This window comes from Pristiophorus japonicus, chromosome 4, assembly GCF_044704955.1.
Source record: "Pristiophorus japonicus isolate sPriJap1 chromosome 4, sPriJap1.hap1, whole genome shotgun sequence".
Taxonomy (NCBI): domain Eukaryota; kingdom Metazoa; phylum Chordata; class Chondrichthyes; family Pristiophoridae; genus Pristiophorus; species Pristiophorus japonicus.
Window position 1 is genome coordinate 242,421,015 of NC_091980.1, and position 72,089 is coordinate 242,493,103.

At 42.6% G+C, this 72,089-nt stretch overlaps 1 protein-coding gene across 1 annotated transcript; it reads right to left on the reverse strand.

Moving 5' to 3' along the window:
- Positions 1–19,680: 19,680 nt before the first annotated feature.
- On the reverse strand, positions 19,681–43,477 carry tmx1 (thioredoxin-related transmembrane protein 1). Its single transcript, XM_070879223.1, has 8 exons — positions 43,306–43,477; positions 42,524–42,639; positions 36,428–36,473; positions 33,872–34,000; positions 31,926–31,971; positions 30,004–30,105; positions 28,298–28,367; positions 19,681–22,247 (listed from the first exon to the last, which is right to left on the reverse strand). The coding sequence occupies exons 1-8, from the start codon at positions 43,473–43,475 to the stop codon at positions 22,039–22,041; spliced, it is 888 nt and encodes a 295-aa protein (XP_070735324.1). The 5' UTR covers positions 43,476–43,477; the 3' UTR covers positions 19,681–22,038.
- Positions 43,478–72,089: the final 28,612 nt, after the last annotated feature.

A 72,089-nucleotide genomic window follows, 5' to 3' on the forward strand; every position in this document is an offset into this window, starting at 1 on the left:
TCAGTACCATTACAGCCATGGAAATGGCCTCTCAGGGTGTGGCAAAGGCTACATATCAATTTTGCTGAGCTAGAAGGACAATTGTTCATTGTGATTGATAGCAATTTGAAGTGGGTTGAGGTGTTTCCAATGTGGAAAATAACAACTAGTAAAACATTTTATGGAGTTTATTTTCTTCATTTGACCTCCCAGAAGAAATTGTTTCAGATAATGGACCACAATTTCATTCAGAAGCATTTGCACAGTTCACGAGCAAAAATGGTGTGAAATATACCAAGGTTCCACCATACCACCCTGCTTTGAATGGTGCAGCAGAGCGCACTGTACAAATTGTAAAATATGCCCTCATAAAACAAATGTTAGATCCAAAGCCAAAGAAATGACAGTTGTCATTGGATCACAAATTGGCTAATTTTCTAAATACATATCGTAATACTCTTCACACAACTACTGGTTGTTTCGCAAATGACAGCCATGAACCAGATTCTTGTTGTTAAAACCAAACTTGGCACAGTCTATAGAAGAGACACAATTAAGACAGAAAGAGAATTATGATAGAGGTAGAGAAAAGAGAGAAGTATGAAATTAAATCAGAAGGTGAGAGTAAAGAACCATCACCATAAATGGTTAAAGTGGTTACTAGGAAGAGTAATGAAAATATATGGTCCTCGCACATATTTGGTAAAGATGTTTGATCATGGACAGGTTAGGTTTGTTCATATTGATCATATTTTACCTACAGACATGGAAGGAGTTGAAGGTGGGAATGATTCAATTATTTCTGACTCATCAGATAGTTTTGATACACCAGTAGCATATCCTACATCTAATGTACTGGAAACAAATCAGAATGTAAGTCTGAGTCCGAGTCAGGAAAACAGAGTCTGAAGTTATAGTGAGTTCAAATGAAAATCAAGGAAATTCCGTGGAGGAAAACGTTCCTCAGGATGAGCCTTGAATGAGTTTAAATTCAACACCATGTTTGGAAGATTCTGTTCGAGAGCGAAGGTATCCTCTTCAAATCAGAAAACAAGTGGTTAAGCTTAATTTTTAAATATGGCAAAATAAGTCCATATCCTTTGTTATGTATAAATATACAAGTTATGTATGATGTTTGCTATAATAACTTCTTGATTAAGAAGGGAGAAGTGTAATGTCTGTAAGCTTGTAATGTTGTAGCTCCACATTGTGGATGTGAACGTATTGTGTTACTGCAACTAAAGGGAATAAACAGTCAGCTTACAAGAACCAGGAAGTTCCAGAGACTTCTGGAGCTGCATCCATTTTAGAAAGACTTGTGTGTGCTGTGCCCTGTAAATATATCACATGACTAACATCAGCAACTCAATGGTATAGGGGGAGTCAAACTTGCAGCCTCCACTGCTGTAACATGGTAAACTGATATTTTCCCCATTTAAAATTTTGTTTTATGTTTATTTGTTGGACATTGGCGCACATGTGCCCATCTCACACATGCGCACACACGCAGACAGACTCTCTCACCTTCCTCCCCCATCTGCTGCAGCTCCAGCAACCAAGAGACTGAAGCAGAACTCAAGTCCCGAGCCCATGATCACTGTCATTCCAGGTAAAACAGTAGAGACAAAAGCTCCAGAAGCATTTAAGAAAAGATTTGATCGTGCAATGGAAGAGGAGGCACGCAGTGTAAATAGTTGTGGGTTGTCATCTACCTTAACTATCCAAAGTTAGGCTCTTGCTTGTTTTCTTGAATGATACTATCTGAATTATCCTGATCATTTCTGCTCTGGTTTTTTTCTGCCTTATCATCTCCCAATTATTGATGTTAAAAGTAAAAACCACCCAGGTTTTTAAACCGGCAAAAGTTCTTAGTTATATTTTACATGGTATAACACCCTTATTGTAAGGAAACAACATATCTTCTCACTCACCGTGATCAATGCCACAGAAGTAGCATCTACTGTGCATTTTGACAATCACATTTCCTCTATCACCCTGTGACTCATGTAAATGTCTATGCCACACTTGCTTTAAATTTGTATGTATAAAGCAGTGACAAATCACCACATAGGAAGCAAGAATAAAAATTACAATTCTAAATCAATACTACCAATAGCAAGAAACAGATGCGGAACCAAAGAAACTGGTTCAAATCCTTTATAAATAGCTTTTTGCTTGCCATCTTAGTTTCTCAGTCAGACAACTACACACAAGCAGCAAGTACAATTTATAATAGCATAAAGGTGTAGAATTCTAACCTTACCCATAAGATTGACTCCTGTCAGAAATGTATTTCTACCTAAGGTGAAAAAACGCTGTCTGCATAAAGCTACAAAGTGAACTAAATAAAGAACTAATGGTGAAAAGTGGAAAAAACAGTAAATAAAAAATAAGTAGGATAAAAGGAACCAATTAAAAGCAGAAAAATTACAATAAAAATAATGAAATTAAAAGCAGAAAAAGTGAAGGCAATGAAGGAGAACAAAACAGCAGCCTCTTGAAAAAGGAAGAATACAGAAAATGAAGGAAAAAAAGAGAGAAATCCCAGAAAGGCCTGCTTTCGAAGTCTCAACTCCAGGAACACCATTGCTCCTGGTATTAGCTGAAGAATGCTTCTGCCTACCTCAAGTTCCAAGTATTGCCACTCCTAGTTACCAAATAGCTTGAAATGCACCCTACTCCATCCTTGTTTGGCCTCCGGCCTCGCTGCTCCTTACATGCCTACTCCACCTGACTCTTCTACTCTCTGGCTCCATGTTACATTCCCCACCTGACTGTTCCAATGTTCTGGATTAGTCAGTGAACAACACTAGCAGATCAGGAGGTGTGCTTTATAAAATACATCTCATGTTCAATGCAAGTCCATCACACTCCAGACATCACACTTGCCTCCTCCCTCCTTTCTTCCCTTCCCTCTCATTATCTCCGATTATCACCAGTATTATGTTAAAACAGCCTCTAATTATCAACTGAACTTTGGTAATGGATAGAAAATATGAACAGTCTAATTATTAACAGCTGTCAGGCACAGAGTGAGACAGGGAGAGGCAGCCATGCAATGTTTTTCCTAATATTCAATTGTTATTATCTCAACTTATATACAAAATGAGTTGATTTTTGAGAGCTCTAATTATCACCCGCTGTTTATTGATAAGTAATTAAAAAAATAATTTTCTTATGGCTGCGACAGAGAGAAACAGAGACACAAAAAGATAGACACAAAGATCAATGATTCCAAAAATCCTTTAGAAAGCCCCCATCCTATGCGGTCGGACACAGGACTCCTCCATACCCAGTGCTGTCAGGCACTGGACTCCCCCTATCCAGTACCGTCAGACACGGGGGCTCCCCCTCCCCCACCCAGTGCTGTCAGACACAGGACTCCCCCCATACCCAGTGCTGTCAGACACTGGACTCCCCCCCCATACCCAGTGCTGTCTGATACTGGGCTCCTCCCCCTATCCAGTACAGTCAGACACGGGGGCTCCCCCTCCCCCACCCAGTGCTGTCAGACACTGGGGTCCCCAACCCCCACATCCAGTACTGTCAGACACTGGGGTCCTCCCCCTATCCAGTGCTGTAAGACACTGGGGTCCCCTTCCCCCACATCCAGTGTTGCCAGATCCATGGCTTACCCCGACCCTCACTGCTGGCAAACATCAGGAATTCATCTGTGAACCAAACCTTGGATTCACCTTGCAGTTCTGCCAAATTCCTGGTTCCGCTCCAAAGCGATGCCAAATCAAAGATCACTGATGTTGCCAAACTACAGCAGCACCACTGCAATACCATCAGACTCCAGGCAGGACCATCACACCAGTGCTGCCTACCTCAGGACTTTTCCCCAGTGCTACCGAAGACAAAAACTGCCCACATTGCTCCCAAAGAGTAAGATTGTAACGAAGTGCAGCTAACACCTGATCCCCTCTCTGTACTGCTGAAGACCAGACATTACAAAATACGGCCGCAGTGAGGGGGAGGGGAGGTTGGAACTCCAGCATGATTCTGATGGGGGGGCTGGTGCTACAATTTGTGCATCCGCAGCATTTCTGACCCATTTAATTTCCCCCATGAATTGCACTCAGGCAAATGGGCACCTGTTAAGCCCACCTGTGTAGTTGAAGAGAAACTTTGGCGGTTTGTCTGGGGATGTTCCCCAGATTTCCCCAAAATTCCACCCGGTTCACCCGAATCAACCCTATGCTTTTCCCATTCTGAGTTTTTAAGGAAGTCCCAAGAATGAAAAAACCCCAAAGATAATCAACTCCATTCCTGGCAAATTTTCTTCACCCTGAGCTGAGCTTCAGATGCCCCTTCCTGGAGTGGTGCGTCCTGCCACGTCACATCACACCTCAAGTTTATGGATTGTGGCAGATGCGAGGCTGGCCAAAAGTGCATTGGAATAGTCAAGTCTAGAGGTAACAAAGACATCGATGAGGCTTTCAGCAGCAGATGAGCTGAGGCAGGGGCGGAGTCAGGCGATGTTAGAGATGGAAATAAGTGATGACATGGATATGTGGTCGGAAGCTCACCTCGGTGTCAAAGACAACACCAAGGTTGCAAATTGAATCTGATTGCACTGATGTTTATGGGAAGCTCTGAATTAATCAGTATAGTTCATATAAGGATAGAATATCAAACACTTATGGAATGCAATGGACACGTTTATAACTTGTGCATCTTGTGGTCGAGAGTAAACAGAACAGGGAAAGGGATTGTTCTTCATTTGTTCTTGGTCTGTGGGTATTATTAGATAGGCCACATGTATTGCCCATGGGTTGTTGCACTATAAAGATGGTGGGGGACCTTCTCCTTGTTAATGATGTTCTCATGATGGTGAAAGGCCAACATTACATATCCAGGAGGACTTGGAGAGGAACTTGGTGTTCCCATGATTTTGCTGCTCGTCCTTCTTAGTGGAAGGTGCTGTTTAAGTAAACTTGGGATGTTGCAGTGTATCCTATAGATCATACATCCTTCAATCACAGTGCACCAGTAATGCAGGTGGTAGGGATGTCAAACAAGCAGGTTATCTGCCCTGGTTTGTGTCGCATTTCTTGAGCGTTGTAGCTGTACCATCCAGGTGCATGATGAGTATTCCATCACATTCCTAACTTGAGCCTTGTAGATGGTGCAGAGACTTTGAGGATTCAGGAGGTGAACAACTTATCAAAGAGTACCCAGCCTCTGTCCTGCTATTGTAGCCAAGTTGTCGATATTTCTGGTCCAGTTAAGCTTCTGGTCAATGGCAGGGGCTTGGTGATAGTGAATATGTTTAAGATCAGGAGAGATGGTTGAGCATCTTCTCGTTGGAGATCTTTATTGTTGAGCACTTATGTGGCACAAGTATCAATTGCCATGATAAGGCAATTACTCTCACCTGTACCCTGGCATTCAGCTCCTGTGTCTGCACTTCGATCCAAGGCTATGATGAAATATGGAGCCAAGTGGTTCTGGCAGAATTTGGACTGAGCATCAGCAAATAAGTTATTTGTGAATAGGTGTTGCTTGATAGTACCATTGATGATGACTTCTACTGATGATTGGGAGGAGTCTAATAGGGCATTAAGTGGCCACAGTAGATTTGTCCTGCTTTTTGTGGATAGGACATACTTGGGCAATTATCCATATTGTCAAGTAGATGCTAGTGTCATAACTGCAACAGAACAGTGGGGATGGACAATGGCATTGATGATGGTGGGGCTTCAGGACTCCTCACTGTGAGGACCAAGGCCTTGGGGTCAAGATGTGGAAGCGCCATTTTTGATGCGGTGGCATGAGAGAAATTTTTAACGTCTCGCTTCAGTCGCGTTCCCCAAACGCAAAATTCAGCGTCAACACCTAAAAAATTGATAGGAGCATTAAATCATGGTGTTACACACTTATCTGGATATGCTACGCTGTGCTAAGTGGGCTGTTAAGCGTGGGCTCAACATCCAGTACTTAGGCATCATTTGGAGCTGCGCCACAGACATAGTGGCACTACCTGGATTGAATTGAAACGTTGTTGATTGGCCGGCTATATTTGCTTCCTACGCACTCACTCAGACCATGAGCATGGCAGACCTAGCAGCTGCAGCTCGTTAGCGTGTCCATCGCTTCATGGGCATCGCAGTGGATGCACTCCTTGATGCACTGGAGAGGCATCGGCAGGTGCTGAGGACAGAGGCTGGGAGGAGACCCTAACCATAAACATACGGAAGGCTATTGAAGGAGATAGCACAGCAAGTGTCTGCGAGTGATACTGCCCCAAGGACAGCAATGCAATGTAGAAAAAAGTGCAATGACCTGACGCGGCTAGTGAGAGCGAGTTTCGTTCATTTCAAACTTCAACATGCTATGCTCTCACCTCAATGTGCACTCTCTGCTCAATGTAGTGTTTCCAAATTCGTGCTCTAAGTGGGTGATGCCACAGTCAAGATTCCCATTTGCAGCCTCTGCCACTGCAAAGGTCTACATGCACTGTTAACCTTGCTGCTCGGCTCTGCAGACCCACCTCTCATGTGGTTTACTCTTCAGTCTTCATATGCGTCTCGAAGACGGTAGGCTCCCCATTACTGAGAGGTCCTGGCCCCCTAATTCAAGCATTGGCACAGCAAGTCCATACCGCAATTGTTAGTTACATCGAGTTGTGAAGACTGTCATAGAATAAATGTACTAAGTATGTAAGGCGCTTGGGCCACACTGATAGAAGGGCTCTAACTCCGACTTTCTGATAAATGTTGCAGGCGAAGCTTGCACACAACCGGTGGAAGAAAATGTGCCAACTGGTGGAGGGGAGCCTAATCTCCAAGTGCTCAGTCCGTTGGAGGGACGGAGAGCTGCCCTGATGGGCGTGCACGTTGATGTGATCACGGTGGGTGTGGCCGATCCTCCTCGGAACAGTGACAGTATGTTGAGTTCCTTTGCAGCAACCTGCAGGACACTTGGCCCTGACAACATCAACGTGCAGCTATTGCCATGAAATTGGCATTCATGAATGCCTTTCCTGCTCCTGACCTCCTCCTCTGCCGGTGACCACTGTTCTGTGTTTGTGCTTTCAGATGACCAGCCAGATCTACCGACCCCTTCTCGGGCGCCTTCCACGGGTGTAGATGGTGGAGACAACCCAGAGGATGAGGAGGAATAGGAAGACGACACCTCCTTCGACCTCACGCAGGAGGCTGCGCCGTTGGAGAGTGAGGCCAGCAGTGCTGCTGACCAAGGGGTGTTGGGGGAGGCAGAGGTGGTTGATGCTCTGGGACCCAGTGGCCTCCAGCAATGCCACAGGGGAGGGGAAGTCCGGAGGCCAGCTCGTCAAAGGGTGAGTGCGCACCCGAGTGATGCTCAGCAGCACTCTGATGACGAGCCCGACCTAGAGGTTGTCACAAGACAATCCCTGCAGTTGCACAGTGATCTGCTGGGTGCACAAGCAAGGGTGCCACAGAGTCTTGATGCACTAGCTGTGAGGATGGAGGAGTCCACCTCAACTGTTGCTCATGCCTTTCAGCAGCCCAATGAGCCCATCCTTGGTAGATACCAATGGATGCTGGATGCAAACAGTGACCATGGGGTCCCAGACATGGTGGCACGGGCCTCACCCAGATTTCATGATGATGCTCTGCCCCGGGGGAGTATCAGCCTGTTGGGTCAATTGAACCATGATATCCTTTCTCATGATGAGATCATTCCACCTGTGCAGCTGCCGCTCTCCGCGTCCCATCCACAACAGAGTGCTTCCACCCATGCTCAGCCAATGCAGTCCGCAGCCGGGTCTTCCAGGGCTCGAGCTGGTTGGGGATGTCCTGCTAGGTCATCATGTGTGGCTGAGGATCGAAGTCAACAACCAACTACCAGCCTTGCTGAAGGCCCTGAGACCCCATTGCGGAGGAGCAGTAGGTGTGGGAGGGGGGATAAGGGAAGAGGTCGAAAGCCCTCTCTAAGACAAGGTAAAGTCCTTTGTCAAGGTGCCCACATATGCTGACCTTGTGACGATATAAGCTTGCAATATTAGATGCACTTGTATGACGTACCAAACACTTGGTTCATACTGAACAGAGATAGGTTGCAATGTGAGCTACTGTAAATTGCTCCACTTGGATGAATGATCCGACAATTGTTTGGTACTTGCCAGAGATGGCTACCTTGTTTCAAAATGAACTGATGTAAATAGGTCTATTTGGATGTCTATGAGAATGTTTGAAGGGGTTTTGTGGATATGGCGATGTGTTGGGGATGAAGTTGTTGTCTTGTGGATGTTTTCACCACACATGATTTATGTTTGTAATAATGCAAGTTTGGATTGTTCAAATGATGAGGCACTGATTATTTAAGACGGAGGGCTGCAGGGTGTGTAGCGATGTGTTGAGTTGATGCCCATGTGCATAGGCTGGGCATTTGGCATGTCAAGACTCATTCATTGGAATCGATGAACGATGAATCTCCGACAAGCAGCCCTCCTTCCAGCTGCAGCAGTGTCAGGCTGCCTCCTCCTCTGGTGAGAATCATCTTCCTCGTCATCCTCCTCCTGAGGTGGATCATCTATCCCCGGTGGTAATGGCTGGGCCCTCAGAATGGCCAGGTTGTGCAGCATGCAGCAGACAATGGTGATCATGGAGACTATCAGGTGAGTACTGCAATGCCCCTCCAGAGCGGTCAAGGCAGCGGAAACGCTGCTTCAGAACCCTGATAGTTTGCTGGATAATCGCCCGGGTTGTGGTGTGGCTGCTGTTGGTGCACTGCTCAGCAGGGCTAGTGGTATTGTGGAATGGTGTCATCAGCCAGGGGACCACACCATATCCTTTTTCGCCCAGGGGCCAGCCACGGCCTTCATGCTGTGGCTTGAAGAGTTATGGCCCACTGGCCTCCCGCAGGATGAAGGCATCGTGGCACCTGTCAGGATATCAGGCATTGACAGCGAGGATCATCTGCCTGTGATCGCAGACCAGCTGTACATTAAGGGAGTGGAATGCCTTGAGATTCTGAAATCTCTCCATTGTGGGGGGGGGGGCCCTCAATGCCACATGCATACAATCAATGGCTCCTTGAACCCTTGGGAAGCCCGCTAACCTGGCACAGGCACGGGTGCGCATATCCTGGTCTTGCCTTGACATGCTGAACTTGATGTAGTGGAATCGTTTGCCGTAGAGAGCGTCAGTCACCTGGCGAATGCTGTAATGTACTGCAAACTGCAAGATGTTGCATACATTGCCGACAAGAAACTGAAGGAGCCAGTAGCATAGAAGGTCAGTGCGCCTGTCACTTTCATTGCCACCAACAGCGAGGTCCTGGTGCCGATGTCAGCTGTAGGTATGCTCGCAGAAGGTTGCAAAGCTCCGTGACCACCTCCTTGTGGAACCTCAGCTTTCTTAAGCACTGCTCCTCGGACATCTCAAGATAAGAGTAATATGGATGGTAAACCCTGCGGGTGTACGGCCTCCTGCCCCGCCGTCTGGGGCCTCTCCTCTGGGGAGAATCCACATTTGCCCTAAGCTGTCTTTGTAGCCAGTGCCTTTCAAGTCAGTGCCACAGGACAACATGGTGTGCGATCATTGCCCCCATCACTTGGCACAGGTCACAGCGAGAGAGAGATTTCAAAGTTAGCTGAGATGGCAGCCAATGTGTCCTAGATACTAGTCGTCAATCTAATGCAACGCCAACACCCTACTGTCTGAGAGCATCAAACGCAGCACTGACCTAGACCGTTGAGCACCGGCTGCAATTCCATTTAAATAACGCAGCCGATTTTTTTTACTGCCTTGTGCAGTCCAACTTTTTCAGGTGTCATGGACGCCAGCCATCACGTAAGGCGGCAAAAGTGAATGTGGCGAGAAAGACGCCAAGGAGGCATTGCACGCATACTAATGTCATGATTTCCATGGCGTTAATGTACCATCGGCTAAGTGTTTATGCTCCTAAAAAAATTCACGTGAATTGCGCTTCAGGCGTGAACAGCACCGAGTCCCACCCCCAGATAACACCCAATACTGGCATTATAAGTCATGCGTTATCAACCAAATTTCAGACCCCTTGTCTTTACAAGGACTGTGCAGTGGTCACTCCTACCATTACTATCATAGAGACTGGTCTGCAACAAGCAGCTCATTGAGAAAGAGGCTAAGTAGGTTACTGCACCAGATTAGTTCACTCACCACTTGATGCAGGTTCAGTCTGGCAACTATGTCCTCCAGGTGGTACGACTGAACCACTCTTGCAGTGGATATTGAAGACCCTCACTCAAAGTTGTTCTGTGCCTTTGCTTTTCTCAGAGTTTCTTCCAAGTGATATTCAACATAGAAGAGCACTAATTCATCAGTTGCGAGGGGGCAGTAGGTGGTATTATGCAGAAGGTTTATTTATCTTGTTTGAACTGAAGCCATGAAATTTCTATACCTTAAGAGCTTTTATTTCATTCTTGGGATGTGGGTGTTTTATTGGCCATCCATAGTTTCCCTGATTGAGTGGCTTGCTAGACTACTTTAGAGGGCAGATGAGCCACCCATGTAGGGAGTCACATATAGGCCAGATCAGGTAAGGACATTTGTGAACCATGGCTACTTTTACTGATACCAGATTTTTAAAAACAATTTAAATGATCAAATTGCCATGGTGGGCTTTGAACTCGCATTCTTTAGATTATTAGTTCAGTAACATAACCATTACACTATCTTCAATTGCCAAATTGATTTCTTCTTCTAGCCTGCATTTTATGGTAGTTTTTGTGGCAGTCTGAGTCCTTTTAATTACGCTAAGACACCATTAATTACACTAATGAATGAGTTCATTTTAAGAAGAACAGAGATGAGAACATTCCAACCTCCTGTCGGCACCATATTCTGCTTGATCCTAACTCCTTAGTGTCTGGGAGAATGTGACTCTTCTATTCTCTGTAGCCCCTGAACTAGCATAACAACGTGCATTAGTTTAGTCTTGTAACTTGGCTAGCTTTAACGGCTGATCTCAGGGCTGATATAAATCACTGTTAAGAATTACTCGGAGTTTCAGATGCGTCACTGTCGCATTCAAATGCCATTCAGCATCAATCAATGAATCACTTGACTTGTATTGACACAAAAGTATTTTTTAAAAACTGATAAGGTTGTTTCCCTCCAGATGTATTTATTAAAAAGTCCTATACATCATTTGTGTTGCAAAATTATGCTGTGTAATATTTTCTTTTTTCATTAACCTCGATCAATTTTATGAATGGAGATATTTGAATGTACATAAGCTAATTAGGAACAAAAGTAAGCCATAGCCTACTGAAGGAAATGCAAGTTATAATAGTCCACCATAATAGTCTGAGAAGATGCAATGTTGAATATTAATCTATATAAAGGAAACAAGATGTAGATATGAGGAATTAGATTTTCATGTTAACACAATTGAAAACAATGGAAAAATCTCACCCTGTATTAAATGCTCTTCACTATGGTGAAGAAAGCACTATAAGATGAAAGGGCAGTTTTAAACATTAGAAAAGGCTTAATACAGGTTGCCTGGATTGGCTTGCTATATGACACTTCAAAAGGTAGTTAATTTTATCATATCTTAAATCCAAACAGTGCTGGAACAGCAATTTACATCAGAACCAAGATGATTCGCTCAGGGGTTCCAGATTTGTCGTTGATGCATTCAAATATCATTCAGCGTCATTCAACTATATTTGTCTTGACACAAGAATATTTTTACTATATTTTACTTCAGGTTTATTCATTAAAAGCAAATAAGACTTGGCTTGTATCAACAGTGAAAACAAAAGGAAAGAATTTCATGTATAAAATAGGGAGAAATTTAAATTCTCATTATGATCATTGACCTGAAGACCTTGGCCTCCACGTGTCCTTTACAATTTCATGAGTATTAAATATTGACCGAAGAAGACATTGCTAAGAAGCAACCCTGACATCATGACATTTTGATTCAATGTCAAAATGCTTTAAAGGGAACACTTGTCACTTCAAATTAAATGCAAACTCATTTAAGATCAACTTTGATGTGGTCAAATGCTACACAAGATTAAATATTTGCCAAGTAAAATCATTTTCATTTATCACAGCATAAAATATCACAATATGAATTTTGCATGAATGAACTTAATTTAAGATCACCTTGTTTTCTTAGAATCATAGAATAGAATCATTACAAGCAAAGGAGGCTGCCATTCGGCCCGTCTGCCCGTGCCGGCTTTCTGCAGCTAGTCCCACTCCCCTGCCCTTTCCCCGTAGCCCAGCATTTTTTTTTTCTTCAGCCACTTATCCAATTCCCTTTTGAAAGCCACGATTGAATCTGCCTCCACCACCTTTTCAGGAAGTGCATTCCAGATCCTAACCACTCGCTGCGTAAAAAAGTTTTTCCTCGTCGCCTTTGGATCTTCTGCCAATCACCTTAAATCTGTGTCCTATGGTTCTCGACCCATCCGCCAATGGGAAGAGTCTCTATCTACATTGTCTAGACCCCTCATGATTTTGAACACTTCCACCAATTCTCCTTTCAATCTTCTTTGCTCTAAGGAGAACAACCCCAGCTTCTCCCGTCTATCTACATAACTGATGTCCCTCATCCCTGTACCCATTCTTGTAAATCTTTTCTGCACCCTCTCTAAAGCCTTCACTCCCTTCCTAAAGTTCTTAAGATCTTGAGAATTCCTCATCCTTCCCAAACCAAAATACATTTTCATATTAGTGTCTTGAGATGAAGTCTTTAAGATAGTGACTACTTTAAAAAAAAAATTGGTACAGTATTAACAGCAGTTAATAAAGTGATGTCTGCAACAATGAAAAAGCTTCCCCAATGTTACTGCAAATGAGGGCTGTAGACTGCAGTCACAGCATTCAGTTGCTCCACATTCTCAGAGACTGACCTGCAAGCCTGTACAGGTGTAATGTTCCTCATCCTTCTTTTTAGGTGAGTACTGATAAAATGTGAATCCTACAATTCTGAAGCCATGCACACTCTACCCTTCTATCTTCACTAGGAAGGTGGCACATCCTTACCTAGCTCCCAATTCTTCAGCTCTCTCATGCTCTTATCTTCGCTGACACTATCTAGACTTTAATGGGTATTGTGCGCAAGTTTCTCCTGCAACAAGATTGAATGATTTAGGTAAAGGCTAGCATTTGATGGATGTCTCCCAGGTGGGATCAGACAGCCGATATAATAGATCTGCTCGTTTAAACTTGTAAAAGTGGAGGTGGGGGTTTAAAACTTCTGCATGGAAGTAATTCCTGTTAGGGGAGACGGCAACACATACTGCAAGATAGTGAGTTAGTGATCCCCTTCACCACAGTGCAATGTGAAGGGTTACTTGTACAGCTATTTTAGGTGAACTGTGTGTTCGTGCCCAAGGAAGAAAAGGGACAGTGCTGGACTATTATCTTATCTTCACTTCTCAGGTCATGGAACTCTTTCCAGTACTGATCACTCAGTTCTGGGATCTCCATATGGCATGCAAGAAATACTTCAGCAGTTTCCACCCATAGGCACCCAGCAGCCTTTCTCTCCTCTGCTGCATTGCAGTCAGGACCCTCTGCAGGTCAGTTTCATTGATATTTTGGATTCTTTTCTGCCACGGAATGCCCCACTCCTTCATTTGGAGCCTCTGCCTGTTCCTCTAATTGAAGACACTCTTTAAAAGTGCCACAAAAGCTCGCGAGACACAAATTGCAGCTACTGACAGTGAACTCACAGTGCCAAACACTCTTCTGCTTAACTGCTGCTGCAATCTTCAGCCATTCTTTTTAAAGGGTTACACTCCTAATTTCCAAGTCCCCTCCCCAGCGCACTGCTCCAATGTTGCATAGGAGTTATGATACTGAAATGCCAATAAATATACAAATTAGCTGACCCTGCAGAGTCAGCGCTAGATAACATTGGTGGGCAAAAATCCCAGCTCAGCAGCAGCGCGACATTTAAGCAAATGGCCCTGAGTAAATTCAGATGCATTGTTAAGATAGTGTAAAGGGAGCCACACTCTCCATTTAAACTATATAAATGTAACTGTAATATTTACTTTCAAAGCCATACATCTTGTGGCCAAAATATATCCTTCATAACAGATCACAAAGAAAAGCCTCACTGGGCACAAAAGTGGAGGTTTTAGAACTGTTGCTGCTGAAAAGAATGTGCTTCCTAAATGTGTGCAAAGCACAGCAACAGGTTTTTAAACAAACCTTCAATAATAGTGTTTCACTTGCATTGTTCTTGCTCTGACTTGCAGCAGTGTAACCCTTTTGAAAGAAACCTGGGTTAATAATTAAAGGTACAGGGGTACACAAGTTGTGCGCAGTGCCTGTAGGGAAAACAAATCTACTTTTAGATTATAGTGCCAGGTCCTGTAAGTGAAAAATGACGATACATATGCCAGGAAATATTTATTCATCGGCCGGCGAAACAGATCGCCCAAGTCATGCTGAAAATGGTAAGCTCTTTTAAAAAGGACAAGTTCCTGAGAGAATTGTGGATTTCCAACTACAGGGGGTAAGTTGTGCTTGTGATGAGGCATTGGTAACTGCAGCCTCCCCGATCTTGCTTGATTGCCTTAGGGTGTTAGAGAGGAATTTCCTAGTTTTTCCTGAATTTACCACAGGTTTCATTCTGGTGTTTTTTAACCTCTCGCAGGATATGGAATGGTTAGTGGGTGTTTGAATGGTGCACGAGGTTGCACCATTGACTAGATGGGGTGGGTTTGATATGATAGATATTCTTGCCCTTCATTTGAAATGTTTGCACATATCTTAGGGAAAAGAGTTATGCTTCTAGGGTTGTCACGTATTTAAATAAAATATGTTTCACAATTATGTTAAGTGGCTGAGTGAATAATTAAATATAATAGAAACTACTGAACTCAAATAATGATTATCCCATTCCTGTGCAGCTATCATGTCATTTACTATACTCAAATGGAATTGAAACCAAATACCCATGCGTCAAACCAGGTGCCTCCAGTTGTAAAGTTTCCAGTTTTGCTCAGAACAAAATTCAAATCCCATGCTCTTCATAAACCAACTTTAATGGGCATGTTTTGCCAGTTCTCTAGTAATTCTACCAGCATAGTTCATTCTAGGAGTGGGAGAGTAAGGAAAGTATGGCCATTGTATTGCCAGCCAATCACAGAAGTGTACTGACAGTAGCCATGGAGAATTTAATGACCCCAGCTTTCCAGCTGCAGAAGGAAGCATATTGAGTGGAAACAGTGAGGGACTTTCTAACGTTATTTTAAAAATAAATAGCCATAAAATTCCAATTACCCATGTCATTTTATACTAAACAAAATATTACGTGAAGTGTTGGGCCATAACAACAGAATATGATTTTGAAGAGACCAACCACATGCAGTTGTAGCTTGTAAAACAACTTCAGAAAAAAAATGAAAACGTCAGCTTTACAACAACTTGTATTTATACAACGCCTTTACCATAGTAAAATATCCCACGGTGCTTTACAAGAGTGTAATCAGACAAATATTAACACCAAGCCAAAGAAGAAACATGACAGGCGACCAGAAGCTTGAGTGAAGAGGTAGGTTTTAAGGTGGGTCTTAAGGGAGGAAAGGTGGAGAGGCAGAGAGGTTTGAAGGAGGGACTTTCAGAGATAAGGAACTAGACGGTTGAAGGCACGGTCACCAACGGTGGGGCAAAGGAGATTCACAAGAGACCAGAGTTAGAGGAACGCAGAGTTCTCGGAGGGTTGTAGTGCTGGAGGAGGTTAGAGGCCATGGAGGGATTTGAATGCAATTGAGGTGTTGGTGGGCTGAGAACCAATGTACATCAATAAACACAGGGGTGCTGGGTGAACAGAACTTGGTGAGAGTTAGGTTACAGGCAGAAGTTTTGGATGAGCTCAAGTTTATGGAGCGTAGAAGATGGGAAGCGGGCTAGGAAGCACTAGTTGAGTCTGGAGGTAACAAAAACACGGTTGAGGGTTTCAACAGCAGGTGGACTAAGGCAGGGGTGGAACAAGGCAGGGGTGGAACCAGGCTATATTAAAAGGTGGAAGCGTGCAGTCTTTATGATGGACAAGATATGGCGATGGAAACTCAACTCTGGGCCAAATAGGATAGCAAGGTTCCAATCTGGTTCAGCCTGAGACAGTGGCCAGAAGGAGGGGAGTGTGTATTGGGGGCCGAAGACAAAGCAAAATAAATATTTTGTTGTTTTACTTAACTTTCTGTCTTCCTCTCCTGAAGGAAATGACTGCGACACAAAGCATTCTCTGGTACAAGACTTGACAGTAAATGTTGGCATGATGTTCAATCCCAGCTGAGCCAAATCCTGTCTGAATCCAGTGGCCACACATGAGCACTTCCAGCAGGGGTCACTGAATAGCAATCAGGAGCAGAAACTTACGCAAATCCTCCACTTAACAGAGGTGAAAAGGCAAAATATAGCACTCCTACAGCACCTTACTTGAGATCTTCTAATTCACCACAACGATCAAATCAGAGATCCTCCAGGTCTGTATGATGCAGCTACTCAGTGGATGAACTCACTGAGTCATCAGAAGAACCTGTAATAGTGTGTTAAAATATTCCACTCAAACCTTTAACCATGATAAACTATGAGCACCACAACTATCTAGATGACAATCTTAAACCACATCCTCCACCGTAACAATTCACTAGACTGTAAATGTTTAATACTGTTTATAAAATACACAACTTTAATAACTATTGAACAGTATAAAAATGTTAAGGTTTGTCTATACTCCACAAATCTAGTTGGCAATGAAAATAGCATAAGACATGCGCATACCATAGTAGTTAAGATAATAACATTTATTAAAAGACATATTTCCATTTACTAAAGATGTGAAACATTGCTTAGAACCTCTCCCCAATTATAGTCAAGTTCTAGTATTTGTAATGAGAATTCCTTAAATTGTGACTTTATAATCAAGATACAATAAAATTTGTGGACAATGCAACTCCAGTGCCCTCTAGAGGGTCATTGTGCACATTGCTTCAAGATGCAATACATTACAAAGCAGTGTTTCTAAAAAAAAACTGGAGAAAAATCAGTACTTACAATGGAATGAGTGTAATTTTTTAATAACTTTCTTATATGCAATCAACAGAAATCAATAATGAGTGAGACAGTGATTTATGTGCACTTCCTCCAATTTTGTATACTGTATCTGAAGCTAATGGTGCAGTGTCCTGTACCTTTGGGAGACCAAACACAGCTTAGATGATCAGTTTCCAATCACCTTTGTCCTGTCCACAAGTAAATAAAAAACACCTTTCGCTTGCTACTTCAATTCCATGTAGCTCTCCCAATCTAATTTGTCTGTCCTTGGCTTCCTACATTGTTGCTTTGAAGCTCAACACATGCTGGAGAAATGGCACCTCATCTTTCTATTTGAGACTTTGCGGCTCTCCAGCTTTAATAACATCAGATCTTAACTCTCATTTTGTTTTCAGGAGAAGATACTCGATGTGCACCTATTTCTTTCTCTCAGGCCCCTGGAATGGCGGAGCATATTCTGCCTGTTTCTATTTCTGTCTGCCTCCCATCACTTCAGCTATTCACACACATCTCATAATTGTCTTTCATTTCTCTTATTATGCTTCCTACTAAATAGCTCTTCAGCAATTTAAACTTCTTGTTTTCCATTTAGGCACCTTACAGATCATTCTACTACCTCTCGTGTATGCGTGTATTGTGCATTTCTCTCTTCTCCCATGAACTGTTCCTTTTTAAAATGCTGTTCATCTGTAATTTTTTCCAATTCTGACAAGATCTATCCGTGAAACATTAATTCGTCAGCTATCTCCACAGATGCCGACTGACCTGCAGAGTGTTTCCAGCATTTTGTCTTTGTTAGTGATTGATCAGTAACTATTTTTGGGAACTTGAATTTAAAACGGACTTTAAAAGCAGTATGCAGGTGATCAGTCATATGAGGTGAACAGGCTGTAGGCCCAAAACATGAAGTGCATATCTACGGGGGCGTGAGGTGAAATATTGGATACGTGGGGGGTAAAGGTGGGAGGAGGGCCGAGCAGCTATCAGGGACCAAAGTCACTTTTACTTCCAAACTTTAAAATTTACATGATTTACTTAGCCAATACCAAAATATATGATGGTTAAATTTAGGTTGTTCCTGGCAATACGCAATGGCCGAAGCCTATATCATTGTAGCCAACCAGTTTAAAAAAAATAGAACTCAATATATGATGTGGCAGTTGATTTTGCAGCTAATGTTACAACTTTAACATTAAAAATTTCCATTACAGTGTCACCCACAGCTGCAACAAGCACTTCATCCAACTGTCGACACACTTATAATGTTTTCCCATAGTCAGGTGGATAAGGTGGTTAAGAAGGCATACGGAATGCTTGCCTTTATTAACCGAGGCACAGAATATAAGAGCTGGGAGGTTATGCTTAAATTGTATAATACTTTGGTTAGGCCACAGCTGGAGTATTGCGTGCAGTTCTGGTCGCCGTATTATAGGAAGGACGTGATTGCACTCGAGGGTGCAGAGGAGATTTACTAGGATGCTGCCTGGAATGGAGAATCTTAGTTATGAAGACAGATTGGATAGGCTGGGTTTGTTCTTATTGGAACAGAGGAGGTTGCGAGACTTTATTGAGGTGCACAAAATATTGAGGGGCCTGGACATTGTAGATAGTAAGGGTCTATTTCAATTGGTGGAGGGGTCTATTACAAGGGGGCATAGTTTTAAAGGTGGTTAGTGGAAGGTTTAAGAGGGGATTTGAGGAGGGGGCTTCCTTACGCAGAGGGTTGTGAGGATCTGGAACTCGCTGCCTGGAAGAGTGGTGGATGCAGAAACCCTCACCACTTTTAAGAGATGGTTGGATGGGCACTTAAAGTGCCATAACCTGCAGGGTTACGGACCTAGAGCTGGTAATTGGGATTCGACTGGATGACCTTTTGTTGGACGGAGCAGATTTAATGGTAATTACTGCAGGGAATAGAATACGGCCAGAGTGATCCCTTGGGACTAGTTTCAATCGCCTGGATGGGTCGGAGAGGAATTTTCCTAGATTTTTTTTCCCTAAATTGGCCTGGGTTTTTAAATCTGGTTTTTGCCTCTCCCAGGTGATCATATGGCTCCGGTTGGGGTGGAGTGTAGAATGTTTTAGTATAAGGGGTGGCGCAGTTGTGGTGAGGCGGATTGGTTGGGCTGGGTGCTCTTTGCCTATCCTCATTGTTCATAGGTTTATATGTAACCTTTAGGGCTGCTGACCAAGGGCCGTGTGGCTCTGTCAGCCGCCGAGGACACGATGGGCCGGAATGGTCTCCTTCTGCGCTGTAAATTTCTATGTTTCTAAGTCAGACACAGGGGCTTTCAATGCATTTTGAAATGAAATGTTGCTACCCACTGATTTTAATTATATAGAATAGTATTTTTTTTTTAAAAAAGGAACACTGGTTTTAGAAAATTAATCTTTCCAAACCAAGTATTTGTGAACTGCACTATTATAAATTCCTTTGGTCCAGATCATTGTGGATGTCATTATATTCACATCTCGTCACTCAGCCTAGGATGTTGGACATCCATTTCAGATCATTAATATTTTATAATTTCAATTAGATTGCCAACAGATCCACTTTGAGCCAGTAGATTTTCCAACCCAATGGCGCACTGCAACTTGATAACAGTAATTCAATGCAGAATCATTTTAAAAGTGTTCCTATTTTTACAATCTTTGAGAATCAAATTTAAAAGGAGCAAGGAGAAACAAACAAAACATCATTGGAAGAAATAGCTTTATATGAATTAGTGACAAAAAAGACCTTACAATCTCAACACAGATAGCTTAGGGAAAAGACAGTCAGCCCAGCATAATCCACTGTGTTAGGCACCTTCTGCAAAAGTACAACAATCTTGCTGGAACAAACTATTTACAGAATGTTCATCAGTTTTTTTTTCTAAAAAGGGTTTTTACTACCCCTCCGCCTCAAAAAGAAAAGATTTACCTGAGAAGCCAATCTACTTGTGTGCAGATATGCTCTCAAAGTTCTAAATAATTAATGGACATTAGAATCAGTTATTCTAGTATGTCCAAAAATGAGTTCAAAAGGCTCATACATGCCTCTGTCAGCTAAATATAACTGATGTGGCTATAAAAAAAACAGGCATATCATAGCGAACAAAACTTATAGAAAAATCCAGTGCATGGATCACACTCTTCTGCAGATGTTTATTGTCTACATACCTGGGAGCGTATTTAAGCAATAGAATTTAGCTCCTGGCATACAAAGCAGCAGCTCTGACCAGAACACAGGATTTTTATGATGCTGTTAAAGGATTTTAAATCTAAACCAAAAATATAAAAGGTCACAATATTTTGCAGCTATTCTAAGCAAAATTGGGACATTTCAAGAGCTGATTCTATGCACATTGAAAATATTTCTGTACACAAATAAACAGTTTGGTGTTTTTCGCAATATAAAATAAACCTCAAGTCTGTAAATGAAAACACATGCCCTTTTCAAACTGTAAGGTTTTTTAAAGCACTGATGAGTGCCTGAGTGAGAAGCTAAACATATTTGAGGTACTTTTTGTGCAGTAGAGTAGGAGTATTTGTACCTGAAATTTTGGTCTTTATACATCCCATCCCCTTTATTAAACAGTAGATTAAAAGGCAGCACCTTTTACCTGATCAAAAGGTTCTCCCATCACGCCCCACAGTGAGATGTTCAGTACATTTCTACTGGCTGTAGCATTCTTCTGATACTTTACTTGTGGCCATTATTAATATGAGCCTGAACACTGAGTGTAAATGAGTTACTTGACTGTGAGGGCCATTCCAGTCAAGTCCAAATTGTTCCTAATATACAGGAATCATTGAGTAGTAATCATGAGCGGAAGCCTTGGCTGATTTTTCTCCTCCTTAACCATTAGATATTGAAGCTAATTATAATGCCCACTGCCACCACGTACCCCACACAGATCAGCTCACTCACCAAAGACCAAAGGACCTTCTTGATCTATGTAGCTCAAAGCTGTGCAATATAGACCATTTACTAATTGAACCATCAGGGATGCTGTCCATATTCATATTATAAATATAACAAAAAATAAACCAAATGTAAAAATGTTGACCCTCATAACCTACTATAAAAGGAGAAAGCGCAGGAAGGATGTATAGAAATTTATGCCAGCAATGATTATTTTCACTCAATTTCAAAGAAAAGTTGTACTTATACAATTAAATAGCTTGATGAACCAGCTGATCTTTTCTTACCCATCATTTTTGTAGGTTTGTATGCTCGTAAATGAATAGTCTGGTTTGATAAACTGACCAAGTGTTTACATTATGGCAAGGACTTGAATAACAGTGTCTAAAGGTTCAAGAGAAAGATATTCTGATACAGGTGAGGACAGATGAACAGGAATGTTGAAAATAGGATAAGAAAATTAAGTGAATGTAAGGCAGATGGAAAGACGATAAGTTTTGACCCATTGTCAAGGTTATAGAATTTTGGATCCAACTATTTACTATTAAGCTGACATTCTAAATGCGGTGATCAATAAGTACTTTTGAAAATAAGCTTTAGTTTTCCTATGGAAATAAAGGGAAACAAAATTAGCAGACAAAGAATGTAGCATTGTTCTGGAGAATACCGTACAGTTGCTTTCTGTAGTACTGCAAAAAATGAGCTGCTTTATGAACAGGTATATTTAGTCAGTGGGTCACTTTTAAGCTGATGTTTTCAAAGGAAAAAACCTTTTTGCAAGTAGTTTGGAAGATTTGATTTTTTAAACTTAGGTCAAGGATACTGCCATCACAGTAATTTTAGAACTGCTACACTTCAAGCCTTCCACCAAAATAGTACAAAGGACTCAATAACATATTGACTACCTAATCAGAAAGTGTGGAAGGCTTAAAGGAGCATGCAAGGTTCAATATCACCAGCTTCTCAAATTTGCAACAAAGCCTGCAGGAACAAAGGCAAGCTTAGTACAATACTGCTATCCACCACAGCTGATCTCACACTTTAATGTACAGTTGCCTTGGCCCATAAATCCATTGCATAACCAAACAGTTCAATGCCTTACAGAAGCACTGTAGCTTCAGTCACCTTTCTGTTCCAGTGTTGTTAGAATCAGGAGTCATCAGCTCTGCTGGTGTATTCCACAGTACGTTTTCTCACGGCGTCCTGTAAATGATCCCCATCACTCTTCAGCCGAGCCTTCTCCAATGTTTTACTCCTGTTCTTTTCTGCTTGCGAGCACAGATCATCTTCATTCTCATCATCCTCATCCTGAAACTGCTCCTCCTTTGGCTTCAATAACTTGGTATGGGGAATTTTTTCTTGCAAAATACAAATGGTTAAATTTTCACTCGGCTTTCAAGGAATTAAAAATAAGTTCATGGTATTAACATAGAAACATAGAAACATAGAAAATAGGTGCAGGAGTAGGCCATTCGGCCCTTCTAGCCTGCACCGCCATTCAATGAGTTCATGGCTGAACATTCAACTTCAGTACCCCATTCCTGCTTTCTCGCCATACCCCTTGATCCCCCTAGTAGTAAGGACCTCATCTAACTCCTTTTTGAATATATTTAGTGAATTGGCCTCAACAACTTTCTGTGGTAGAGAATTCCACAGGTTCACCACTCTCTGGGTGAAGAAGTTCCTCCGCATCTCGGTCCTAAATGGCTTACCCCTTATCCTTAGACTGTGACCTCTGGTTCTGGACTTCCCCAACATTGGGAACATTCTTCCTGCATCTAACCTGTCTAACCCCGTCAGAATTTTAAATGTTTCTATGAGGTCCCCTCTCATTCTTCTGAACTCCAGTGAATACAAGCCCAGTTGATCCAGTCTTTCTTGATAGGTCAGTCCCGCCATCCCGGGAATCAGTCTGGTGAACCTTCGCTGCACTCCCTCAATAGCAAGAATGTCCTTCCTCAGGTTAGGAGACCAAAACTGTACACAATACTCCAGGTGTGGCCTCACCAATGCCCTGTACAACTGTAGCAACACCTCCCTGCCCCTGTACTCAAATCCCCTTGCTATGAAGGCCAACATGCCATTTGCTTTCTTAACCGCCTGCTGCACCTGCATGCCAACCTTCAATGACTGATGTACCATGACACCCAGGTCTCTTTGCACCTCCCCTTTTCCTAATCTGTCACCATTCAGATAATAGTCTGTCTCTCTGTTTTTACCACCAAAGTGGATAACCTCACATTTATCCACATTATACTTCATCTGCCATGCATTTGCCCACTCACCTAACCTATCCAAGTCGCTCTGCAGCCTCACAGCATCCTCCTCGCAGCTCACACTGCCACCCAACTTAGTGTCATCCGCAAATTTGGAGATACTACATTTAATCCCCTCATCTAAATCATTAATGTACAGTGTAAACAGCTGGGGCCCCAGCACAGAACCTTGCGGTACCCCACTAGTCACTGCCTGCCATTCTGAAAAGTCCCCATTTACTCCTACTCTTTGCTTCCTGTCTGACAACCAGTTCTCAATCCATGTCAGTACACTACCCCCAATCCCATGTGCTCTAACTTTGCACATCAATCTCTTGTGTGGGACCTTGTCGAACGCCTTCTGAAAGTCCAAATATACCACATCAACTGGTTCTCCCTTATCCACTCTACTGGAAACATCCTCAAAAAATTCCAGAAGATTTGTCAAGCATGATTTCCCTTTCACAAATCCATGCTGACTTGGACCTATCATGTCACCTCTTTCCAAATGCACTGCTATGACATCCTTAATAATTGATTCCATCATTTTACCCACTACCGATGTCAGGCTGACATCCCTGTTTTCTCTCTCCCTCCTTTTTTAAAAAGTGGGGTTACATTGGCTACCCTCCACTCCATAGGAACTGATCCAGAGTCAATGGAATGTTGGAAAATGACTGTCAACGCATCCACTATTTCCAAGGCCACCTCCTTAAGTACTCTGGGATGCAGTCCATCAGGCCCTGGGGATTTATCGGCCTTCAATCCCATCAATTTCCCCAACACAATTTCCCGGCTAATAAGGATTTCCCTCAGTTCCTCCTCCTTACTAGACCCCCCGACCCCTTTTATAACCGGAAGGTTGTTCGTGTCCTCCTTCGTGAATATCGAACCAAAGTACTTGTTCAATTGGTCCGCCATTTCTTTGTTCCCCGTTAAGGGACAACATTACAATACAACCATAGATTTCATGCAGTGGATTGTTAAGCACCATCTGACTTTTCTTAACAGTAAAAATGATTACATTCTTGCAACAAACTGTGAAAACTGCATCTTAAAAGTCAAATTACAATAATTTATTTCCTTGCTGCTTAAATGTACTGTATTTAGGATCATTTATTGTCATGTTACCCAAAACAAAGCTACAGGAAGCACCAATCACACTTTCTTCAAATTGATCGAAGAATCAAAACATGCAAAATAGTAACCATTGTGTAAGTTACAAGAAAATGGCAAATAAGTGAGATATTGTGCGCATGTAGATTAATATATTAAAAAGGGCCAATTAGCCTGTCCTGTTCCTGAAAAGTCTTGTATCCTTTTCTGCATCTACATTCTTGCATGGTATATACAAGAAATGCTATAAGGAAGCTTCAAGAGAAAAGACCAGTTGGCCCAAAGCTCATCTCAATACTTCAACAATTGAAATGATAACTGTACCAATACTAGAACAACAGCTGTTCATCTAGGAACAGTCATTTTTTAAACTGCTGGTTTCCCCCATTCATTCTCCGAAGCCCACCACTCATGGTCACGTTGGAGGCAGGTGAAAGAGGGCAGGGGGGAGAGGGAGATTTTAACGCCAAAAAACAGGTGAGTTTGGATCGGGTGGGTGGAGGTTAATGTGTTCGAAGTCTGAATCCAATGCTCACCCGCTCCCCAGCCCTGCGATGCTCACCTCCATCCCACTGCTCCTCTGATGATCACCTGGCCGCCAGCTCCTCCGGCCCTCTGATGCTCACCCCCTTTTGAGCCACCACCTGCTCCCAATTAAAATTGAAGCACTAGTTTCAGCACCTCTGACCAGCAGAAAACAGAAATGCCAGTTCTGAAAGCAGTTAATGTAACACCTCTGTTTAAAAAAAGGGGGCAGACAAAAGGCAGGTAACTATAGGCCGGTTAGTTTAACATCTGTAGTGGGGAAAATGCTTGAAATTATCATTAAGGAAGAAACATCTAGATAGGAATAGTGCAATCAAGCAGAAGCAGCATGGATTCATGAAGGGGAAATCATGTTTAACTAATTTACTGGAATTCTTTGAGGATATAACGAGCATGGTGGATAGAGGTGTACCGATGGATGTGGTGTATTTAGATTTTCAAAAGGCATTCGATAAGGTGCCACACAAAAGGTTACTGCAGAAGATAAAGGTACGCGGGGTCAGTGGAAATGTATTAGCATGGATAGAGAATTGGCTGGCTAACAGAAAGCAGAGAGTCGGGATAAATGGGTCCTTTTCGGGTTGGAAATCGGTGGTTAATGGTGTGCCACAGGGATCGGTGCTGGGACCACAACTGTTTACAATATACATAGATGACCTGGAAGAGGGGACAGAGTGTAGTGCAACAAAATTTGCAGATGACACTAAGATTAGTGGGAAAGCGGGTTGTGTAGAGGACACAGAGAGGCTGCAAGGAGATTTGGATAGGTTAAGCGAATGGGCTAAGGTTTGGCAAATGGAATACAATGTCGGAAAGTGTGAGGTCATCCACCTTGGGGAAAAAAAACAAAAAAAGGGAATACTATTTGAATGGGGAGAAATTACAACATGCTGCGGTGCAGAGGGACCTGGGGGTCCTTGTGCATGAAACTCTTTTGAGTTTATCTGTGAAAACATAAAACATTAAACGGTGCCACCCGACCTGGGTGACACTCCAGACATTTACAAGGCCCTTTTTTTTTCCCCCTTTTTTGTGTTTTTTTTTTGTGTTTTTTCTTTTTTTTTTTTTTTGTTTTTTTTTTGGGCACTAAAATCACAATTTTTCCCCAGTGCCCCCTATAAAAGGGAAGGGGACACTAAAAGCACCGGCAATTAAAACAAATTAACTTTAAAACGTAAAATCAAATTAAAATTTGGTTGCCGGGCGTGATGATGCACTCCAGTCCCTCCGGTGCTCCTTGTGCATGAATCCCAAAAAAAAGTTAGTTTGCAGGTGCAGCAGGTAATCAGGAAGGCGAATGGAACGTTGGCCTTCATTGCGAGAGGGATGGAGTACAAAAGCAGGGAGGTCCTGCTGCAACTGTATAGGGTATTGGTGAGGCCGCACCTGGAGTACTGCGTGTAGTTTTGGTCGCCTTACTTAAGGAAGGATATACTGGCTTTGGAGGGGGTACAGAGACGATTCACTAGGCTGATTCCGGAGATGAGGGGATTACCTTATGATGATAGATTGAGTAGACTGGGTCTTTACTCATTGGAGTTCAGAAGGATGAGGGGTGATCTTATAGAAACATTTAAAATAATGAAAGGGATAGACAAGATAGAGGCAGAGAGGTTGTTTCCACTGGTCGGGGAGACTAGAACTAGGGGGCACAGCCTCAAAATATGGGGGAGCCAATTTAAAACAGAGTTGAGAAGGAATTTCTTCTCCCAGAGGGTTGTGAATCTGTGGAATTCTCTGCCCAAGGAAGCAGTTGAGGCTAGCTCATTGAATGTATTCAAGTCACAGATGGATAGATTTTTAACCAATAAGGGAATTAAGGGTTACGGGGAGCGGGCGGATAAGTGGAGCTGAGTCCACGGCCAGATCAGCCATGATCTTGTTGAATGGCGAAGCAGGCTCGAAGGGCTAGATGGCCTACTCCTGTTCCTAATTCTTATGTTCTTATGACAAAAGTCATCGACCTGAAACATTAGCTCCGTTTCTCTCTCCACAGATGCTGCCTGACCCGCTGAGTAGTTCCAACATTTTCTGTTTTTAGTTCAGATTTCCAGCATCCACAGTATTTTGCTTTTGAAGTGTGGGGATATATTTACCTCCTTCTATAACATTGTGGATTATGTGAATTCAGTACAATATACAGCAAGAGTTTAAAGTGAATTGTTTAGATATCCTGAATCTGACATTCTCACCCCACTTCAACAGCACTGACAGGCTGCCACTGGGAAAGACTATTTTGGCTTCAAAGCCACTTGCAGCTTAAAGAACAAATGTGATAGCATACGGAGTATAATGATCTGTTTTCACAGAGCATTGAACTTTTCTATCTACAAATAGCCTCAACTATCAGGATAACCAGCAGTTATCACCTTTTCCACAGAGGATGAGTTTAAAAGACTCAAAAACAGAACCAATTGGCATTAGTCCACAAACATATAAACTTTACAAAGCTGTTTCCGAGCCGATTGAGGTCCCAAATTTCGTGCCACAGGGCTCGGCAGCTGCAGCGCAACCCCTGGCAGGGCTTTGTAATGGTAAACAGGGCAGGAAAAGGAACTGGCCTGTCTGTCAGCCTCAGTAGTGCCTACTGGCTATTGTTGGAAAAGGGATCTGGGGCAAAAATCATCATTCAAGTTAAAATAAAAGGTCACTCATCTACAGGCCCGTCTTCATCTTGTTGCCAGGCCTCCTCAGATCATTCAATTTGAGGAATGTCACAACACAAGCCCCATGGCCTGTTTCTTGGGATGCTCCCTTGTCTGGGTACCCAACAGATGTAACTTCCAGAAACTGGTGGCAGGAAGTGCCCCCTTCACTTCTTTAGATTGGGCCTACTTCACCCTTGGGAGAAGAGATTTTGTTCTAGGGCTAGGCATTTCTGAGGCAGGGGAGTTCAGTATTGACTAACTAGGCATATATTAGATAAGGACATTAACTTAGAATGACTATCATCTCGATGGTGATAAGCCAAAAGAAATGTTCCCAAAACTGGTGGGAATATCAGCAATGGTGCAGTTGCCACTGCTCCTTCTAAGGAGACAGCAATAGATGTCTCAATGGGCTCTTCAGAGGATGCTGAGGGACAGCATAAGACCTGAAAAGCAGAAGAGCAGGAATGGATTAGGGTAGGGATTGGTGAGCAAAGTACCCAAGGGGGGAAAAAATGGAGGGTGGCACAACTGAATGACAGGAAGGGGAGATAACAGAAGCGGAAGGGCCATAGTGGACTTGGATCGCGAGTGGTAGGCAAAATACAGCAGTCTCAGCTGCCTAAATCTATTTGTTAACCTGAGAACCTTGAACGATATTACACATTGGAGCCATAGACAATTTAGATCTGAAATGTAAGCAGTTTTCGAAAAGCAGTTTCCTCTTTTCTTAGGCGAATTTACACAAACATTATGAACTTGGGAAGTGTATTGTACAGTCAGCTATTTCAAATATTACAAACACTACTGCAAGTATTTTAAAAAGAAAAAAGATGGACTCACTTTGAGAACAATGTGGTTGATGTCTATATCGTCGGGATGGCAAGACACAGTCTGCCACAAAGACCAGAATCTAAAACAGATACAGATGTTTCTTTTAAATAAACTCAATTTAATACGATATCATCGTCTAATTTTGTACTTTGATAAAACTATGCCTAAAGTTAACCACTTTTTAAGGTGTGAATTTGTTTAACCATTTCATCAACTGCAAGTGATTCCACCATGTTATGGCATAATTTAACTGCATTAACTAATATTCACACCTCATACCCATTGCTGAAATGTTTCCATCTAGACAGTTTGTGCTTCTGTTATATAACCTGGTTTGCTGCCAAATATGCTCTATTCCGACAGCAAGTTGGGAATGGCAACATATAATTGCACATGCACAAGTGCAAAGTCATATTTGTCACCGACAATCTAGCTGGGACCTGCCGCATTGTCAGGGAAAGACACACAGCACATTGCTAGCCTGTCCGTGGTTTAAGATTTCAGTCATTTACAGCTATACCGAAATTGGCAAACCCAAATTAAGTGATGCACAAAGCACCCAACAGTCAGAAGCATGGCTAAGTCTAGTTTACATAACTGGATCAGAGACAACTATGTGAAATAAATGGGATTGAAAATTGATTGAAAATTATTTCAATCTATTTTCTGATGTACCGCCTCCATATGTAGATTCTATTTTTTTAAAGCACATTTGGCAGTTCAAAGGAATCTGCAAGTTGGCCAAAAGAAAAAATGCTTAGCATAAATCTTACAAGACTGCAGATACCCAAGTCACAGACTTCAAATTATTCAAAGACTAAGTGCCACTTCATTATATCCCTCAGGCGTCGACAGTAATCACATTTCTACAGATATGAAATTACCAACCACAACGAATGGGACTACTTAGCAATTAGTCTCAATTATGCAGTCCTGCTCAAAACTATTATTTGTCAAGAGTTAGTTTTACATTTCTAGCTCTACAAATCTTCATCCATTGATAATAGTTTGAAAAAAAAATCTGTGGGCTTACGAGCAATGCTCATCTCAGCAGCTCAGTGTATTTCTTTGATACACACTATGGCATTCTTCAAGTGGCTGAGATACCATGGTGATGAGTAGTACCAATAGATCACAACTTGATGTTATTAACTCACATCTCAAACTATTGAGATGTGAATGAGTCACAAAAATATTGATTTTGATTAACTATGTTACAAGTAGATAAATTAATTTTGGGCTTTACTTACTTATAACTTTGGCCAGTAAGTAGATTTTAGGATGGACAGTTACCTCAGAGGTGAGCAGCAGTTCATGGGACATAATGAAAATAATCACTGAAAAGGTAATTTACCCTCAATTTCTATCATAACTAAAAATCAAAATGTAACAGTTTAATTCAGTTCACTATAATAGCATTTCTTAATGACGAGATACTTATTTCTGATGTACATTTGTGATTTGATTTCACTGTTCATAAGTTGCAAATAACTGATCATTTATCAGGTATTGAGGGCAACACCAGTGAAACAGCAGGAATAAGGCAGAAACCATAGAGTGTGTGTAATCCTTAACTCTTTCATTGCAATTTAGTTCCTTGCACAATTTCATTCATTGGCATAATTTACATCAACAATTTGAAAACGTTTTGTAAGAAATGTCTGAACTATAACATAAAAAGAATAATCTATAAAAGCCAGATTTATAAATCTTACCAGTCCAAGTACAAGACCGGAAAAAAGTGTTGCCAAAGCAAAAATGCTATATGATCCCCAAACTGGTATGCCGATATCTTCAGTGAAGTAATTATGACAATGCTAAAAAATAAACAAACATTTCAATGCAATTAAAAATTACATCCATAACCTGCCAGATAACAATTAAATCAGTCATTGGCAATAGACAGACTTACATATATTGTTTTGCCAGGAATAAGCTGCAAGAATATGAAAAGGAAAACATAGCACCCAACATCATAGCACAACACAAGGGCACCAATGTGGCACAGCAGAACAGTAGGAAACATGGGCTTGATTCCCAACGCCACTGAGTTTTTGATCTCATCTGTGCTGCTGAAGAGCAGCGCCTCATCGAAAGGGGCCAAGCATTTTCACACAGAAAATACAATCATCCCAATTATATTTTTGGGTACCTTCTCACAGCCAGCCTAGAACAACATTGGCAGAGGCCAAGAAACAGTTTATAATCTCTTCTAAATACCATCTAGAATTCACCAAAATATTCCTCCAAATACACATACTCTTCCCTCTCCTTCAACTGAAATCTTAACACAAATTTGACATGGGCTGGTAATTGGTTGTGAGTTAGAATGGAGAGGAGCAATAAAGGGAATATACTCTGTATATACAGGTAGAGCATCCGAAATCTGGAAACCTCAGGTCAGAGACAATTTTGGATTTTGGTTATTTCCAGATTTCGGAATGTCTTGTCGACGTCCCAAATCCGAAAATGCCTGGGCCGAGGTAAGGGGGAGGCGAGTCCAGCGGCGGTTGAGCGAGGGTCCGGATTTCAGAACATTTTTCAGATTCTGGACGACCCTGCCACGGATCGGCCGGGTGTCCGGATTCCGGAACTGCAGATTTCAGACGCTCAACCTGTACACTGATGACTTGGATGAAAAAAAAGAATTGTATATGCAAGTTTGCAGATGATACCAAGTTAGGAGGTACAGAAAGTAGCATAGATGGGAACAGGAAGTTGCAAAGTAACATGGACAGATTGAGTAGGCTAAACTGTGGCAGATTGAGTTCAATGTGTGGAAGTGTGAAGTCACCACTTCAGATCCATAAATGACAATCAGAATATTTTCTAAATGGCGACAGACTAGGAACTGTGGAGCAAGAAAGAGATTTGGGTGCCTATGTACACAAATCACTAAAAGCTAGTGCACAGGTACAAAAAGTAATCAACAAGGCTAATGGAATGTTGCCCTTTATCTCAAGGTACTGGAATACAAACCACGATTTATTTACAGGTAAGATAATACAGATGCAGTAAAACACAAATACAATACTAGACTTGCACTATATATAAACTGTTTCATAAACAAGAAACAGTCCAAAATTTTTATCAGTTCAGTAGCTCTAGAGACAATGATGGATGTTACATATGATGTGAACTCTCGTAGTGCGTTAGCCCCTCACATGGTTGAAGTAGTACAAAGTAGGGGACAGGGGACCACAAGGTAGTTTTAGTTATCTACAGCATCTGCAGTATTTTATTTATATCCAGTTATCTAACTATCATTACTTGGTTATTAGAACAGGTCCATTTAATATCCAAGTTGTTTCGTCGTCTTAATCAGGTAATTAAAATGTTAACCATTCTTTACACAAAGTTATGAACAATAATTCCTAGCCATCTAATACTTCATTTGCTTTGTCATCTGATGGCAATTAAAACTATAAATTCAACTGATTAGCATGACCTAGAGTTAAGATAGAAATTTTACAAGACCACGCTGCCAGCAGGACTTTACCCACCGATTATACATTCGTAAAATTGCCTCCATTTTACTCACTGCCCTTCAAAGAATCAATATGCCAAATTCTAACAGCTATGATTCAGTACAGTATTACACCATCACAATGCTAGAATTGAAACAAAAATAACTTACACGAATCCACATGGACAGCTGAAATAATGCTGACATGCTAGTCATCCTGCAATGGAATTACAACAAGGTTATGAGTCATATCCAATTTCGATTAAAACATTTTAGAAAGGAACCTCTTTATACTTAGACATCTAACTTTTACAAATTTAGAAAGCAAATAAAAATTTGAGGGGATCTTCCAAAGAATTACTCCAAGTCTCAGTAATAGGAATGGCTTTTGGATCATAGGCTGACAGAAGGAAGACTGGCCCACTACAGGTCAAATCACATCCTGAAATATGTTGAGTTAACTAAATTAGCCCTTAAAGCCTCCTTGATAAAGTGCAACATCCCCACCAACTCCTGGGAATCCCTGGCCAAAGACCGCCCTAAGTGGAGGAAGAGTATCCAGGAGGGCGCTGAGCACCTCGAGTCTTGTCGCCGAGAGCATGCAGAAACCAAGCGCAGGTAGCGGAAGGAGCATGCGGCAAACCAGACTCCCCGCCTACCCTTCCCTTCAACGACTGCCTGTCCCACCTGTGACAGAGACTGTAATTCCCGTATTGGACTCTATAGTCACCCGAGAACTCACTTTTAGAGTGGAAGCAAGTCTTCCTCGATTTCGAGGGACTGTCTATGATGATGATATGTTGCGTGGCCAGATTAAATGCTTTTTGGGCGTTTCTACATTCTTATATTAACAGAACTCCTATTTTAAGCAACATTAACTTGCATTGTACATCCGTGGAATGCTATCGATTAACAAATGATTATGATAAAAACTGCAAAACACTTCAGTGGTTTTTATGGGCTCCTAAATTCTAGCAGAAAATATTTGAAGACTCCAAATATCAATGCCAACTTTCAAAAGGAAGTTTATGGCAAAAGAAAATCTCTCATACAGTTTTATTAAACAACGAATGTTCTTACCTAATCAGATGGACAGACAGCACCAAAAAAGAACTTTAAAGGAAGACCATCTTAGATTAACAAACTTTGATATCCAAGGTACAGTTAAAGCCCACTTCTTTCTGGATGAGTGCTAACTTTATCCCATATTGTGGCCTGTGGAAGCTTACCCACAACTTGGGATTGTATTCTAACTTCTGTGTCCTCTATTGTAATAAAAAAAAAGATTCTTTAGTGTGTTGAACTGAAAATTGTTTCTCTATATTGTTCCAGGGTACCTATAAATATTTTACACTGTTCTTGTGCTTGGCATTCACCCACAATTGTCAGCACCATCTCCCATCCCTTCCAGTGTTCCCTCTGGATTCTTCTACAATGACATATGCTAATAGTTAACCAATTGTTTGGAAGAGTCTACCTCTAACAAAAGGAAAAAAAGCATAAATAAACCTCACTTTAATCCCACTTTTAACTTTCAAGACATTATTCCACAACCTAACAAAGCACTTCACTTTCAGCATTACAACAGACTTGTTCGCACATCAGTTTGACAGCTAAAATCCACACCGATCTAGGCAAGTTAATTAGCTCGGTTAGAAGTAACCAAAAAAATGAGAAGCACGTTGACATTCAGAACAGTTAATCCTTATAATTTTTCTGCTCTTTACTCATGGGACGTCATAATTTTAAACTAACTCTAAGGTACTTCTGAAATAGTCAACTTTAATGTTAAATCCACCTGCAAATTATAATTAAAGTTATGCTAAGTATTTACATCCAAAACCTACCAAATACATTTTATGGATACGATTAGTCACAAAACTATCACAATGGAGTCTATGATCCTCATCATGGCCAGATGATAATTGACAACCGTGGGAAATAATAAAACACCTCAATAACTTAAACTGGAGGTCAAATTCTCAAATTACTATTTTGTAAACTAATTTACAATTTTAAGAAATTATGATTTAAATAACACAACTGAGGAGAAATATAATTTAAGCACTGCTAGAGAATACTAATTAATGACTGGAATCTGGATTATTTAAACTTACAAAAAGGAGGATGGTCTTAACCAAGAATACATTGGTTCTATGTCTTCCCATTTCTTTCCATCAATGAAGTCAATAAAGTCATTCTTCATTCTAGAGCCTTGATACTTTCTAAACTCTCCATCCTTACAACTGAAAAAGAAAAAAGCAACTTAAGAGCACTTAAGTAAATAGACTTTTTCATTATTTTACGCTTGTATAAAACTAATACAACTTTTAAAGTGATCCAAATTATAAATGCCACTTAAAATAGCGGTAATCTAAATCTCTCAAATATTTACTTCATTATCTTGAAATTGTACTCGTTATCTTCAATATGGGAAAATGCCATTGTAAAATAAGAGATTACAGTTTACTTAAATCTACCTGTCAAAATACAGATTTACAATAATGTAATCCCAAGGATACAGACAGACTAAGTGAGTGGGCAAAAATTTGGCAGATGGAGTATAATGTTAGAAAGTGTGAGGTCATGCACTTTGGCAGAAAAAAAAAATCAAAGAGCAAGTTATTATTTAAATGGAGAAAAATTGCAAAGTGCTGCAGCACAGCGGGACCTGGGGGTAATTGTGCATGAAACACAAAAGGTTAGTATGCAAGTACAGCAAGTGATCAGGAAGACTAATGGAATCTTGGCCTTTATTGCAAAGGGGATTGAATATAAAAGCAGGGAAGTCTTGCTACAAGCTATACAAGGTATTGGTGAGGCCACACCTGGAATACTGCGTGCAGTTTTGCTTTCCATATTTACGAGAGGATATACTTGCTTTGGAGGCAGTTCAGAGAAGGTTCACTAGGTTGATTCTGGAGATGAGGGGGTTGACTTATGAGGAAAGGTTGAGTAGGTTGGGCCTCTACTCATTGGAATTCAGAAGAATGAGAGGTGATCTTATCCAAACGTATAAGATTATGAGAGGGCTTGGCAGAGAGGATGTTTCCACTGATCGGGGAGATTAGAACTAGAGGACATAATCTTAGAATAAGGAACTGCCCATTTAATACTGAGATGAGGAGAAATTTCTTCTCTCAACATGTTGTAAATCTGTGGAATTCACTGCCTCAGAGCTGTGGAAGCTGAATCAATTTAAGACAGAGATCGACAGTTTCTTAACCGATAAGGGAATAGGGGGTTATGGGGAGCGGGTAGGGAAGTGGACCAGAGTCCATGATCGGATCAGCCATGATCGTATTAAATGGCAGAGCAGTCTCGAGGGGCAATATGGCCTACTCCTGCTCATATTTCTTATGACATGGAGAGTGAAATCTTTTTGTTTTTAAATAGACATACTGCACTTGCAATAATATTAAAGATGTTCCTGAAATATTAATGTAATATAGCACTGAGGGCAGGTTTCTTGAGTTTCTTATGACAATGTAATTATTAAAAACATTTAACAATTACTGGTAATGAATCAGATCACAGTATTGACCTGTTAATTAAGTACATTTCAGAAGGTACTGTGATGAATAGTTTTGCCATGATAAATAATTACAAGATAACTTAAATATTTTTACCATCTATTTAAGAGATGCAGTCATTTTCATTTTTCTTACTGCAGACTAGTATTATCTAGTTGGGAATGAATCCACAATCCTCTCCTGTGGTTGGAAAGAAGTCATGAACTCGTTCTGTTCTTTTGTTAGAGCAATAGTCTCAACTGCTCTGATTGTTTAATCACTTCAGGCCTACAGCAGGTTGTCACTGAACTGATTGCTTCAGGTGCTCATCACTATTCTTCGTGCCCAGGCTATCAGTCAGCTGCTCAAAAGCCCAAGTACCAGTGCATCTTTCAAATGTTGATCAACATTCCTGAAAGGTTTCCTGGATGAGGTAGTCCAATCATGTTGATTGAGAAAGATTCCACAGGGTGTCTCTGGGTGTAGGGCTTGGTTTACAGCACCTTTCCCATTCAGCAGATATATTTGCCTTTTTTGCCAAATTGTACAGAATCCACTGAGAGATAAAGGAGGATAACTAAAAACTTTACAGTAGTTAGAAACCTTGTTTGTGAAATTTATGTTACAGATGCTGGCCCAAGTTCAGTATTACATTGTTAGCAAAATGTCATATTGTTTACTACTGTTGGACCTCAGAAGAGGTGCAAGTTCAACATTCTCTAATCAAATCAAATGTTCCATATTGATTATCTGTTACCATCTCATTTTTACTTTCAATAAAGTTGATTCATAGTTTATATTCCTTAGACTGGGAAAGCATTGCAGATATAAGGGTTTCTGTTTGACCCTTGGGTAATGTTACACTACCAGATACTGCACATATAAAGTCACATTCTGATTCATAAAGTGTGCGGACTCAATTATGGGAGTAGTTTTAAATGCAAAGAATGAGAGAAACATTTGGTGAAAGCCTCAAAATGTGTTCTGCAGGATCAGTAAGGGGAAGAAGTATTTTGTGTAGTTGCAGATTCAGGATTTCAGAAGACTAGTAACTTAATTAGTGCATTGAAAAAATGTTTGTTTAAAAATAGACAAGCAAATAAGCAAATGTACATTGCATTTTCCTTCTGATCCATTTGTAACTAAGGGTTATATACTCACTGGTATATCGTGGGAAGGGCCGTAATAATGAAACGGCCACTCAAACCTGTTTTTAAAAAAAAATGATAAATGCTTATCACAGCAGCAATAATTAACTGATTTTTATATCAAGTTTCGACATGAAGCACAACTGCTCGTGGAAATATTACTAAAGGCCAACAGCAATAGTGACTCCTACTTTGAACAAACATTCACTTTTCTCAAGAAAGCAAAGCTTATTGTATTTCCCTAATTTTTCAGCAGATGGGGTCACTGACAGTGTTGAAAGTTTTGTTCCACACAAGACTTATACTAATGAAGGAACAGCAAGAGTCTCAAAATCTGTATTTATGGTTGTGTGGTGAATTCTGCAGACTAGCAACAAAACTGGTCATTCTAAGGCGAAGAAAATATATTGTATTTCAAACACTGCATACGGGTATACGACTTAAAAGTAAGAATACTACCAGATTCCTGACAAAAACAATGCTTGTGAAACGAAAAGTCACCTGCCCCAGTACAAAAAAATACATTTTTTTTTTCTTTATTGTCAATATACAATATTCCACAGATTATTACAACTACGTCAATAAAATATGGGAAAAGCGAAAGCAGAAAAGATGAGTGTACTTGTAACCATCTGAAGTGCCAATCTACGTGGTACATACATAGGATTAAATAGGATATACAGCACAGAAACAGGCCATTCGGTCCAACTCGTCTATGCTGGTGTTTATGCTCCACTTGAGCCTCCTCCCGTCTTTCCTCATCTAACCCTATCAGCATAACCATGTATTCCCTGTTTTTGTGGAACAACAGTACAATTTAAGAATGATTAATACCAACACACATTCTGAATATTTATCCTTATTTAATCAAGTTGTGTTGCAAGTATACATATATACTTTCCAACAAGAGTAACTGGATGGTGATCAGGAATGTGAACCCTATCGAATGATCTCACTCTTTTTAGTCTGTTTCATTGGGTATAGAATGTCTGGTGATGTTACTGGACTAGTAATCCCGAGACCTGGGCACAAGTTCAAACCCCACCATGGCAGTTTGAGAATGGAAATAAAAAGCTGGTATCAGTAAAGATTAGTGAAGAGAGAGAAAAAGATTAGTGAAGACAAATATAGGTCCCTTGCAGTCGGATTCAGGTGAATTTATAATGAGGAACAAAGAAATGGCAGACCAATTGAGCAAATACTTTGGTTCTGTCTTCACAAAGGAAGACACAAATAACCTTCCGGAAGTACGAGGGGACCGAGGGTCTAGTGAGGAGGAGGAATTGAAGGATATCCTTATTAGACGGGAAATTGTGTTAGGGAAATTGATGGGATTGAAGGCCGATAAATCCCCAGGGCCTGATAGTCTGCATCCCAGAGTACTTAAGGAAGTGGCCCTAGAAATAGTGGATGCATTGGTGATCATTTTCCAACAGTCTATCGACTCGGGATCAGTTCCTATGGACTGGAGGGTAGCTAATGTAACACCACTTTTTAAGAAGGGAGGGAGAGAGAAAGCGGGTAATTATAGACCGGTTAGCCTGACATCAGTGGTGGGGAAAATGTTGGAATCAATTATTAAGGATGAAATAGCAATGCATTTGGAAAGCAGTGACAGGATTGGTCCAAGTCAGCATGGATTTATGAAAGGGAAATCATGCTTGACAAATCTTCTGGAATTTTTTGAAGATGTAACTCATAAGAGTGGACAAGGGAGAACCAGTGGATGTGGTGTATTTGGACTTTCAAAAGGCTTTTGACAAGGTCCCACACAAGAGATTGGTGTGCAAAATCAAAGCACATGGTATTGGGGGTAATGTACTGACGTGGATAGAGAACTGGTTGGCAGACAGGAAGCAGAGAGTCGGGATAAATGGCTCTTTTTCAGAATGGCAGACAGTGACTAGTGGAGTGCCGCAGGGCTCAGTGCTGGGACCCCAGCTCTTTACAATATACATTAATGATTTAGATGAAGGAATTGAGTGTAATATCTCCAAGTCTGCAGATGATACTAAACTGGGTGGCAGTGTGAGCTGTGAGGAGGATGCCAAGAGGCTGCAGGGTGACTTGAACAGGTTAGGTGAGTGGGCAAATGCATAGCAGATGCAGTATAATGTGGATAAATGTGAGGTATCCACTTTGGGGACAAAAACACGAAGGCAGATTATTATCTGAATGGCGGCAGATTAGGAAAAGGGGAGGTGCAACGAGACCTGGGTGTCATGGTTCATAAGTCATTCAAAGTTGGCATATAGGTACAGCAGGTGGTGAAGGCGGCAAATGGTATGTTCGTCTTCATAGCGAGGGGATTTGAGTATAGGAGCAGGGCAGTCTTACTGCAGTTATACAGGGCCTTGGTGAGGCCTCACCTGGAATATTGTGTTCAATTTTGCTCTCCCAATCTGAGGAAGGACGTTCTTGCTATTGAGGGAGTGCAGCGAAGGTTCACCAGACTGATTCCCGGGATGGCAGGACTGACATATGAGGAGAGACTGGATCAACTGGGCCTTTATACACTGGAGTTTAGAAGGATGAGAGGGGATCTCATAGAAACATATAAGATTCTGACGGGACTGGACAAGTTAGATGCAGGAAGGATGTTTCCGATGTTGGGGAAGTCCAGAACCAGGGGACACAGTCGTAGGATAAGGGTTAGGCCATTTAGGACTGAGATGAGGAGAAACTTCTTCACTCAGAGTTGTTAACCTGTGGAATTCACTGCCACAGAGAGTTGCTAATGCCAGTTCATTGGATATATTCAAGAGGGAGTTAGATATGGCCCTTATGGCTAAGGGGATCACAGGTATGGAGAGAAAGCAGGAAAAGGGTACTGAGGGAATGATCACCCATGATCGTATTGAATTGTGATGCAGGCTCGAAGGGCCGAATGGCCTACTCCTGCATCTATTTTCCATGTTTCTATGTAAAAATGACCATGAAGCTGTCAGATTGTTGTGAAAACCCAACTAGTTCATTAATGTCCTTTAGGGAAGAAAACCTGTTGTCCTTACCCATTCTGGCCTATATGTGACTCCAGTGGATCAACAGCAGTAATATTGTTCCTTGCGGCTGGTACAATGGGACATGAAGCTCTTGCAAACAGAGACATAAAAAATAGGTGCAGGAGTAGGCCATTCGGCCCTTCGAACCTGCACTACCATTCGATAAGATCATGGCTGATCATTCCCCAGTACCCCTTTCCTGCTTTCTCTCCATATCCCTTGATCCCCTTAGTCGTGAGGGCCATATCTAACTCCCTTTTGAATAGATCCAATGAACTGGCATCAACAACTCTCTGTGGTAGGGAATTCCACAGGTTAACAACTCTGAGTAAAGAAGTTTCTCCTCATCTCAGTCCTAAATGGCCTACCCCTTATCCTAAGACTATGTCCCCTGGTTCTGGACTTCCCCAACATCGGGAACAATCTACCCGCATCTAACCTGTTCCGTCCTGTCAGAATCTTGTATGTTTCTATGAGATCCCCTCTCATCCTTCTAAACTCCAATGTATAAAGGCCCAGTTGATCCAGTCTCTCCTCATATGTCAGTCCAGCCATCCCAGGAATCAGTCTGGTGAAACTTCGCTGCACTCCCTCAATAGCAAGAACGTCCTTCCTCAGATTAGGAGACCAAAATTGAACACAATATTCCAGGTGAGGCCTCACCAAGGCCCTGTACAACTACAGTAAGACCTCCCTGCTCCTATACTCAAATCCCCTAGCTATGAAGGCCAACATATCATTTGCCTTCTTTACCGCCTGCTGTACCTGTATGGCAACTTTGAATGACTTATGAACCATGACACCCAGGTCTCGTTGCACCTCCACTTTTCCTAATCTGCCGCCATTCAGATAATATTCTGTCTTCGCGTTTTTGCCCCCAAAGTGGATAACCTCACATTTATCCACATTATACTGCATCTGCCATGCATTTGCCCATTCACCTGACCTGTCTAAGTCACCCTGCAGCCTCTTAGCGTCCCCCTCACAGCTCACACCGCCACCCAGTTTCGTGTCATCTGCAAACTTGGAGATATTACTCTCAATTCCTTCATCCAAATTATTGATGTATATTGTAAAGAGCTGGGGTTCCAGCACTGAGCCCTGCGGCACTCCACTAGTCACTGCCTGCCATTCTGAAAAGGACCCGTTTATCCTGACTCTCTGCTACCTGTCTGCAAACCAGTTCTCGATTCACGTCAATACATTACCATGTGCTTTAATTTTGCACAACAATCTCTCGTGTGGGACCTTGTCAAAAGCTTTTTGAAAGTCCAAATACACCACATCCACTGGTTTTCCCTTGCTTACTCCACTAGTTACATCCTCAAAAAATTCTAGAAGATTTGTCAAGCATGATTTCCCTTTCATAAATCCATGCTGACTTGGACCAATCCTGTCACTGCTTTCCAAATGCATTGCTATTTCATCCTCAATAATTGATTCCAACATTTTCCCCACCACTGATGTCAGGCTAACCGGTCTATAATTACCCGCTTTCTCTCTCCCTCCCATTTTAAAAAGTGGTGTTACATTAGCTACCCTCCAGTCCATTGGAACTGATCTCGAGTCGATAGACTGTTGGAAAATGATCACCAATGCATCCACTATTTCTAGGGCCACTTCCTTAAGTACTCTGGGATACAGACTATCAGGCCCCGGGGATTTATCGGCCTTCAATCCCATCAATTTCCCTAACACAATTTCCCGTCTAATAAGGATATCCTTTCAGTTCCTCCTTCTCACTAGACCCTCGGTCCTCTCGTACTTCCGGAAGGTTATTTGTGTCTGCCTTCGTGAAGGCAGAACCAAAGTATTTGTTCAATTGGTCTGCCATTTCTATGCTCCCCATTATAATTTCACCTGAATCCGACTGCAAGGGACCTACGTTTGTCTTTACTAATCTTTTTCTCTTCACATATCTATAGAAGCTTTTGCAGTCAGTTTTTATGTTCCCGGCAAGCTTCTTCTCGTACTCTATTTTCCCCCTCCTAATTAAATCCTTTGTCCTGCTCTGCTGAATTCTAAATTTCTCCCAGTCCTCAGGTTTGCTGCTTTTTCTGGTCAATTTATATGCCTCTTCCTTGGATTTAACACTATCCTTAATTTCCCTTGTTAGCCAAAGTTGAACCACCTTCCCAGTTTTATTTTTACTCCAGACAGGGATGTACAATTGCTGAAGTTCATTCATGTGATCTTTAAATGTTTGCCATTGCCTAACCACCGTCAACCCTTTAAGTATTATTTGCCAGTCTACTCTAGCCAATTCACGCCTCAAACCATCGAAATTACCTTTCCTTAAGTTCAGGACCCTAGTCTCTGAATTAACTGTGTCACTCTCCATCCTGATAAAGAATTCTACCATGTTATGGTCACTCTTCCTCAAGGGGTCTCGCACAAGATTGCTAATTAGTCCTTTGTCATTACACATCACCCCATCTAGGATGGCTAGCTCCCTGGTTGGTTCCTCGACATATTGGTCTGGAAAACCATCCCTAATACACTCCAGGAAATCCTCCTCCACCACATTGCTACCAGTTTGGTTCACCCAATCAATATGTAGATTAAAGTCACCCATGATAACTGCTGTACCTTTATTGCATGCATCCCTTATTTCTTGTTTGATGCTGTCCCCAACCTTACTACTACTGTTCGGTGGTCTGTACACAACTCCCACTAGCGTTTTCTGCCCCTTGGTATTCCGCAGCTCCATCCATACCGATTCCACATCATCCAAGCTAATGTCCTTTCTTACTATTGCATTAATTTCCTCTTTAACCAGCAATGTCACCCCGCCTCCTTTTCCTTTGTCTATTCTTCCTAAATGTTGAATACCCCTGGATGCTGCGTTCCCAACCTTGGTCACCCCAGAGCCATGTCTCCGTGATGCCAATTACAACCCTCGGAAACAATTACTTAGCACTGGCCGGATAAAATATTGCCCCAAGCAGCACTGCATGAAGAACTGTGTTGTTCTTCTCAAGAGTAGAAACAATAAGCAATCCTTCCAATTTATTAACAGGTCGATTCTATACGCAAGATTAGAAACATGCTTTATTTCCCACAGCAAAATACTCTAGCACAAAGATACCATTAGTGATGAAAAATACCTGGCTGCTCGGTTACATCCACTTTGGCAACATTGACACCCAGGTCATCGCTCCACTCTGCAAACTCATTCCATTCAGACTGAAGCTGTTGGCAGGCAGGACACCAGGGGGCATAGCTGAAGATCAAAGCAGACACTGATTAACGCATGCGCATAGCTAACATCAGAAATACATTCCCTGTTGTTTTTTTTTATTACTTTTACTTCAGAAATGCTTTTGGGCGGCAGAATATTTGTAAATACATTGCACACAAGCAAGAGAATTTTCAAAAAGTTTAAAGGCTGGAGTGATTATGATTATTGAGCGTGACTGATGCTCTGAGTGATGTCCACTGGCCATATCCCTGGCTCTGACCCTGGCATGTTCTGTTACTGTTTCATCCCACTGAATTTTTAGTCTCACTGACTTCCACTCAGGACCAAGTTATTCGCACATGTAGTAAAGGCCACGCGTTGCCTACAGCGAGAAGCTGGGTCGTGGATAGACTGGGCAGTGGTCGGGCTGGGGCAGTGGAGGCGCCTCGCTGGACCGTGGACGGGCTGGGCCGTGGAGGCCACGGGCTGGGCTGAGAGGCTGGGCTGTGGAGGCTGGGCCGTGGACGGGCTGGAGGCGGGACATTGGAGGCGCTGGACCGTGGACGGGCTGGGCTGTGGAGAGACTGGGCCGTGGACGGGCTGGGCTGTGGAGGCGCTGGACCGTGTATGGGGTGGGCTGTGCGTGTGTGGACGCGTCCCGGCTCGGGCGGGGGCGCATTGACTGGCTTCCCCGGCGCCGCTACTTACAACTCTACCATCCACTCCCCCTCCAGGATCTCTCGCCAGTTGTGGTCGGTGATGACTTTGACCAGACTCCTCTCGCCCTGTGCAGACGCCAGCAGCAGCAGCAGTGTCAGTGTGAGCCTCATCCTCTCCCGGCCACCAGCCACCGCCGTCCCGATCACCGCCGCCGCCATCTTGCCCGCGCACTGCGCATGTCGGTGGGACACGGCGGGGAGGAGAGGGTCAATGGTCGGGAGCTCAGTGCTCAGTCAAGGTGGGGATATTGGCCAGTTGCAACAACTTTGGGATTTGGACAGGATGAGGGGCATGCAATAGAATCAGAGTGTATTGGGCGTGTTGCAGAGGATGGAGCATCATAATAGGGTATATAACAGGATGCAGGGCTTATCGGGCGTCAGGCAGTGCAAAAGAGGATGACACAGAACGAGAAGGCATTGGGCAGGATGTAGCGTAATGGACAGAAACATAAAACCTTAGGTATTGGACATAGGTGCAAAAGCAGCATAGACATTCAGTCTTGTGAACGTTTGAAGGGCCAAGGGGTATTAGCTTTGAGTAGGATTACATAGGATACACAGCAGAAAAACAGGCCATTCGGCCAAAATTGTCCATGCCGGCGTTTATGCTCCACTCGAGCCTCCTCCCGACTTGGAATTCTCCCTTACCATGCTCTCCCCTGCTGTCCATGTACTTAATGTAGCCTCTTTCCTCACCCTCAATTTTTCCCTTATGACTTTATTCATCTGTGGTGTCTCATTATTGTATAGCTTGTTCTTGTTTTTTAGCGGAATATATTTTCCTGGACTCTGTTGAACACCGTTTTAAATGTTTCCGTTGCTGTTCTACAACATTGTTTGTGAATATTGTTGTCCATTTTATTTTACCTGTCATGTATGTATGCTTGGGGTTACTAGCCACCAGGTTACTGACCACTGTCGGAGGTCATTGGGCTGTACGCACGTGTGTGTGGCCCAGGTATAAAAGGCAAGCCATCATGTAATGTAATCACTTTGGACCCTAATAACGCAGAACCAGGTTTGTACCTGTATTAGTTTACAGTATTGAGTCTATCGAGTTATTACATACATAACATTTGGCGACAAGGTAACTTAAGAACCTTCGCATGCAAAAATGAGCACAATTGGAATTCTGGAGAGGGAGAGGACTGGGCAGATTTTATAGCTCACCTGGACCAGTACTTCGTTGCCAACAAAATGGAGGAACCCACAGGCGCAGGGCGGTCTTCCTCACGGTTTGCGGTTCTAAAATCTATGTGTTGTGTATGGAGAAAGAGTAAGACTGAACACTGTGAGCTCAAAGTAAGGTGTGACCTTAGTCCTTTATTGCAGATCTCCAAAGTGCCTCTCCAACATGTGAAGCCTCCTTAAATACCTGTGCTCCCAAGAGATTGTGGGATCCCTTGGGACTCCAGGGGATGAGCACTCTGGTGGCTGTACAGAGTAAATACAAGTTTACATATATAACAACATGGACTCATTAAGAATCTTCTCTTGCCTGCAAGTCCAACGGACAAGGACTATGAAAAATTGTCTGCTCTGATATGTGACCATCTCAAACCAGAAGGCGGCATCATCATCTCACAATATCGATTCTACAAGTACATTTGTTCTGAGGGCCAGGATGTGTCGGAATTCGTTGCTGATCTAAGATGTGTAGCTGGACCGTGTAAGTTCGAAAACGCATTGGGAGACATGCTGCGGGACTTCTTTGTAATCGGCATCAACCACGTGGTGATCCTGCGTAAGCTACTGGCAGCGGAGACGCTGGATTTGAGCAAGGCCATCACGATTGCCCAGGCATGCATGACGACAGACAAACACTTAAAGCAGATATCATCGGAATTCGGCAAGTACTGTAAACAAGATTGTATCGTCGTTTGGTAGAGCTGCATATGACAGGACCTACTAGACTGCGTATGCGAAACCTGTGGCTGCCCAAAGTCTGCCAACGGGAATGAATCTGATTTCACCATGTTGGCATTGTGGGGGCAATCATCGGCCTCATCAGTGTCTGTTTAAACAGTACATTTGTAAAGACTGTTTGGGACTGGGGCATTTCCAGCGGATGTGTCCACAACTGAACAAGAGTGCAGCGACACACCACGTGAAGGATGATGACCAGAATAGCGCGGATCCGGATATGCAATCCGAGGTACCAGAGGAGGAAGTGTATGGACTGTATTCGTTCCTAACAAAGAGCTAACCAATAATGATTAATGTGAAACTTAGCGGTGTGCCGGTACCGATGGAATTGGACACGGGTGGGAGTCAGTCAATAATGAGCCAGAGGACATTTGACAAGCTGTGGGATATTAAGGCTGTAAGGCCTAAGCTGAGTCCAGTCAATGGCCAAGTTGCGTACGTACACTAAAGAACTCATAACGGTGATTGGTAGTGTAGTAGTCAAGGTGTTGTATGATGGTGCGGTTCATGATTTACCATTATGGATTGTTCCAGGCAGTGGTCCAACTGTGTTCGGCAGGAATTGGCTAGAAAAAATCAAATGGAATTGGAACGATAGCAAAGTGTTGTCGTCGGAGGATGATACTCCATGTGCTCAATTGCTGAGCAAGTTCCCCTCACTGTTTGAACCAGGCATCGGCAATTTCACGGGAGCCAAGATGCAGATCCATGTGGACTTGGATGCAAGACCCATCCATCATAAAGCTCGGGCGGCTCCATATATGATGAGGGAGAAGGTCAAACTCCAACTGGACAGACTCCAAGGTGAAGGGGTCATATTACCGGTCGAAGTTAACGAATGGGCCAGCCCCATTGTTCCTGTGTTGAAGAGTGATGGCACTGTCAGGATTTGTGGAGACTACAAGGTTACGATCAACCGAGTTTTGAAACAGGATCAATACCCGTTACTGAAGACTGATGACCTGTTTGCAACGCTAGCCGGGGGGAAGTCATTCACTAAACTGGATCTGATGTCAGCCTACATGACACACGAGCTGGTCGAGACGTCGAAGAAACTTACGTGCATCAACACTCATAAAGGACTGTTTATCTACAACAGGTGTTCTTTCAGAATTTGCTTGGCTGCAGCCTTATTTCAGAGGAACATAGAGAGTCTACTGAAGTCCGTCCCTAGAACCGTCGTGTTCCAAGATGACATCCTGGTCACGGGTTGTGACACTGCCGAACATCTGAACAACCTGGAAGAGGTTCTACATCATCTGGACAAAGTGGGACTCAGACTGAAACGTTCAACGTGCGTCTTCATGAAGTCGAATTCCTGGGGAGGAAAATTGCTGCTGACGGCATCAGATCTATGGATTCGAAAACCAGGGCCATCAAAAATGCACCCAAGCCTCAGAATGTGACTGAGCTGCGTTTGTTCCTGGGTCTACTCAACTACTTCGGTAATTTCCTACCTAGATTGAGCACTTCATTAGAGCCACTGCACATGCTGCTAAGAAAAGGTGACAACTGGGTTTGGGGTGTGTCTCAAGATAGAGCTTTTGAGAAAGCTACTAATCTGCTTTGCTCTAACAAGCTGCTGGTACATTATGATCTGTGTAAACATCTAGTATTGGCCTGTGGTGCTTCGCCATATGGAGTTGGTTGCGTGCTCCAACAAGCTAATGAGTCGGGTAAACTACAACCTGTTGTGTATGCTTCTAAAAGTTTGTCAAAGGCGGAAAGAGCCTACAGCATGGTAGAAAAAGAAGCATTAGCCTGTGTGAGGTTAAAAAGATGCATCAGTACCTGTTTGGTCTTCGGTTTGAACTGGAAACAGATCACAAGCCACTCATTTCATTGTTTTCGGAAAACAAAGGTATCAACACCAATGCATCGTCCCACATTCAAAGGTGGGCGCTGACATTATCTGCCTATGATTATGTAATTCGCCATAGACCTGGCACCGAGAACTGTGCCGATGCATTGAGCCGCCTGCCATTGCCCACACCGGAGGTGGAGATGCCACAACCAGCAGACCTACTGTTAGTTATGGATGCTTTTGAAAGTGAAGGAACCCCTGTCACGGCTCAACAAGTTGGGTCCTGACTGATCCAGGACTTAATATTATCGGTTATGAAACGTTGTGTCTTTAGTGGTGATAGGTCTGCCATACCCAAGCAAATGGGGTGATGAGCCCAAACCTTACAACCGTCGCAAAGACGAACTATCCATTCAGTCAGATTGTTTCAGTAATCGTGTTGTTATGCCTAAGAAAGGCAGAGAGAAATTTGTGTATGATCCACATAGTACTCATCCCGATATTGTCATGATGAAAGCCATTGCCGGGTCTCATGAATGGTGGCCTGGAATTGACTCTGATCTGGAATCATGTGTGCAACACTTTCATGCAGCTAAGTAAAGCACCAGCGGAATCGCCGCTGAGTCTATGGTTGTGGCCATCTAAACCATGGTCCAGGATCTTCATTCACTTTGCAGGTCCCTTCCTGGGAAAGATGTTTTTAGTTGTGATGGATGTGGTGTTGGTGGATAGAGTGTATAATCATGTCATCCAGTACATTCACAGCTACCATTGAGAGCCTTCGTGTCATGTTTGTCACTCATGGTCTGCCCGACATTGTTGTAAGCGACAATGGACCTTGCTTCACTAGTCTGGAGTTTCAAGAGTTCATGAAACTCATTGGTAGCCTCACTCTCATAGGCAGTCCCTCGGAATCGAGGAAGACCTGCTTCCACTCCTAAAGTGAATTCTTTGTTGGATGAACACTCCAATGCGAGAGCCACAGACGCTGTCACAGGTGGAACAGACATTTGTTGGGGGAAGGGGGGGTGGGACTGATTTGCCACACGCTCCTTCCACTGCCTGCGCCTGACCTCTTCACGCTCGTGGCGTTGATCAAACATGTGAGGCCAGCACCATTCAAACCCGCATCTAATGGTTAAGTAGAACGTGCTGTCCAAACCATCAAGCAGAGTATGAAACGTGTAACTCAAGGTTCACTGCAGATTTGCTTGTCATACATATTGCTTAGTTACAGGACAAGACGCCACACACTTACCGGGGTCCCCCCTGCTGAACTATTGATGAAGAGAGGTCTCAAGACCAAGCTCTCTCTTGTCCACCCTGACTTGAATGATCATGTTGAATACAGACGTCAAAGTCAGCAGTGGTATCATGATCGCGCTGCTGTGTCACGCGACATTTCTGTTAACTATCCTGTGTAGGTACTAAATTATGGTCAAGGTCCCAGGTGGATCGCCGGTACCGTTACGGCCAAGGAGGGTAACAGAGGGTTTATCATCAAGAATGGGCAAACATGCAGGAAACATGTCGATCAGATAAAGCTGCGGCACACGGATGAACCGGAACAGTCTGAGGAAGACACAATCAGTGACCAACGAACCTACCCTCAGTCATCAGAGGACTCCGCTGTCATCAATGAATCTGGACTTTCAATCCCTGACATGGTCATTGCCATCAGATCGGCTACCCAGCCCCCAGTCATAACAGACTCAGAAGAACGCTTGCCCAAGGCTGGAGTTGAACTGAGACGATTAATTTGGGAGCGTAAAGCCCCGGACCATCTCAATTTGTAAAAAGACTGTTACTAATATCTTAAAGGGGGATATTATCATGTATGTATGCTTGGGGTTACTAGTCACCAGGTAGCGCCACTGTCGGAGATCATTGGGCTGTACGCACGTGTGTGCGGCCCAGGTATAAAAGGCAAGCCATCATGTAATGTAATCATTTTGGGCCTTAATAAAGCAGAGCCAGGTTTGTACCTGTGTTAGTTTACAGTATTCAGTCTATCGAGTTATTACACACATAACATTACCAAGTTCTGTTCTCAGCCCCTCAAAATCAGCTTTTCTCCAATCTGTTACCCTGGTTTTTGTCATACTTATGTCCTTCTCAATTATCATGTTAAAGCGTATTATATTATGGTCATATTGCCTAGATATTCCCTTACTTTTACTTCTCTAATCTGCTCTGGTTCATTTCCCATTACTAGTCCAATAGTTTACGGACCTAGAGCTGGTAATTGAGATTAGACTGGATGGGATGACCTTTTGTTGGACGGTGCAGATATAATGGTAAGTACTGCAGGGAATAGAGTACGGCCAGCGTGATCTCTTGGATTACTTTCGATCGCCTGGATGGGTCAGAGAGAAATTTTCCCAGATTTTTTCTCCCTAAATTGGCCTGGGTTTTTATCTGGTTTTTGCCTCTCCCAGGAGATCACATGGCTCTGGTTGGGATGGAGTGTAGAATGTTTCAGTATAAGGGGTGTCGCAGTTGTGTGAGGCAGACTGGTTGAGCTGGGTGCTCTTTGCCTTTCCGTCATTGTTCATAGGTTTATATGTAATCTTTAGGACTGCTGACCAAGGGCCATGCGGCTCTTTGTCGGCCGGCGCGGACACGATGGGCCAAAATGACCTTCTGCACTGTAAATTTCTATGTTTCTAAATCCTCCCTTGTTGGGCTTTTTACATATTGGGTGAGAAAGGAGTCCTGTACACACTGTAGGAATTCCATTCCTTCATCCCATTTACCTACCTCTTCTGTCCAATTAATATCGGGGTAGTTGAAATCCCCCATGATTATTATTCTATGTATTTTACTCAATACCCTCATTTGTTTTCATAGGGGTACGGCAGCATAGTGGTTATGTTACTGAACTTGTAATCCAAGCCTGGACTAATAATCCAGAGATGCGAGTTCAAATCGCAGCTGGGGGAATTTAAATTAAATTAAAATAAATCTGGAATTTAAAAAAAGCTAATTTGTTGTAAAAACCCAACTGGTTCACTGATGTCCTTTTAGGGAAGGAAATCTGCCAGTCGAGCCTATATGTGAATCAAGGCCCACAACAATGTGGTTGACTCTTAACTGCCCTCTCAAATGGCCGAGCAAGCCACTCAGTTGTACCAAACCGCTACAACAAAGTCACTAGGAGTACCTTCACCACAAGGACTGCAGTGATTCAAGAAGAAAGGCGGCTCACCATCACCTTCTCAAGGGCAATTAGGGATGGACAATAAATGCCGGCCTGACCAGCGACACCCCCAATGCATGAATGAATAAACTTTATTAACTTTTATCTCTATCCACATTGATTCTATTTAAGTCTTACTTATAGCTGTATCACTTCTTTCTACTGCTATTATGTATCCCTGATAATAACAGATACTCCACCTCCCCTTTTACCCTCACTGTCTTTTTAAAATATGCTATACCCTGCAATGTTTAATTCCTAGCCGTAATTTTTGCTGTCTTTAGCAAATGAGCCATTGGGGGGTCTGTATGGAAATTTTCCTCCTTCAATCCAATTAAATATATTAAGATGCTTAAAAGCCCCCTTCATGGTCAGTTCTCTTGCATTTTAAGAATGTAAGAAATAGGAACAGGAGTAGGCCATCTGGTCCCTCGAGCCTGCTCTGCCATTCAATAAGATCCAAGGCTGATCTGATCTTGGACTCATCTCCACTTCCTTGCCCGCTCCCCATAACCCTTCACTCCATTATCGTTCAAAAATCTGTCTATCTCCACCTTAAATATATTCAGTGACCTCTGGGGAAGAGAATTCCACAGATGTACGACCCACTTAGAGAAGAAATTCCTCTTCACCTCAGTTCTAAATAGGCGCCCCCTTATTCTTAAACTATGCCCCCTAGTTCTAGATTCCCCCATGAGTGGAAACATCCTCTCTGCATCTACCTTGTCAAGTCCGTCAGTATCTTATATGTTTCAATAAGATCACCTCTCATTCTTCTAAACTCCAATGAGTATAGGCCCAACCTGCTCAACCTTTCTCCATAAGTCAAACGCTTCATATCAGGAATCAACCTAGTGAACCTTCTCTGAACTGCCTCCAATGCAAGTATTATCCCTCCTTAAATAAGGAGACCAAAACTGTATGCAGTACTCTAGATGTGGTCTCACCAATACCCTGTACAGTTGTAGCAGGACTTCCCTGCTTTTATACTCCATCCCCCTTGCAATAAAGGCCAACATTCCATTTGACTTCCAAATTACTTGTACCTGCATGCTAACTTTTTGTGTTTCATGTACAAGGACACCATGATCCCTCTGTACCTCAGCATTTTGTAATCGCTCTCCATTTAAATAATAATTTGTTTTTTTATTTTTCCTACCAAAGTGGATAACCTCACATTTACTCACATTATACTCCATCTGCCAAATTTTTGCCCATTCACTTAACCTGTCTATATCCCTTTGCAGATTCTTTGTGTCCTCCTCACAACTTGCTTTCCCACCCATCTTTGTATTATCAGCAAACTTGGCTACATTACACTCGGTCCCTTCATCCAAGTCATTAATATAGATTGTAAATACTTGAGGCCCCAGCATTGATCGCTGTAATACTCCACTGGTTACCGTTTGCCAACCGGAAAATGACCCATTTATCCTGACTCTCTTTTTTATTAGTAAGCCAATCCTCTATCTATGCTAATATATTACACCCACTGGGTGGCAGTGTGAGCTGTGAGGTGGATGCTAAGAGGCTGAAGGGTGACTTGGACAGGTTAGGTGAGTGGGCAAATGCATGGCAGTTGCAGTATAATGTGGATAATTGCAAAAACAGGAAGGCAGATTATTATCTGAATGGTGACAGATTAGTAAAAGGGGAGGTGAAAGAGACCTGGGTGTCATGATACATCAGTCATTGAAAGTAGGCATGGAGATACAGCAGATACATAAGAACATAAGAATTAGGAACAGGAGTAGGCCATCTAGCCCCTCGAGCCTGCTCCGCCATTCAACAAGATCATGGCTCATCTGGCCATGGACTCAGATCCACTTACCCGCCCGCTCCCCATAACCCTTAATTCCCTTATTGCTTAAAAATCTATCTATCTGTGATTTGAATACATTCAATGAGCTAGCCTCAACTGCTTCCTTGGGCAGAGAATTCCACAGATTCACAACCCTCTGGGAGAAGAAATTCCTTCTCAACTCTGTTTTAAATTGGCTCCCCCATATTTTGAGGCTGTGCCCCCTAATTCTAGTCTCCCCGACCAGTGGAAACAACCTCTCTGCCTCTATCTTGTCTATCCCTTTCATTATTTTAAATGTTTCTATAAGATCACCCCTCATCCTTCTGAACTCCAATGAGTAAAGACCCAGTCTACTCAATCTATCATCATAAGGTAATCCCCTCATCTCCGGAATCAGCCTAGTGAATCGTCTCTGTACCCCCTCCAAAGCCAGTATATACTTCCTTAAGTAAGGCGACCAAAACTACACGCAGTACTCCAGGTGCGGCCTCACCAATACCCTATACAGTTGCAGAAGGACCTCCCTGCTTTTGTACTCCATCCCTCTCGCAATGAAGGCCAACATTCCATTCGCCTTCCTGATTACCTGCTGCACCTGCAAACTAACTTTTTGGGATTCATGCACAAGGACCCCCAGGTCCCTCTGCACCACAGCATGTTGTAATTTCTCCCCATTCAAATAATATTCCCTTTTACTGGTTTTTTTCCCAAGGTGGATGACCTCACATTTTCCGACATTGTATTCCATCTGCCCATTCGCTTAACCTATCTAAATCTCTTTGCAGCCTCTCTGTGTCCTCTACACAACCCGCTTTCCCACTAATCTTTGTGTCATCTGTAAATTTTGTTACACTGCACTCTGTCCCCTCTTCCAGGTCATCTATGTATATTTTAAACAGTTGTGGTCCCAGCGCTGATCCCTGTGGCACACCACTAATCACCGATTTCCAACCCGAAAAGGATCAATTTATCCCGACTCTCTGCTTTCTGTTAGCCAGCCAATTCTCTATCCATGCTAATGCATTTCCTCTGACTCCGCGTACCTTTATCTTCTGCAGTAACCTTTTGTGTGGCACCTTATCGAATGCCTTTTGGAAATCTAAATACACCACATCCATCGGTACACCTCTATCCATCATGCTCGTTATATCCTCAAAGAATTCCAGTAAATTAGTTAAACATGATTTACCCTTCATGAATCCATGCTGCGTCTGCTTGATTGCACAATTCCTATCTCGATGTCCCGCTATTTCTTCCTTAATGATAGCTTCAAGCATTTTCCCCACTACAGATGTTAAACTAACCGGCCTATAGTTACCTGCCTTTTGCTGCCCCCTTTTTTAAACGAGGCGCTACATTAGCTGCTTTCCAATCCGCTGGTACCACCCCAGAGTCCAGAGAATTTTGGTAGATTATAACGAATGCACCTGCTATAACTTCCGCCATCTCTTTTAATACCCTGGGATGCATTTCATCAGGACCAGGGGACTTGTCTACCTTGAGTCCCATTAGCCTGTCCAGCACTACCCGCCTAGTGATAGTGATTATCTCAAGGTCCTCTCTTCCCACATTCCCGTGACCAGCAATTTTTGGCATGGTTTTTGTGTCTTCCACTGTGAAGACCAAAGCAAAATAATTGTTTAAGGTCTCAGCCATTTCCACATTTCCCATTACTAAATCCCCCTTCTCATCTTCTAAGGGACCAACATTTGCTTTAGTCACTTTTTTCTGTTTTATATATTGGTAAAAGTTTTTACTATCTGTTTTTATGTTTTGCACAAATTCACTATCTTAATCTATCTTTCCTTTCTTTATTGCTTTCTTAGTCATTCTTTACTGTCATTTAAAATTTTCCCAATCTTCTAGTTTCCCACTAACCTTGGCCACCTTATACGCATTGGTTTTTAATTTGATATTCTCCTTTATATCCTTGGTTATCCACGGCTGGTTATCCCTTCTCTTACCGCCCTTCTTTTTCACTGGAATATACTTTTGTTGCGCACTATGAAAGAGCTCCTTAAAAGTCCTCCACAGTTCCTCAAGTGTGCCACCATTTAGTCTGTGTTTCCAGTCTACTTCTGCCCTCATCCCACTGTAGTCCCCTTTGTTTAAGCATAGCACGCTAGTTTGAGACACAACTTCCTCACCCTCAATCTGTATTGCAAATTCAACCATACTGTGATCACTCATTCCGAGAGGATCTTTTACTAGGAGATCGTTTATTATTCCTGTCTCATTACACAGGACCAGATCTAAGATAGCTTGCTCCCTTGTTGGTTCTGTAACATACTGTTCTAAGAAACAATCCCGTATGTATTCTATGAATTCCTCCACCAGGCTACCCCTTGCGATTTGATGTGACCAATCGATATGTAGGTTAAAATCCCCCATGATTACTGCCGTTCCCTTTTCACGTGCCTCCATTATTCCCTTGATTATTGCCCGCCCCACCGTGAAGTTATTATTTGGGGGCCTATAAACTCCGGCCACCAGTGACTTTTCCCCCTTACTATCTCTAATCTCCACCCACAATGATTCTACATTTTGTTCATTTAGTAAAGAAAGCAAATGGCATGTTGGCCTTCATAGCGAGAGGATTTGAGTATAGGAGCAGGGAGGTCTTACTGCAGTTGTACAGGGCCTTGGTGAGAACACACCTTGAGTATTGTGTGCAGTTTTGGTCTCCTAATCTGAGGAAGGACATTCTTGCTCTTGAGGGAGTGCAGCGAAGGTTCACCAGACTGATTCCCAGGGTGGCAGGACTGATATATGAAGAAAGACTGGATCGACTAGGCTTATATTCACTGGAATTTAGAAGAATGAGAGGGGATCTCATAGAAGCATATAAAATTCTGACGGGATTGGACAGGTTAGATGCAGGAAGAATGTTCCCGATGTTGGGGAAGTCCAGACTAGGGGTCACAGTCTAAGGATAAGGAGAAAGCCATCTAGGACCGAGATGAGGAGAAACTTTTTCACCCAGAGAATTGTGAACCTATGGAATTCTCTACCACGGAAAGTTGTTGAGTTCAGTTCATTGGATATATTCAAAAGGGAGTTAGATGTAGCCCTTACGGCTAAAGGGATCAGTGGGTATGGAGAGAAGGCAGGAGTGGGGTACTGAAGTTGCATGATCAGCCATGATCATATTGAATGGTGGTACAGGCTCGAAGGGCCGAATGGCCTACTCCTGCACCTATTTTCTATGTATAACCCCGTGAGCTCTTATCTTGTGCAGTAACCTTTTATGTGGCACCTTGTCGAATGCTTTCTGGAAATCCAAATACACCACATCCGCTTGTTCTCCTGCTTGTTACACCTTGGAACTTGATAACCTGCTTTTTTATATGGTCTAACCTGATCCCAACCAAGTTTATTGATGGCTACTAAAATCCTTATTAATTCAGGAAATGCCAAGAGAGGATGAGTATCATTCAGCTGAATTGCCTCCTTGTCCGAGTAGAGTACAAACAGGGCCATCAGTAGCTCTAAATAGGCATACAGTATGCAGGGCATGGAGCAACTTTGGGACCTTGGGCAAAAAAACATTGGATATTGGACAGGGTGCAGGTCTAGGGCCCAATGCAGAGCTGGGTTCAAATTTAAACAAAGTGCAGGGCATGGGTTAGAGTTATTGGACAGGGTGCATGGCCTGTTTCAAAGCTCTTTGCACAAAGAATCAATTTTTGTCCGAAGAGCCAGAGGTATTGATGTTGGACAGGTGTAGGGCATAGACATTAGGTAGAAGTATGGAATAGTGTAAAGGAAAGAAGGAACTCGCATTTATATAGTGCTTTTCATATCCTTAGGATGCCCAAAGGAGTTTGAAATCCATTTGTGTTATGTAGGTAAATGTCGCTTGTGTTATATAGGTAAATGTGACATAGAAACATAGAAACATAGAAAATAGGTGCAGGAGTAGGCCATTCGGCCCTTCTAGCCTGCACCGCCATTCAATGAGTTCATGGCTGAACATTCAACTTCAGTACCCCATTCCTGCTTTCTCGCCATACCCCTTGATCCCCCTAGCAGTAAGGACCTCATCTAACTCCTTTTTGAATATATTTAGTGAATTGGCCTCAACAACTTTCTGTGGTAGAGAATTCCACAGGTTCACCACTCTCTGGGTGAAGAAGTTCCTCCGCATCTCGGTCCTAAATGGCTTACCCCTTATCCTTAGACTGTGACCCCTGGTTCTGGACTTCCCCAACATTGGGAACATTCTTCCTGCATCTAACCTGTCTAACCCCGTCAGAATTTTATATGTTTCTATGAGGTCCCCTCTCATTCTTCTGAACTCCAGTGAATACAAGCCCAGTTGATCCAGTCTTTCTTGATAGGTCAGTCCCGCCATCCCGGGAATCAGTCTGGTGAACCTTCGCTGCACTCCCTCAATAGCAAGAATGTCCTTCCTCAGGTTAGGAGACCAAAACTGTACACAATACTCCAGGTGTGGCCTCACCAATGCCCTGTACAACTGTAGCAACACCTCCCTGCCCCTGTACTCAAATCCCCTTGCTATGAAGGCCAACATGCCATTTGCTTTCTTAACCGCCTGCTGCACCTGCATGCCAACCTTCAATGACTGATGTACCATGACACCCAGGTCTCTTTGCACCTCCCCTTTTCCTAATCTGTCACCATTCAGGTAATAGTCTGTCTCTCTGTTTTTACCACCAAAGTGGATAACCTCACATTTATCCACATTATACTTCATCTGCCATGCATTTGCCCACTCACCTAACCTATCCAAGTCGCTCTGCAGCCTCACAGCATCCTCCTCGCAGCTCACACTGCCACCCAACTTAATGTCATCCGCAAATTTGGAGATACTACATTTAATCCCCTCATCTAAATCATTAATGTACAGTGTAAACAGCTGGGGCCCCAGCACAGAACCTTGCGGTACCCCACTAGTCACTGCCTGCCATTCTGAAAAGTACCCATTTACTCCTACTCTTTGCTTCCTGTCTGACAACCAGTTCTCAATCCATGTCAGTACACTACCCCCAATCCCATGTGCTCTAACTTTGCACATCAATCTCTTGTGTGGGACCTTGTCGAACGCCTTCTGAAAGTCCAAATATACCACATCAACTGGTTCTCCCTTATCCACTCTACTGGAAACATCCTCAAAAAATTCCAGAAGATTTGTCAAGCATGATTTCCCTTTCACAAATCCATGCTGACTTGGACCTATCATGTCACCTCTTTCCAAATGCACTGCTATGACATCCTTAATAATTGATTCCATCATTTTACCCACTACCGATGTCAGGCTGACCGGTCTATAATTCCCTGTTTTCTCTCTCCCTCCTTTTTTAAAAAGTGGGGTTACATTGGCTACCCTCCACTCCATAGGAACTGATCCAGAGTCAATGGAATGTTGGAAAATGACTGTCAACGCATCCACTATTTCCAAGGCCACCTCCTTAAGTACTCTGGGATGCAGTCCATCAGGCCCTGGGGATTTATCGGCCTTCAATCCCATCAATTTCCCCAACACAATTTCCCGGCTAATAAGGATTTCCCTCAGTTCCTCCTCCTTACTAGACCCCCCGACCCCTTTTATAACCGGAAGGTTGTTCGTGTCCTCCTTCGTGAATACCGAACCAAAGTACTTGTTCAATTGGTCCGCCATTTCTTTGTTCCCCGTTATGTGACACACATCACATTTTCACAAACAGAAAGCTGGATGAATGACCAAATATTCACTTTTTGGTATGTTCGTTGAATTGTTGGCCATAACATTGGGAGCAAGCATCACCTGCTTGTCTTCCAATAGTAACGTGGGATCTTTTGTATTTATCTGAACAGTCAGGCAGGGCATTGGTTTAATATGCAGTACTGTATTGAAGTATCAGGCTAGTTGCTGTGGTTAAGTCTTGAATCCACATCCTTCCCACAAAAAGATAAGAGTGCTATCAACTAAGCCAAGTTGACACAGCATTAAGCTAGATTTACTGTAAGCCCCATCATAGGCAGTCCCTCAAAATGAGGATGACTTGTTTCCACGCCAAAAAGGATGAGTTCACAGGTGTTTCAATGAAAGACCTAATATTCCAGATCCCGAACTACATCGTGAAGGGTGGAAGATGCCTGTGTGTGGATTTTTTTAACGTGTTGTAGCCGTTGCACACCAGCCACACCACAGGCTTGACAGAGCGAGGTCTAGGTCCAGTGGCAAGGATTACCCAAGACGACTGGAGACCAGTTCTTCTGCATGGGCCTAGCCGCTGTTGGTTTCTCGCAGGTCGGGGCCCCCATGCTGTAAGCACCATCAACTTGACAGCCTATCTTATGGTATCTTGACTTGATTATTCCAACAAACTCCTGGCTGACCTCCCATGTTTTGCCCTACGTAAGCTTGAGGTAATCCAAAGCTTGGCTGCCCATGTCCTAACTTGCACCAACTCCCGTTCACCCATCACCGTTGAGCTGACCTACATTGGCTCCTGGTTAAGCAACGCTACAATTTCAAAATTCTCATACTTTTTTCAAATCCCTCCGTGGCCTCACCCCTCCCTATCTCTATAATCTCCTTCAGCCCCACAACCCCCTGAGATATCTACGCTTCTCTAATTCTGCCCTCGTGAGCATCCCTGATTATAATCACTCAACCATTGGTGGCCATGCCTTCTGTTGCCTAGGCCCTAAGCTCTGGAATTCCCTCCCTACACATCTCTGTCTCTCTACCTCTCTTTCCTCCTTTAAGACGCTCCTTAAAACCTCCCTCTTTGACTAAGCTTTTGGTCATCTGCCCTAATTTCTCCTTATGTGGCTCGATGTCAAATTTTTGTCTTATAATATTCCTGTGAAACGCCTTGGGACATTTTACTACGTTAAAGTCGCTATGTAAATACAAATTGTTGTATCATCAAATGCTATGAATGCAACAACATCTTGCTAAAAGTTATTGAACTGAGCAGTAACGTTTATATCGGGGTAGATTTTTGTCTTTACCAGCTGAGCATAGAATATCACCAGAGAGGAGCACAGAGATGAAAATCAAGCGGGGAGGACTGGCTGTCAGGTTTTTCTTCCATTAATTTAAATGGAAGGAAAATTGTGCAGGCTCTATTATGGGTGTGCACCCCTGCCTGAGTTACAACTCTGCACTCAGCACAGCCAATCCTCTACATGCAAGCAGTAAAGAAGGAAATGTACCCCATGGTAGCATAGATGGTTATCTCCCTTATCAAGTAAAAATGCCCATAAGCACTTCACACAATAAATATTTTTTTTAAAAGGAGAAACAGACATTGCTATGTAAACAAACTTAATGGGGGGCATGTTAACTATACAAGACCTCATATCAGATGAAGAATGTTAAACATATTGTAGTGCTCTTCAGAATCGAATATGCTAAACTGCAATATAATGGGCAACTTTTCACCAGGACAGTAGTTTGCTAGCCATGGTCAGGATTCTTCTTTTCGAGGTACTAGATATTAGCTGTCAGCTTTACTTCAGTGATAGCACTCTCACCTCTAAGTCAGAAGGTTTAATGTTTAACTCCAGAGACTTGAGTACTTAATCTATACTGATACTTCACTGCATTATTGAAGGAGTACTGCATTGTTGGAGGTGCTGACTTTTGGATGAAATGTTAAGTCAAGGGCATGTCTGCTTGGTTAAGTGAATGTAAAAGATCTTAAGGCACACTTCAAAAAAGATCAGGGAAGTTGTCCTGGCCAATATGTATCCCTCTATCAACACCACTAAAAAACAAGTTATCTGGTCATTTATCTCATTGCTGTTTATAAGATGTTGTGTGTAAATTGGCCCTTGTATTGCCTACAATACAACAGTTCAAAAGCACTCATTGGCTATGAAGTACTTTGAGAGTCTAGGAATGTGAAAGGCGCTATATAAATGCAAATTATTTCCTTTCCTTTAGATAGCTTGTTCATAGCAGAATGATTATTGTAGAGGCCTTATTGATGCTCTCTATAAGGTAGTTTACAGCAATGTTTTAAATGCTTTATACAATGTACAATGAATACTTTTCTCACTTGGCTGAGCAAGCCTGATGACAATTGCATCTGCAAACCAGATGATCACCTTCCTTGAAGATTGAAATTATTATTACTAGCAGATCTTCCAGAAGAGTGTGATGATAAGAGTGTGTTACAAGAAGTGCATGCTGTGTGCAAGACTTTAAATATATTAATAGATATTATTATAATACCAGTCAGGGCCAAAAATTACGGTCGGCGGTATATCTCCAGAGTACGACGCCGACCTGCGAAAAGAATACACACCTACCTGATGGCGGCCCTCCTGCGAAAACACTGCGAGTAGGCAGGCAGTGTCATGGCCCATGGATCCCAGGGACGCAGCCTGTGTATAAATGTACCTGGGATTATGTGGGCCTGGTCCTCCAATCAGAAAACAGAATTAGATTTTAATCATTTCAGAAGGCAATTCCGAAATCAGATTTAATTGAATCCTGTAATCAGATTTAATTACAATTTACAGGATTGGATTTCAATTCCTAATTAACTTAATTCCACCAACTTCACAAAAAATTTAATTTGGCTGATAATTACTGACATCATTAAAACTCTAATATTTGCAGAAACAAGAAAAAAATCATTTGATACAGTTAAACTATATGATTTCCCAGATGAAAATGTTTAAAACATGTCTGAGGTATCCCCTTACACTGATGCAAACAGGCCCTGCATCTGTTTGCATAAACCATAACATTTCCATATGCAAACGCATGCAAAAATCTTGAACTTGCAGTGGATTTCAAAGGAGGTATGATGGCATACTCTGAGAGTATGCTGCCATACCCATCACAAAATCCGTGTCATTTTTCCCATGTTTTGTGAATCTGCCCCACTTTTGCGCCTGCTGTGTGAAATACATTTTGATGGTTTCCGCCCAGGCTAGTTCTGCATAGACCAATAATATCAAAACTCCCCACAGTTCATCTAAGTTAACATTTTCTGAGAACCCATAAAGTTGTCTGGTGTGAGAGCGAGAAATGTTGTACTGGTGCAGTAAGTGTTTTAAGGTTGATGTTTAGCCACATTGTTGGCGTAGGATAATAAAATAATTAATTCTGTATCTAACCCAACATGTTCTTCGAGTACGTGATGATGGCAGTCGGTGTAAAAGAAGACAAAGTATTCCATTCCCAGTACTGACATATTTCACATCAATCGGTAAGCATTAAAATTTAGTGAAAATATTTTAGAAAGTTCAACTATGATATAGGCGGTGAAATTGTTTTGGGCCCCGATTGGGGACAGTTATCTTCCGCTGTCTCCGGCGCTCCGCTTCTTTTGAGGGGTGCTCCCGGAGTGCTAGCGTGGCACTGAGTCCAGTGCTACGGAGACACTTCACGTAGCGCTGCGATGCCCCACCCCTTCCATTAAAGGGGAGGGCCGCTGCACACTCTGCAGGCCCTTTGGTGGCCGTCATTGGGCCACCAGGGACATGTGAGACTGGGCCAACGGTCAGGCACGCAAAATAGAGTGCTGGACTGCACCTTGGCAGCCCGGTCCACGACCAACAAAGATGGTGATACGGGGCACTGCAGACCTCCCCTTTAAATAACGCCCCAGGAGTGGGTCGCGAAGCAGGTGTTGGCATCTGCCCGTGCCAGCCTCGCGGCCCATGGGGCAACTTCCCCCGCCGGGCGTAAAAGAGTCGGTGCGGGGCAATGAGGGGTCAGCGCGCACGGTGATGGCGTCATTGCCGGTTGCACGCCGGCCCGGGGTGCTATCCGCGGTGTGTGGCGCTGCCAAGACAGTGCCTCCCAAACCTCCGGGGCAATTTCATGGGAGGCAGTAGCAGCCCCTCCCCAGAGCAAAAATGTTCTTGCGCTCGTTAGCATCTGTCAGAGGTGCTAGTGGGTCTATAAAAAGGGGCAATTTCGCCCCCATAGTTTCAATCATTTTTACTGCAAAATATCTCAGTGTAGGCTCTAAGGCATCAACCACAACCAGTTCGCCAATTTCATTGGCCCTGAAATTCCGGCCTCTCTGGGCGCGTGCGATATGCACACGTGCCTGAAGAGGCCCCGCAAGGTAGACACGTGAATGAGAATACCCCTAACAACAAATAAAACACAAATATAAATAAAAAAGCACTTCACTTTTTTAAAATGAATAGGAATTACATTAAATTAAATGTTTAAGAGAAAACAAGTTTTTGAATTAAAAAAAATGTTTTAATAGTGTTAAAAATAAACTTACCTTCGTAGATAGGGTTTTTAATACAAAAATAAGTAATAAAATAATTTTTTCTGTCTATTAAATCTCTTACACTGGTAAAAGCAGGCCCACGCTTGCTTTTATCCGGCGTAAGAGTTTGAAGGACATTTGCTAGGTACGTCCGCCCTCGAAGGCCCTTCTCCCAGGGATGCGTGCGATCTGTCACATTTTGACAGATCCACAAGTGCCGGGTTCAGGCGCATGCGCTTCGCATGCCTAAACCCAGAACTTGCGGGGCCTCTTCGGGCACATGCGCACTTCGTACACACCCGGAGAAGCCGGAGTAGTGCATTTTTTATCATTTCATCTATGGTAAAAAATTAACTTTCAAGGCCAATGAAATTGGCAAACTGGATGTGGTTGATGCCTTAGAGCCTACACTGAGATATTTCGTAGTAAAAATGATTGGAACTATGGGGGCGAAATTGCTCCTTTTTATAGCCCCGTTAGCACCTCCGGCGGGCGTTAACAGGCGCAAGAATGTTTTTGCCCGGGGGAGGGACGCTACTGCCTCCTGTGAAATTGCCTCGGAGGTTTGGACGCACTACACTGTGATTGGTGGTGCAGGCCCACGTGATCCCAGGAAGCGCTGGGCTGCAGAGCTCGGCCTCGGACCCGAAGTGGTCATTGGAGCATGGGCCACCAGGTACATTCGGATTTTTTTTTTTGGTCAGTGGCATCCAACTGCAATTTTTAGCCATTGTTTTCTTGCTGAGAACACTGCCTGAAGAACTAACTGATTATAGCCAATGAGTCACCTTGCACTACAGCGGTAAGTCAAGATAAATATAATCAGGTAGAAATTGATTCTGGCTAATTTTTAGGCCCAAAATAGGTAAATGGCTGCAAGCACATGCCAGGGGCCCGAGGCTCACTCAAAATTTGACTTCAGGCCACATTTTAATAATATAGGCAAGCAGCTGAGGTCGGTCACGCCTGCTTTCAGCAACAACCCAGGACTCCTGAAGATCATCCTAAGCCGGTGGTTGGATATATTTCAGGCATTCGTGGAGCACAAGGCATTGCCCTGCAAAATCGATTATTGTTACCGCTGTTTTCCACCTGGAAAATGGGTGCAATGAGGAGCAATTTCAACCCCAATGTGACTTGAACCAGGAAGAGGACAGGCACTGAAAGTAAAACTCCAGGCTCTAAACAGCAATTTTTTAAATACATAAAACACTCCTTAGTATTTAGCTGTAGTGCATTTTTTAGCATTTCACCTATGGTAGAAAATTAACTTGTTTTTACTTACTGATTGAAGTCATTAATTGCTTCAAAGTTTTCATTAGGATTTATTGTGATGAATAAACTGGGAAAGAATTTATTTTTTTAATGACTAGCTTGGATCTGCTGAAAGAAAATACATATTTTAAAAGCACAGAATTCCTGTTTTCCTTTTTTACAGTCAGCAGCAGGGAGCTATATTTCTGTCCATGAAAAGGAAAGTATAGTCATTTTATTAAAATGTCTTATCAATTGATTATCATAGTAACCAACATTATTGGCAGCTTTTCATTACAGTAATGTCAAAGAGAAAACCAAAAAAAAGGTAAAAATGTAGGAGCTAGTTATTTTTATTTTATTTCCTATCATTCTTAGCGCTTGGTGTGCTTCTCAGTTGCCTACTATTTTTAGTCTCGCTGTGGGAGAGGGAGAGAGAGCTCTGATCTTATTCAATGACATCATAATTTATGAAATAACACAGATTTCTTATAAACTGGTACATCTAGAATAGAAATTATTTCTTGTAAAGGTGGAAAATGATCAATTTTACATTTAAATTGCAGTGGCCCGTTATGCTAATAATAACAGAAACATTGACACACAGCAATGTTACATCCTATCATTTGAAAGTAAGGCTTGGAAACTGAAAAAAGCACAGAACAATGAATAGCTAACAGCATTTGAGATTATTGTTACATGCATATCCTGAGATAACATTGTTAATGAAGTGAGGAGGCACACGCTTGCTGGTACTACAGTTGTGGAAAGAATTAAAGCTAATCAAATCAGGACATTTGGCAAAGATTAATGGTGAGCTACTCCCACAACTCGTGCTGAAAGGGAGTATCCATTGCAGATGGGAACAGTCAGTCCAAAGCAAAAGTAATTCAATATTATCAAGGACTGCAGTAGGACCAAAAGTGTACCAAATAAAGGAGGCAGTATAGCAGCTAGGAACATAAACAGCACAAATAAGCTTTTCAAAGACATGTATACAAATCATACTGGTAAGTAAGTAACAACCTGCTTATAAATAAAAACAGAAAATGCTGGAAATACTCAGCAGGTCAGGCAGCATATGTGAAGAGAGAAACAGAATTAACGTTTCAGGTCGATGTCCCTTTGTTGCTACAATTGTACAGGGCCTTGGTGAGGCCACACCTGGAGTATTGTGTACAGTTTTGGTCTCCTAACCTGAGGAAGGACATTCTTGCTATTGAGGGAGTGCAGCGAAGGTTCACCAGACTGATTCCCGGGATGACGGGACTGACCTATCAAGAAAGACTGGATCAACTGGGCTTGTATTCACTGGAGTTCAGAAGAATGAGAGGGGACCTCATAGAAACGTTTAAAATTCTGACGGGGTTAGACAGGTTAGATGCAGGAAGAATGTTCCCAATGTTGGGGAAGTCCAGAACCAGGGGACACAGTCTAAGGATAAGGGGGAAGCCATTTAGGACCGAGATGAGGAGGAATTTCTTCACCCAGAGAGTGGTGAACCTGTGGAATTCTCTACCACAGAAAGTTGTTGAGGCCAATTCACTAAATATATTCAAAAAGAAGTTAGATGAAGTCCTTACTACTAGGGGAATCAAGGGGTATGGTGAGAAAGCAGGAATGGGGTACTGAAGTTGCATGTTCAGCCATGAACTCATTGAATGGCGGTACAGGCTAGAAGGGCCGAATGGCCTACTCCTGCACCTATTTTCTATGTTTCTATGTCTGTTTCTCTCTCCACAGATGCTGCCCGACCTGCTGAGTATTTGCAGCATTTTCTGTTTTTATTTCAGATTCCAGCATATGCAGTATTTTGCTCCTGCTATAAAGTTGATTTCTCAGTAGCATCCCTGTAGGTCATGCCTGTTTCCTTGATTTTGTTGCCAATTTTTTCCGTTCGTCTCCTGAATTTGAGGAGTGCAGATATCTTGTGGGGTTGTGAGGCTGGAGGAGATTACAGAGATAGGGAGGGACAAGGCCATGGAGTGAGTTGTAAACAGGGATGAGAATTTTGAAATAGAGGCGTTGTTTAACCGGGAGCCAATGTAGGTCAGAAAGCGCAGGGGTGATGGGTGATCGTGACTTGGTGCGAGTTGGTACACGGGCTGCTGAGTTTTGGATGACCTCAAGTTTACGTAGTGTAGAATGTGGGAGGCCAGCCAGGAGTAAGTTGGAGTAGTCAAGTCTAGAGGTAACAAAAGCGTGAATGAGGGTTTCAACAGCAGAAGAGCTGAGGCAGGGGCGGAGGCGGGCAATGTTACGGAGGTGGAAAAAGGCGGTTTTAGTTATGCCGTGGATATGTGGCTGGAAACTCATTTCAGGGTCAAATATGACTCCTAGGTTGCAAACAGTCTTGTTCACCCTCAGATTGATGTGAGGGAGAGGGATGAAGTCAGTGGTTAGGGCAGTTTGTGGCGGGGACCAAAGATAATGGCTTCGGTCTTCCCAATATTTAATTGGAGAAAATCTCTGCTCATCCAGTACTGGATGTCAGACAAGCAATCTGACAATTTAGATACCAAACAAGGGTCGAGAGAATTGGTGGAGAGTAGAGCTGGGTGTCGTCACCGTATATGCGGAAACTGACTCCGTGTTTTCAGATGATATTGCCAAGGGGCAGCATATAGAGGAGAAACAAGAGGGGACCAAGGATAGATCCTTGGGGGACACCAGAGGTAACGATGCGGGAGTGGGAAGAGAAGCCATTGAGGGAGATTTTCTGGCTATGATTAGATAGATAAGAATGGATTGATTGGTTGAGTAGGATATATACCAACATATATACTGATTGGTTGAATAGGAATCAGAAAGTGGGAGCCATTCTGATTTTTCCCATCCTTAATACTGGGGTGTAGCACCCCAGTTGCTTCCCAACCTGATATTAGTGAACTGAGCACAGAGACAGATCAAGCCTGGTCTGCTTGATTTAGTACTGCATCTGACAGGGCCTTTAGCCCCTTGCCCACCTGGTTACAGCTGCTTATGAGACACACTCTACATTTGGATGAAGATGAGCTATATACAATGACAGCACCTCCGACAATGCAGAACCCCTTCAGTACTGCATTGAAATGTTAGTCTAGATTATATGCTCAAGTCTGTACTGGAGATTGAAACTGCAACTTTCTAATTTAGAGGCAAGATTACTACCAATTGAGCCAAGCTAACACTATGTAATATATTGATTCACATTGGCTGGAGCACAATTGTGATATTTAGCTACTGATGTAGGGCTGTGCTAAACCTGGCCTGTCCTTTAACACCACTGCTCAGCTACTCCTGGTGTGGAAAATAATCTTAATAGGTACATCTTGTGATCGGTTAGAGGTTATGGTGTATTAAATGATACAATGAACTCCGTACTGTGAGCCAGTGACCAGGTGTAACCTGGTCAGTCTTTAATGGTTTCCAGAAGTGAAGATACAAAGGTGAAATTCAGATTATATACCGGGCCCAGCACGAGTGTACTATGACCCTAGGACGGTAGTGCCCTCTGGTGGTGAGAAGACCTTATGTACATATATTACAGAGGTGAAACACTGTTGCTAAAGAAAATTTCTCTAGAATTGCATCTGCTTATAAATCACAGGTTACCAATTAAGTCAAACTGACACAGTGTAATATATTTGTACTTCTCAAACAAGCTGAACTGTTTTATATGTTGTTTAGCTGTGATGTGTTGTAATTGCATAAATATCACATTTGAGCAATTCAGATGCATTGCATGACAAAGTATTACACTTTCAAGTGTGATACTTTCAGGTGTGACAGACATGTACTAAACACAATACTAATATACCGATAAATGTTTCATTCATACCTTTAACTGATCACAGGATGTGACACTTTTTTGTTCCTGTTTAACGTTAACTGTTTATTGCACTATTGTTGGAATAAAGTCACACAAGTTAAAAGAACAGCATATACTGAGTGCTATAAATAAATAACATGCACAATGTTAATGCAGACTTGCTTTATTTTCCTGATTGTACTATTCAATGATGTAGTCTCATAGTTGGCTTTTCTGTTTCTAAGTTCTACAACTCTAATGTTTGGACTGCGATGAATATATCAGCCAGGGCTAAAGCCAGTTTTTGCAGGCCTAGCAATGCAATGCTAAAATTTTGCCATTCTTTTCATCGTAAAATGTGACCTTCACACGAGGGCTTACAAAAGACCCCAATTCCCTCCCAGGAATGTTCAAAGCCAAACGCGATGCGAGCGCAGAACAGAAGCATCTGCCAGAAAGATTTACCATCTGCCATGGAACCACAGGAAGTGATTAGGAGCCCACCATCACATCAGGAAACAGGTCCATCTTCAGTTTGTCACTTTCACAGAATGCAATCTGTGATATCTAAATTGTTTCAAAAACATCTGAAGAGAAAAAACATTTTCTGAAAATATAATTTAAATACATTTTTTAATATGATGTGGTATTTGCTTACAATTATGAATGACTCAATTTTTTTTACCTCAGTCATTTTTAAAATAGTATAATTAAACCCATTTCGGTCAATCTTTTGCAATTAGTTTTGAATTGTGCAAATGTACAGTATATGTCCCACTTCACTATCAAATATATATATTAAGATTTTTGGACAGTTGTAGTCATCTATTACAATAATACAAACGGATTAAGGATTGGTACTGTGTGTTTGTTACATTTTAAACGTCAGGTGACGCTAAAGATAGCAAACAGACTGCAAACTGCAGTAGCAGACTTCACTCTGGCATTTTAAGCACTTTTACATAAGAAAATTATTGTTCTTTTCCTCACCTCCTTATTGAGGAGAGGTTACATTTTTATATCCTAAATGTAAGTGCAAAAGTACGGATTAAATATATGTAACTTCTCTACTTCATAATTTGCATAATTAGTTCTAGCTACGTGGATAACACAAAGACGCAACTTGCCAGCCAATCAAACATCCAACGCAGCGTTCTTTAATTAGAATCTTCCCACGCCACATCTCCCACTGGCACTAAGCAGATCATACACATTTATTATGTGTCAGTGTATGAGACATTTTCCGCCCCCACCAGTCACCCACTCCCAAAACCTACTGCATATCTCAAGCAAAACCCATAGAAATGTTGCTTAAAAAAATAACTTCACTTCCTGGTCAATCCTAATAATCTACAAAATAGATTGAAAAAATAAATCTTCAGGAAGTAGTTTATCCCAATCTAATGTCACACAGGCAGACTATTTGTGTGCAAATTGAATGTGCCAGCTCCCCTCCTCACAGTACAGATACACAAATAAGAAGCTTCCTTGGTCTGGTCAAAGCTCCACCAACAATGTCTGCCCTCAGCAAATTTCACTTGCACAGTGATGATCTGATGTTGGTTACAGCTGACCTATCCCTCACATCCTCACTGTTTCTAACACCATCCATATCAAATTAATTGTTAAGGGAAGGTCATAGAAACATAGAAAATAGGTGCAGGAGTAGGTCATTCGGCCCTTCTAGCCTGCACCGCCATTCAATGAGTTCATGGCTGAACATGCAACTTCAGTACCCCATTCCTGCTTTCTCACCATACCCCTTAATCCCCCGAGTAGTGAGGACTTCATCTAACTCCTTTTTGAATATATTTAGTGAATTGGCCTCAACAACTTTCTGTGGTAGAGAATTCCACAGGTTCACCACTTTCTGGGTGAAGAAATTCCTCCTCATCTCGGTCCTAAATGGCTTACCCCTTATCCTTAGACTGTGTCCCCTGGTTCTGGACTTCCCCAACATTGGGAACATTCTTCCTGCATCTAACCTGTAAAAACCCGTCAGAATTTTAAACGTTTCTATGAGGTCCCCTCTCATTCTTCAGAACTCCAGTGAATACAAGCCCAGTTGATCCAGTCTTTCTTGATAGGTCAGTCCCGCCATTCCGGGAATCAGTCTGGTGAACCTTCGCTGCACTCCCTCAATAGCAAGAATGTCCTTCCTCAGGTTAGGAGACCAAAACTGAACACAATACTCCAGGTGTGGCCTCACCAAGGCCCTGTACAACTGTAGCAACACTTCTCTGCCCCTGTACTCAAATCCCCTCGCTATGAAGGCCAACATGCCATTTGCTTTCTTAACCGCCTGCTGTACCTGCATGCCAACCTTCAATGACTGATGTACCATGACACCCAGGTCTCTTTGCACCTCCCCTTTTCCTAATCTGTCACCATTCAGATAATAGTCTGTCTCTCTGTTTTTACCACCAAAGTGGATAACCTCACATTTATCCACATTATACTTCATCTGCCATGCATTTGCCCACTCACCTAACCTATCCAAGTTGCTCTGCAGCCTCATAGCATCCTCCTAGCAGCTCACACTGCCACCCAACTTAGTGTCATCCGCAAATTTGGAGATACTACATTTAATCCCCTCGTCTAAATCATTAATGTACAGTGTAAACAGCTGGGGCCCCAGCACAGAACCTTGCGGTACCCCACTAGTCACTGCCTGCCATTCTGAAAAGTCCCCATTTACTCCTACTCTTTGCTTCCTGTCTGACAACCAGTTCTCAATCCATGTCAGCACACTACCCCCAATCCCATGTGCTTTAACTTTGCACATTAATCTCTTGTGTGGGACCTTGTCGAAAGCCTTCTGAAAGTCCAAATATACCACATCAACTGGTTCTCCCTTGTCCACTCTACTGGAAACATCCTCAAAAAATTCCAGAAGATTTGTCAAGCATGATTTCCCTTTCACAAATCCATGCTGACTTGTACCTAGCATATCACCTCTTTCCAAATGCACTGCTATGACATCCTTAATAATTGATTCCATCATTTTACCCACTACCGATGTCAGACTGACCGGTCTATAATTCCCTGTTATCTCTCTCCCATCTTTTTTAAAAAGTGGGGTTACATTGGCTACCCTCCACTCCATAGGAACTGATCCCGAGTCAATGGAATATTGGAAAATGACTGTCAATGCATCCACTATTTCCAAGGCCACCTCCTTAAGTACTCTGGGATGCAGTCCATCAGACTCTGGGGATTTATCGGCCTTCAATCCCATCAATTTCCCCAACACAATTTCCCGACTAATAAGGATTTCCCTCAGTTCCTCCTCCTTACTAGACCCTCCGACCCCTTTTATATCCGGAAGGTTGTTTGTGTCCTCCTCAGTGAATACCGAACCAAAGTACTTGTTCAATTGGTCCGCCATTTCTTTGTTCCCCGTTATGACTTCCCCTGATTCTGACTGCAGGGGACCTACGTTTGTCTTTACTAACCTTTTTCTCTTTACATAGCTATCAAAACTTTTGCAATCCGTCTTAATGTTCCCTGCAAGCTTCTTCTCGTACTCCATTTTCCCTGCCCTAATCAAACCCTTTGTCCTCCTCTGCTGAGTTCTAAATTTCTCCCAGTCCCCGGGTTCGCTGCTATTTCTGGCCAATTTGTATGCCACTTCCTTGGCTTTAATACTGTCCCTGATTTCCCTTGATAGCCATGGTTGAGCCACCTTCCCTTTTTTATTTTTACGCCAGACAGGAATGTACAATTTTTGTAGTTCATCCATGCGGTCTCTAAATGTCTGCCATTGCCCATCCACAGTCAACCCTTTCAGTATCATTCGCCAATCTATCCTAGCCAATTCACGCCTCATACCTTCAAAGTTACCCTTCTTTAAGTTCTGGACCATGGTCTCTGAATTAACTGTTTCATTCTCCATCCTAATGCAGAATTCCACCATATTATGGTCACTCTTCCCCAAGGGGCCTCGCACAATGAGATTGCTAATTAATCCTCTCTCATTACACAACACCCAGTCTAAGATGACCTCCCCCCTAGTTGGTTCCTCGACATATTGGTCTAAAAAACCATCCCTTATGCAATCCAGGAAATCCTCCTCCATCGTATTGCTTCCAGTTTGGTTAGCCCAAACTATGTGCATATTAAAGTCACCCATTATAACTGCTGCACCTTTATTGCACGCACCCCTAATTTCATGTTTGATGCCCTCCCCAACATCACTACTACTGTTTGGAGGTCTGTACACAACTCCCACTAATGTTTTTTGCCCTTTAGTGTTCTGCAGCTCTACCCATATAGATTCCACATATCCAAGCTAATGTCCTTCCGAACTATTGCCTTAATTTCCTCCTTAACCAGCAATGCTACCCCACCTCCTTTTCCTTTTATTCTATCTTTCCTGAATGTTGAATACCCCTGGATGTTGAGTTCCCAGCCCTGATCATCCTGGAGCCACGTCTCCGTAATCCCAATCACATCATATTTGTTAACATCTATTTGCACAGTTAATTCATCCACCTTATTGCGGATACTCCTTGCATTAAGACACAAAGCCTTCAGGCTTGTTTTTTTAACACCCTTTGTCCTTTTAGAATTTTGCTGTACAATGGCCCTTTTTGTTCTTTGCCTTGGGTTTCTCTGCCCTCCACTTTTCCTCATCTCCTTTCTGTCTTTTGCTTTTGCCTCCTTTTTGTTTCCCTCTGTCTCCCTGCATTGGTTCCCATCCCCCTGCCATATTAGTTTAACTCCTCCCCAACAGCACTAGCAAACACTCCCCCTAGGACATTGGTTCCGGTCCTGCCCAGGTGCAGACCGTCC

Excerpts from the sequence above, each read along its gene's own strand:
- tmx1 (XM_070879223.1), bottom strand. The coding sequence starts at position 43,475 with ATGGCGGCGGCGGTGATCGGGACGGCGGTGGCTGGTGGCCGGGAGAGG. Across the intron at positions 28,368-30,003 it reads CCGGTCTTGTACTTGGACTG|ATTCTGGTCTTTGTGGCAGA; the intron begins GTAAGATTTATA and ends TATCTGTTTTAG. Across the intron at positions 22,248-28,297 it reads TCAACCACATTGTTCTCAAA|AAAAAATTCCCCATACCAAG; the intron begins GTGAGTCCATCT and ends GTATTTTGCAAG.